This window comes from Xenopus laevis, chromosome 8S, assembly GCF_017654675.1.
Source record: "Xenopus laevis strain J_2021 chromosome 8S, Xenopus_laevis_v10.1, whole genome shotgun sequence".
NCBI classification, from domain to species: domain Eukaryota; kingdom Metazoa; phylum Chordata; class Amphibia; order Anura; family Pipidae; genus Xenopus; species Xenopus laevis.
The window spans coordinates 99,012,527-99,068,699 of record NC_054386.1 but is presented as its reverse complement, the minus strand read 5'-3'; the positions used below and the strand labels follow the sequence as shown (position 1 = coordinate 99,068,699).

General features: G+C 41.2%; 2 protein-coding genes across 2 annotated transcripts; one reads left to right on the top strand and one right to left on the bottom strand.

Annotated features, from left to right (window-relative positions):
* Positions 1 to 1,575: 1,575 nt before the first annotated feature.
* Positions 1,576 to 17,333, bottom strand: svep1l.S (sushi, von Willebrand factor type A, EGF and pentraxin domain containing 1 like S homeolog). Its single transcript, XM_018233500.2, has 8 exons — positions 17,003 to 17,333; positions 12,020 to 12,262; positions 9,670 to 9,858; positions 7,981 to 8,154; positions 6,005 to 6,202; positions 4,001 to 4,174; positions 2,671 to 2,850; positions 1,576 to 1,751 (listed from the first exon to the last, which is right to left on the bottom strand). Exons 2-8 carry the CDS (start codon positions 12,081 to 12,083, stop codon positions 1,747 to 1,749), a joined length of 984 nt encoding a protein of 327 aa, XP_018088989.1. The 5' UTR covers positions 12,084 to 12,262; positions 17,003 to 17,333; the 3' UTR covers positions 1,576 to 1,746.
* Positions 17,334 to 29,489: 12,156 nt separating this feature from the next.
* LOC121397574 (transmembrane protein 272-like) lies at positions 29,490 to 53,303 on the top strand. Its single transcript, XM_041574499.1, has 6 exons — positions 29,490 to 29,612; positions 41,601 to 41,633; positions 46,142 to 46,201; positions 46,289 to 46,465; positions 46,595 to 46,749; positions 49,988 to 53,303. The coding sequence occupies exons 2-6, from the start codon at positions 41,603 to 41,605 to the stop codon at positions 50,021 to 50,023; spliced, it is 459 nt and encodes a 152-aa protein (XP_041430433.1). The 5' UTR covers positions 29,490 to 29,612; positions 41,601 to 41,602; the 3' UTR covers positions 50,024 to 53,303.
* Positions 53,304 to 56,173: the final 2,870 nt, after the last annotated feature.

Genomic DNA, 56,173 nt, shown 5'->3' with positions numbered 1-56,173 from the left:
TAGGATGATGGCTAACATTGGGTTGTTCAACCAGAGTTAACGGGATATCACTGTGTGACATTGTAACAAAAAAAACCTGTTGAAAATCAGAACGATAATGCCAGCAGAGGGCGCGATATTTTCTCTATAAAAAGATGTGATTGTCTAGAGCAGTGATCCCCAACCAGTAGCTCGTGAGCAACATGTTACTCTCCAACCCCTTGGATGTTGCTCCCAGTGGCCTCAAAGCAGGAGCTTATTTTTGAATTCCAGGCTTGGAGGAAAGTTTTAGTTGTATAGAAACCAGATGTACTGCCAAACATATCCTCAATGTAGGTTGACAATCCACATAGGGGCTACTAAATGGCCAATCACAGCCCTGATTTGACACCCCAAGAACATTTTTCATGCTTGTGTTGCTCCCCAAGCCCTTTAACTTCTTGATGTTGCTCACGGGTTCAAAAGGTCGGGGATCCCTGGTAGTGTTTGGTAAGCTTGATAAAAGGAGCCTAAAAATGGGGTTTATCCAGGTCCTGCCAAGTGTTCCAAATAAAGGCATTTTTATGCAAGAAGATTTGTGGTGCTGGACTTCAAAGGGTGAAAATCTACGTAAAAGGAGTAGAGAGAGGTCATTCATTGTATGTGCACCCAGGACCTTCTGGCATAAATAATTAGGAGCTGATTCTACTAATAAAGCATATGTTTAATACATTGCCAATAATGATGCTTCTGTTATAAAGGCAACCGAGAAAGGAAGAAAATTAAAGGCAGAAAACAGCTTTGTGTCTCACCCACCCCAGGCATGGGACTGTACCCCACGTCATCTTACAATCTAATGTCCCTATCACTGTAGCTAACTAGAGTCCTACTCAGAGTTCCCTGTATAACTCAGCCTGCAGCCTTGTGCCTTTATATGGTCACAGAACAACCCCTCAGTGACTTCTAATATCCTTATCATTTACAGTAGGGGGTACATTATCCCTTATAATACATAAGTGATACTCAGAGTTCCCTGTATAACTCAGCCTGCAGCCTTGTGTCTTTATATGGTCACAGAACAACCCCTCAGTGACTTCTAATATCCTTATCATTTACAGTAGGGGGTACATTATCCCTTATAATACATGAGTGATACTCAGAGTTCCCTGTATAACTCAGGCTGCAGCCTTGTGCCTTTATATGGTCACAGAACAACCCCTCAGTGACTTCTAATATCCTTATCATTTACAGTAGGGGGTACATTATCCCTTATAATACATGAGTGATACTCAGAGTTCCCTGTATAACTCAGCCTGCAGCCTTGTGCCTTTATATGGTCACAAAACAACCCCTCAGTGACTTCTAATATCCTTATCATTTACAGTAGGGGGTACATTATCCCTTATAATACATGAGTGATACTCAGAGTTCCCTGTATAACTCAGCCTGTAGCCTTGTGCCTTTATATGGTCACAGAACAAGTCTCAGTGACTTCTAATATCCTTATCATTTACAGTAGGGGGTACATTATCCCTTATAATACATGAGTGATACTCAGAGTTCCCTGTATAACTCAGCTAATTAATTATTCACTAAATAAATGACAGAACATGAGAGTTATAGCAGTTTATGGGTTTATAGACACCTTTATTAGAAATCTTACATAAAACAGCAAGTAAAAATACTCAAGGATCAATCTGAAGGCTCACAAATTAGAGGTTTCACTTTTGTATATTTCTTCTTGTTAGTTAAGTGTGGTATGTTGGTGGATTTCTCCCTTTTCGGAGATCAATCTAGCAGAAATAAAAAGAAGTGGCTGTTAATAGAGATGGAGATAACAATGGTGCTAAACTCTACAGTAGCCGATCGGCACAGTGTCGGACTGGGATGCCAGGGGGCCACCAGAAAACCTTAAACCGTGGGCCCACTTTCCAAACTATTATTTCTCCTCTCTTCACTCAACCTCTTTATTATTTACACTCTTATTTATACTCTATTCTTCCATTATTAAGCCTCTTTTTCCCATTAAGAAATAGGGAATGACCATGAAATGACCAAATTGTTAGAAGCAAGAGGCCCACTGACACCTGAGCCCACCGGGAGTTTTCCTGGGATACCGGTGGGCCAGTCCGACACTGAATCAGCAACTAATTTTGCCGCTACCAGTCAGAAAATGAAAGGAACTGTTGCTATGGGTCACTGCAATTTTGCATCTATTGACCAAATTTAATACTGATCTGAACTAGAAGATCGTTGTACTTCACTGAGCTCAAGCTTTGCTGACCTTTACTATAGAGACCTACACAGGTCTAACTAAACCTGGACCCCAAATCTGTTTTTTTTACCTGCTTAGGCCCATCAGATCATTCAACCTGCAACTGCTTTATAACAAAACCCTACCCACTACCAGCTATCCACCATAAAACCAGAGGGGTTGGTATAATAAACCAGAACTGACATATGGTAGCCCAGTTGTGGAGGTATGTGGAAATTGAGGCTTGTAGTCTCCGAGACCTGCAGAGCCACTGATCTGCATCCATAACCACAGCCACAATTTCTACTCCCAACCTGTCCATTTTTGCAGGTAACCTGTGGGCAACTATTAACCTAAGGCATACTTTGTCCCTCCATTTGTCATAATACATTCATGAGCTGTTGTTGTAGCTTTGCTGTTTTTGTTGTGACATCCTACAGTACAGTACCATAACTTACCTTGTCTAGAGCACTTGGGATAAGCCATAATACCTTGGTGGCACTGTACTCTATGCAGTTTGTAGCCTCCTTGTGAACAAATAAATGCAACGTAATATCCATGCGGAAAATATAGTTTCTCATTAAATAGCCACAACAGTTTGTTTTCTTCCACGTCCTTGCTGGTAACCACACATGGTTCTGATAAGAAACCAAAACAGATTTTATTGCAGAAGAGCACCATAGAATACAATAATATGAATGCTCAAACTGACAGTCCCCAGAATATCAAAGATTTGAGTTTTTATTTAGTGTATGGCAAATGCAAGTTCCTTTACCAATCCCAAGAAATTCTTGAATGGCGTCTGAATCCCAACAAGGAATAAGGCCAGTAGAGATACACCTTAAGCACAGGGATAACTGTACCAGCCCAGAGTCACAACCACCCAAGGACAGACAAATTCATCAAACTTGACCTCCATCTTTCTGTTCATGGTAGGACCAGTGTAGGAGATACAGCACATGTCTGTGGGTATTCTAGATAAGATAAGCTTAGGGAATAAATGAGGTGAGACAATTGACAACCCATTCTGAAATCTCGGCAGTATTATAACATTTTCCATGGGGCAAAACTATTGGTAAAAAACCAACACTATGCTGTAGGGTTGTTTGAAGACAATGAAACACACAGAAGAACTCTTTACATTTACTTAATAACTCTGCCAGGGAGTGACAAAATGCCAAGAATTGTTCATCAATTTTGATTGGTACTAGAAAAGATTCTAGATGAACAACTGCCGTAAGATTGTCAAGGCTGTAGGTTCTGTAGATTGTGGTTATGGGTGGTTTGTTGCCCAACAGAAGACCTATAAAACATTTTTGGAGAGAAGATACCTGGAATTCTTTGTTGATGGGTTTCCATAGTTGGCAACCAAACACACATTTCCATATTTTATCGGTAAATCTGCGTGAGAGTTGACATCCACAGTGATAGTCCATTATGGGAAAACTTTTGTTGGGAGAAAGCCTGCTCTTTTTTCTAGACCCAACCCAGGTTTTTTGAGGATCTGACTGTATAGAGTCTACATTTTCACTTTAATCCTTAGATCTACTGTATTTGCTGGCTGGCAAAACCATAGCATGGCTATAGAGGGGGCAGCAACTGAGGACCTCTCATTGGAAGGCCAGTGTTTCCGAAGCATCTTCCGCCAACACAGTAGAGTTTTCTATGATCCCCAAAAGCCCAAATACAGTCTCCGGTCATGTCAGTAAAATATTTACCCAATATTCTTTGTATACATAGGCAAAGCATGATTTCATGGCAAGTTTCCAAAAGAACCTGGGCATGTACCTCTGCAGACAGGTGGATCATCCCATTTTCCATATCTACATGTAACATTTCGGTTTCCTTCGAGTGTATAATACTGCAGACATTGATATGTCATTACAGTGCCGTGTTCAAATGACTTCATTCGGCCTTGTATTGTTTCCCCGTATGGCACCACTGGTGGGGACCCACAGTTCTCTAACAAGAAATATCCAATATTTTAATATAGAATATAGACAGTTTATAGTACAGTATATAGGGCAAGTTTAATAATGTTCCAATTGGCTACGACCAGGCAAAAGTTAAGCAATTCCACCCACAATTAAATCATATGGTTCAACTGACTCCTCCCTCCAGATACATTTGCTGTCAATGGTCACTTTATTAGAGGAATCCATAAGGGTTATGGAGCACTGTGACACCTTTAGTGCTAAATGCACCATATCGGTGGAACTGCTTCACTATATTAAGCTCCAGTTATAGACTACAAATGAATAAATGGATTGTCCTGTAGATTAGCAGTCCCTAATAGACTTAAAATCCAGAGAACCCTAAATCAATGGGCCGTATTAAAGTTATGACGTTGAAATACTTTCGTGCCTTTTGACATGAAAGAAGACTATTTCTTGTGTTGCAAGTTGGCTAAATATTATAGGATTTGTAGTGGAACTTGAAACCAAGTAACAAAATATTATTGAAATCTCATTGTTCCAACGGCATTTCAGTGATTTTAAGACAAGCTTTTTGTTGCTTTTCCTGCCGAGACCTCCGGTTTCCTAGTTCCTACCAGGGTCGGACTGGTGGGCGCAGAGCCCACAGGGACTCCATCCCCAGGGGCCCCGCACCCACCAAGGCCCCCACAACCCCAAGCGCTCATAAATGAAATTTACCTTCAGGGTGTTGGGGGAGGGAGATCAGCGGCCTGGGGGAGCGCCTGCAATGGATTAGAAATGGGCAGGAAGTTCCCACCGGGTTTTTTCCGGGTGCCCCGCTGGCCCAGTCTGACCCTGGTTCCTACCACGACTCTGTTCAGGTGTGTAATAGGAAACAATGGATTTGTGGGAAAGCCATTATTGGTTAGTAAGTCTATAGGAAAAGCTGTATGGCCTCTATGTACATAAAGGTATGGAAAATCTTGGCTATGAGGAAAGACTGGCCAAATTGGGGATGTTCACGCTGGAGAAGAGGCGCTTAAGGGGTGATATGATGACTATATATAAATATATAAGGGGATCATATAATAATCTCTCTAATGATTTATTTACCAGTAAGTCTTTCCAGCTGACACAAGGTCATCCATTCCGATTAGAAGAAAAGAGGTTCCAGCTAAATATTGGGAAGGGGTTTGTTACAGTGAGAGCTGTGAAGATGTGGAATTGTCTCCCTGAATCAGTGGTACAGGCTGATACATTAGATAGGTACAAGGAAGGGTCGGATGCTTTATTCACCAGTAGCTCCTCCCAGCAGACAGGAGGGAGCCAATGAGATTAGAGGAGGGAAAGGGGTGTTACAGGGAGAGCTGGGAAGTGAATCAGGGGTACAGGCTGATACATTAGATAGGTACAAGGAAGGTTCGGATGCTTTATTCACCAGTAGCTCCTCCCAGCAGACAGGAGGGAGCCAATGAGATTAGAGGAGGGAAAGGGGTGTTACAGGGAGAGCTGGGAAGTGAATCAGTGGTACAGGCTGATACATTAGATAGGTATAAGAAGGGGTTGGATGGTGTTTAGCAAGTGAGGGAATACAGGGATATGGGAGATAGCTCATAGTACAAGTTCATCCAGGGACTGGTCCCATTGCCATTTTGGAGTCAGGAAGGAATTTTTTCCCCCTCTGAGGCAAATTGGAGAGGCTTTAAATAGGTTTTTAATTTGCCTTCCTCTGGATCAACTGGCAGTTAGGCAGATTTTAAAAAAAACAAAAAAAAAAACTAAAAGGTTGAACTTGATGGACGTGTGTCTTTTTTCAACCTTACTTACTATGTATGTTACTTTGTATATTTTAATAAAGCCTCAAGGTAGTACTTACCTAGTTTGGTGCACTTCGGATAAGGGATAACGCCATTATTGCATTCTACTCTTAGGCTGAATTCAGATTTTTCGTAGCCCTGTACGCATCTAAATGAAACTCTGTCTCCATGTTGCAGTATTGACCCTCTCCACCAGAAAAAGGAGCCTCTTCTGATACCATTTGCTTTCATGTCTTCCTCAGAAAGCGTGCATGGCCCTAAGGCAAACAAAAAACAGAAATACTCATGTGTTAGTGGGTTACTCCAGTTATTCACAACCATCTTCATCTTCTCTGGAGTCAGTGACCCCAGTAATCAGAAGACTCATTGATTTTGATATTTTCTCATCTTTCCCTTCAGTAATTTTTCTATTGATCCTTCCCTGGCAAACTAAATATTTAGAACCATTATTCCCCTTTTAGAGGTCTTTCTCCTTGATTGTATGTGTGTCCAAAATAGAAAGGGCTCTGAAAAGCCAGACAATAAATATGTCCCAGACTCTTCATTCTTTAAAAAAATAGATTGATACTCTCCATGATTGTTACATGAGTAAATATCATGGCAGCAATGGCTCTTGATCCCTTCCAGATCTTCATAAAAAACTTGAAACCGACCATATTTAGCCCTTGATACTGTATGTGACTATAAAACCCTGGCCTATCTAATGACATCTCAAGGCTAGTCTGCATTTATTTGGTAGATGTGTGCAATACCATCCCAGTGCAATTTACTCAGTGGATGCTAATGCTTTTAGGAAATAAGCGTGGAAAAAATGATATTATAGTATCAATCATTATTCATACAGATATGGGTTTTTGCTCAGATTCAATGGTGCCTTCAGCTCATGATAGGCACCCCCTCAATTGAACTACCAGGGGTCCATCTATTTCTGTCAGATGACTGCCCTTAGGGTTTAAGACTGGTGGGTGTCACCATATTTCCACTTATTAGTGGACTGCCACACTGGCTACCCCTTTCTACTACAGTGCATCATCTCTGGATCTCTAACACTGGCTGGCCTTCTTTATATTTGTCTCTTTCCAAGCTCTAGGGTAGCTTTGCCCTAGAGTTTTCTTCTACATTCTTAATTACATTAGGCTATAGAAGTGAATATGATATTCTTAATCCCTTCTTTACACAGGAGAAGGGATCAGCTAATATTGCCATGACATGGAGCTACTCCTGTAAGGCTCTGCAGGGGCTTGAACCCAGGATCTCCTGGTTGTTGGCTGCTCTCCCTTAGACTGAGACAGAAAAGCAGCAAGGGTGTGCTCATCTCCATTACACCTGTTGCCCTGGGTCTGTTGCATCACACCAGGAACGTTATTGGTTGGGTGGGGCCAGCCAATCAAGGTCCAGCCCAGCCCTCCTCACAGTCAATGTATAAGCACTGGCCTTGTTTCTTGAGCACTGAGACTTGTTCCTAGCTCTTCTGTTCCTGGCTCCTGCTTCTACTCTTACTCTTATACCTAGTCTTGTTCTCTTCCTGTTCTCTGCATCTAGTCTGGTTCTTAGTCCCTATCCAGTCCTGTTTTCTTTGCCTGCATTGTGCTGCTCCTGTCCTGTCTCTAGATCTAGATTCTTCATCCTCCCTGTTCTTGATCCTGTTCCTGCATCACCCCTACTTGTCTGTGTGTACAGTAGCACCTGAAGGACTCCCTATTCTCCATAGTGTCCTTAATCCCTTACAGGTTCTCTCTCTACCTCAAACACCATTCTAGTAAGGTAGGTCTCTGCTCCGATACTTGCTATTGACCACTAACAGTGATGACAGAGATGGAGTAACAATTTAAAGTTAAAACAGACATAAACCCATCAACTTCTTTTACCAAACCACTTTGCCATGAGGGCCATGATGCCTCTGTAGTTCTGCCTTGGACTTTGTATATGAGACCTCATATATCTCGTATCTCCCTGGTATTTCCCTTTTCTCTTAGCAATATATAAGCGAAATTACTTTTTCCCTTTAACGTTATGGGAGAATCTGTGCATGTACCTTGACAGACTGGTGGATCATCCCATAGCCCATTTCTACATGTAATGTTTTGGTTTCCTTCCAGTGTATAGTATAGTGGGCACTTATAAGTCAATAGAGATCCATGTTCATATGACTTCATTCTGTCTTGTACTGTTTCTCCCTGCAACACTACTGGTGGGGGCCCACAGCCCTCTAAAAGGGAAAAAATGAAATTAGCATTGATTCTGAATATCTATACTTATATATTCAGCACAATGAATGAAAATAGAGTGTATTGATAGTGTAGTGATCTGTAGATCAGCATCCTCTGATGGACTGCAGCTGATAAAAAAATACTTGGTGCTGGTAGATGAACACCAGTGAGAGGGCGCAGGTTGTCCACCTCTCATAAAGGGGTCAGAGCAATGTCAAAGTTGTCATTAATTAGTTGGATATGAAAATTGAGTAGCAAAATGTCACCAAAATTTTAATTGCCTTTCAACAAACATTAATAATTAACAGGTATTTAAACATAGGAGTAAGTACGTGCCTGGCGCCCCTCCACATTTGCGCCCTAGGCACGTGCCTACTCTACCTACCCCTAGTTCCGGCCCTGTCTGTTATTGTAGTACAGTGAGGTTACCAGTTCATGTCAAGAATTAGGGACAATTCTAAAGAATCCAGCCAGAAGATGTAAGAAGTTTCCAGAATGTATCAAGGTCGTACTGGGGTGTTTGGCTTCCATCTCAGGGTCCCCTGATTCACAAGCTCCTCAAGAGGCCATAGCAAAGGAAATAAAAGGTATGCACGGTTGCGGGGGGGGGGGACCCCCGGGGGAGACCCCAACAGTGCATACCTTTTCTTTCCTTTGCTCAGGTGGAGTGCCCGTCGGGCAGTGGGTCTGGGAGCAGGGCTCACGAACACTGGGGCCCGCTAGGTTTTTTTCCCTATGTCCCCATGACCCAATCTGACCTTGTTTATTGGAAGTGTCCCCTGATTTTGCACATGACCTGGTAACCTTACAGTGTAACAACCATTTAAGGTAAACTCCATCCAAATATTTTTTACGAATAATGAAAAAAATATATAATATTAAACATCCTCTGGTTAGAAGCCTGCCATGTAGAAGGTCAGCTCATTTGGCCAACTAAATGGAAAGAGTTGGATAGCACTGCTTTAGATCATCATGGATACCTTGGAGTTAATTAGCTTCTTTAAATTTATGGGACAATCACAAGGGCTCAGGGCTGGAACTAGGGGTAGGCAGAAGAGGCATGTGCCTAGGCTTCAAATGTAGAGGGTTGGCAGGCACATACCTCTTCTTCTGCCTTTGCCTAGTTCAGACCAATATGTGCCCCATCTGTGGTGTAAATTCATTGTGTGCACTCTCGAGGAGGGGGGTCATAGTTGGCCAGGTTGCCTAGGGCGCTGGCCCTGCAGGAGCTGTGTTGCCCTCAAGGTTATTGCCCCAAATTGCTCCGTCACTGCCCTGTATGGCAATTGATTGTTGCTTGGAAAAGTCTGCAAGAGCATGTAAACAAACTGGTAGGCCAGCTCATAAGCACATCTACCCTTCCCTTGAGCATGAAAACTTTTAACAGATGCAATAAAAAAAAAATATTTTGTTACCTTTCTTTGCTTAAAATTAAGACTAAAATGGAAGGAATTGTTCCTTTAGCTAAGGTTTAGTGAAAGAAAGCAGGTTAGGTAAGTGTGGATGGTACTTACCCAAGCACTTGGGTTCAGGGTACCAACCAGTCTTTGTACATCTTGTTGTACCATAGAGTTTACCGATTTGTTTTGCCGGAACATAACCTTTATCACACCGATAGCTAATCACCCTATTTATAGACAGGTCAGACAAAACCCAAACATGAAGTCTTCCATTTTCCAGCGTAGGTTTCTCGCACTTATGGTCTGAACAGGGGAAAAAATGTTGAGTTAAAAATTAGATGTAGTGCAGAGACACAGAATTGTGCCCTTCTAGATGTCACAAATATACTTTTGTCAATATATAATTGTACATTGCACCCAATAGACCCAACTCCATAGTATGAGAAACATCCTCATATCATAATACTTGTGCCCCCGGCTTCACTCTGTATTGTGGCTTGAATTCAGTGTTTGGGGCTCGTCTGACAAACTAGACCCAAAAAGAACAATCTTGCTTTCACCAGTCCACAAAATTTTGCCCCATTTCTCTTTAGACCAGTCAATGTGTTATTTGGATAATTGCAAGCTCTTCGGCACATTTATTTTTTTCAACAATGGGACTTTGCGGGGGCTTCTTGCCGATAGCTTGGCTTCACACAGGCGCCTTTTAATTGTAACAGCACTCACTCGTAACTTTATACCTTCTTTGATCTTCCTGGAGGCTTTTCCATTTTGGCTATTCTTCTATCCAATTCAATGATCCTGTTCCATTTTCTTCCACAAAGGTTTTGGTGCCATTTTAAAGAATTTGAGATCATTTAAGTTGAGCAGCTTATCATTTTCTGCACTTCTTTATACATTTTTCCCTCTACAATCAACTTTTTAATCAAAGTCCACTGTTCTGAACAATATCTGGAAGGAGCCATTTGAGTCAGAGAGAAATGCCCACAACATTTGCTCCTTCCTTCCTTAAATAAGGGCCGGAATTATAATTTAAATGCAAGTTATACATTAAATTGTTGTGTGTTGGGAGTTTCCTTAACTGAGAATGATCTGGGGGGCTTTAGTGGATAACAAGTTGTCTAATTCCAGGCAATCTCATTCTGTGGCCATTTAAGGGATGAAACATAATTATGGCTCTTTATAGGTCCCTGGTGAGGCCTCATCTGGAGTATGGGGGCAGTTTTGGACTCCAGGTCTTAAGAGGGATATAAATGAGCTGGAGAGAGTGCAGAGACTAAGTGCAACTAAACTGGTTAGAGGGAGGGAAGAGTTAAATTATGAGGGGAGACTGACAAGGTTGGGGTTGTTTTCTCTAGAAAAAAGGCGCTTGTGAGGGGACATGATTAGACTTTACAAGTACATTAGAGGACATTATAGACAAATAGCAGGGGACCTTTTTACCCATAAAGAGAATCACGTGCCAGAGGCCTCCCCTTTAGACTAGAAGAAAAGAAGTTTCATTTAAAGGAACAGAGTAGGGGGTTCATCACAGTGAGGACAGTGAGGTTGGGGAATGCACTGCCGGGTGATGTTGTGATGCTGATTCAGTTAATGACTATAAGAGGGACTTGGATAGGGCCAGGCCAAGTCGACCGGGTGCCCTAGGAAGTACGGTCAACCAAAAGGGGAAATGTAAGGGGAGGGACTAAGGGGAGGTAAGGAAAGGAGAGGGGAGGGACATAGCGGTGAGTGACAGGAGTAGGTGAGAGCTGCAGATGGGAGCGAATACAAACTAGGGGTAGGCAGAAGAATCTTGAACAGGCACCTGCCAATGCCCTCACATCATTGCATCCTAGGCAGGTGGTTCTTCTGACTACCTCTAGTTCCGGCCCTGGGCTTGGATGATCTTGTACAAGCAGAATATCCAAGGCGACTGTGATACTAAAATCTATAGTTAGTGTATGAGTATATATAATTTATGTGAGTATATGGAGGGGTCAGTGTGTATAGATGCTGAGTTTCTTTTGGAGAGGTTGAACTTGATGGACTTTTTTCAACCCGATTTAACTATGTGACTATGAATCGACACCTATTTTTTTAACAGAATGAGTGAGCTCACACTGCTATTATTTGGAACAAGCTATTATTATGTGGAAGCTGCTATTATTTGGAATATGATTATGTGGAAGCTGCTATTATTTGGAACAAGCCTCAGTGAATGATCCAATGACACAGAATCAGTATACATGACATGACAGTTGGTTCTGTTGGGTGTCTATTACTCTACTACACCTACTAGTAACTTATTTGCCATATAGAAATAGAATTTCTACCAAAACCAGTGATTGATCAGGTTAGTCATGTTGCTAATATATATATATATATATTATTTGTACCTGCGATGATTCATGTTAAAGTTTATGAAACAAAGAAGGTCGATCTATTTTGTGTAAAAGGTAAAAAACTATAGAGAACCGCTTACCTGATCTCTGAGCTGCTACTGCAATAAAGCTCAGGATAAACACTGAAATCCCAACAGGATCCATTCAGCTTTAAACTGTGACTTGTCCAGTCGCTTGCACTTTCCCTCAGTCTGAGAAGCTCAGCTCGTCCCTTTATATCCTCCCTGATATTGTGAGCTCAAATACTGCCAATTTCAGGGGGCGTAGTCCATATACTGGTAACCGTCTGTTCTGCCCCTGTTCCAACCCCCAGTCCCGAGTCTCTGGATAACAGATACACGAATAATAACATCAGCAGTATAAACAGAACTTTGCATTTTAGGCTCCCAGCCCTTAAAACCAAATGTTTAGCAAAAAAAAAAAGTCTAAAGTTTCATAAGTCTCTGTAACAAAGATGATTAAATAAATCGCTTGTGTACTGATGGGAACTGGTAATGACTTCACATAAGTGGAAAGCAGAAAGGTTAATGTTACACATAGTGGAAACCCCCAATACTTTATCGAACCACCCGTGCAGCCCCTGACTTGAATGGAATAATAACACCAAATAATGAACATGGATGAAACAAATTCACAGACTAAACCAAAAGGATACAGACTAAGGGGGGCCCTGCCTTGAGGAATGTGTTTGGGTGTTACACCTGCACATGTCACTACTTTGTACCTTTTTTATTCAGCAGCAATTCCATACCTCCCAACTGTCCCTTTTTCGGAGGGACAGTCCCTCTTTTGACAGCTCAACCCGCAGTCCCTCATTTGTCTGCACTGAACAGCCAGAAAAAGAAACAAAGTTTCTCACTTAATTGGCTTTTAGCAGAGAACCCAGAACAGCCAACAGGTGCAAATAAGATACTTTGTAACAATTTTGAGACACAAAAACACAGTTTAGATAAGGAGAAATATTTTCAAACTTTCATAACCTGCCAAATTTTGTAAAACAAACATGGTAATTAGGGGGTGTGGCCACAGAAAGGGGTGTGGTCAACAAATTGCTGCGCTAGGTGCGGAAAAAATTTTATGTCCCTCTTTTTACTTCCAAAATGTTGGGAGATATGATTTTGCCATTCTGGTTGCTAGGATCCAAATGACCCTAGCAACCATGTATTGATTTGAATAAGAGACTGGAGTATGAATTGGAGAGGCCTGAGTAGAAAGAGAAGTACAGGTTATCCAGAACACTCGGTACCTGGGGTCTTCCAGATAATGGATCATTCTGTAATTTGGATCTTCATACCTTAAGGGGCAGATTTATCAAGGGTCGAATTTCCAATTTGAAAAGCTTCAAAATTTGAATTAAAAAAAAAACAACCGAAATTAAATCAAAGGGTTTTTTTTGGCCGAATATATTTGTTTGGATCAAATAGGTCAGTTTTCGATCAAATTCGAATCGAAGTAATACTGCATTCGAATCGTACGATTCAATTTTCCACCCCCCCCCCAAAAAAGTCCACCAATTGACTCCAAATAGGTTCTAGGAGGTCCCCCATAGGATAAAAAAAGCAATACGGCAGGTTTTAGATGGCGAACGAGACAGTACATGATAAATTTCGATATTCGAATTTTCTCATTTTTTTGCAAATTCGAATCAAATTTGGACTATTCCATAGTTGAAGTACACAAAAATTAGCTCGAAATTCAAATTTTTTATATCCGAATTTTCACTTCGACCTTTGATAAATCTGCCCATAAGTCTACTAGAAAGCTAAACATTAACTGAACGTTAAATAAAGCCAATAGGCTGGTTTTGCCTCCAATAAGGTTTAATTATATCTTAGTTGGGATCAAGTACAAGATACTGTTTTAGGAAATCATTTTTAAAAATGTTAATTATTTGGATAAATAAAATGGAGTCTGTGGGAGACGGCCTTTACGTAATTTGGAGCTTTCTGTACAACGGGTTTTCGGATAACGGATCCCATACCTGTAGTAGAGTCCTGCGCAGGAACCAGTTTCTAAGAACTGCAATGCGCCGTCCGCGTCCCGAACCGCAACCCGCAGATTTACCCACTTTGATCCGCTACCCGACCCAGACCCGCAACTGCCTTATACGCAACCCGACCCGCAACCCGGCGACCACCATCAAACAGGAAGTGATCATCAAAAGTGGGCGGGGACAGAAAAGAAGTTTCGTAAAATTTTAAAAGGATTAAAATATAGACAATATAACATAAGATAAGAGATATAGATGAGACCCGCAACCCGCAGACCACCATCGAACAGGAAGTGATGTTGCGGCAAACCAGAAGTGACATCATCAAAAGTGGGCGGGGACAGAAAAGACGTTTCGTAAAATTTTAAAAGGAGTAAAATATAGACAATATAACATAAGATAAGAGATATAGATGAGACCCGCAGACCGCCTTCAAACAGGAAGTGATGCAAACCAGAAGTGACATCATCAAAAGTGGGCGGGGACAGAAAAGACGTTTCTTAAAATTTTAAAAAATAGATAATATAACATAAGATAAGAAATTTAGATGAGACTCGCAACCCGACCCGCATCTATACCCGCACCAGAAAATCCTCCCCTCATTCCGCAGGGTACTCGTTTTTTTTAGGGTAACCCGTGGGTACCCGACCCGCTACAGGACTCTAAACTGTAGTAAAAAGTAGCAATAATAATACATTTGTAGCCTTACAGAACATTTGTTTTTTTAGATGGGGTCAGTGACCCCCAGTTGAAAGCAGGAAAAAGTCAGAAAAAATGGCAAATAATTCAAAAACTACAAAAAAGAAATTGAAGGCCAATTGAAAAATTGCTTAGATTACCCAATATATAACATACTATAAAGCCCAGTGTAATTCAATCAAAAGAGAATCACTCCAATTTGCTGGACATGTATTTAGGGACACTTTTGGGTTCCAGCAATTACATCAGACTTCTGGGAAACGACACAAATTCACACTTGCAGTGAACATAGAGGGGGAGAAGCGCGTGAGTGACTTTTCCAGTAAATATCTGCCCACTTGCAGCTGTAGGAGAGTGAAACCTGGACCCAGAATTCCATATCATTTTCTCTTCTAATGATTGTAAAGGTTATTGAAGAGCACAAAAGCTGCACACCTTGTACCTGTGTTTGCAGAAAAAACAGACGGGCCATGTACACAAGGACACAACATGTATGGGATCTGTTATCCAGAATACGCGGGGCCCAGGGCTTTCCAGATAATGGATCTTTCCATAATTTGGATCTTCATACCTAAAGTCTACTAGAAAATCATATAAACATTAAATAAACCCAATAGGTTGGTTTTGCTTCCAATAAGGATTCATTATATCTGTTTTATTATTACAGAGAAAAAGTAAATCATTTTTAAGAATTTGGATTATTTGGATAAAATGGAGTCTACGGGAGACGGGCTTTCTGTAATTCGGATCATTCTGGATAACCGGATCCTGGATAGTGGATCCCATACCAGTAGTCGGACGTTCAGCTGCGGACTGGAACCGTGCAGCAATTATTTACATTGTTATTACAGGTATGGGAGCTGTTATCCAGAATGCTCGGGACCTGAGGTTTTCCAGATAACTGATCTTTCCTTAATTTGGATCTTCATATAAGTCTACTTGACCTGGATCAGACTGGGTGGCCCGGGGCCCATCGGGGCTGCTGTCCTGCCGTGAAAGGAGCCTGGAAATCGCATATCTGGGTGCAGATCTGGGCTGGCAGGGCCCACAAAAACCAGTGTTTTTTCCTGGTGTTCCACAGGCCCAGTCCGACCCTGTACTTGACAATCATATAAACACAAAGTAAACCCAATAGGCTGGTTTTGCTTCCAATAAGGATTAATTATATCTTAGTTGGGATCAAGTACAAGCGACTGTTTTATTATTACACAGAAAAAGGAAATCCCTATTTAAAATGTGAATTATTTCATTAAATTGGAGTCTATTCAGAGCTTTCTGGACAATGGGTTTCCGGATAACGGATCTCATACATGTATTGAAAGATTCACACCTTGACTGATGACATGAACCTCCTTTTTTCAGAAGTCTTTTTGAATTTTGATATATTCTTATGGTTTTTTTCAGTCCAGTTATATTTGTATTCATTCTTTTCCAGCAACCACAAGGCTTAGAAATACAGTACAGGTATAAGATCTGTTATCCAGAAACCCGTTATTCGGAAAGGCCGTCTCTAATACACTCCATTTTATCCAAATAACCCAAAAAACTGATTTCCTTTTTCTGTGTAATAATAAAACAGTAGCTTGTACTTGATCCCAACTAAGATATAATTAATCCTTATTGGAAGCAAAACCAGCCTATTGGCTTTATTTAATATTTGAATTATTTTCTAGTAGACTAAAGGTATGAAGATCCAAATTACGGAAACATCCGTTATCCAGAAAACCCCATGTCCCGAGAATTTTTTCTAGTAGACTAAAGGTATGAAGATCCAAATTACGGAAAGATCCGTTATCCAGAAAACCCCAGGTCCCGAGAATTCTGCATAATTGGTCTGTGAATTGGTCAATACAGAATTTTCGGGACCTGGGGTTCATGTAAACATTAAATAATGTGAGTTTAGGGAACCATATGTCCCTGAATATTGGAAAGTTGTGTGTGTATTTATTAGTGCTGGGCGAATAAATTTGTCGGAAGCGAATTTGTGCGTTTCGCTGGCGATTTAAATTCGCAAAACTCCCACGTCAAAAACATTTTGGACGCCCATTGACTTTAACACCACCCTCGAAACTGACACAATCAACTTTTCAGATGCGCGTCCAAAATTTATGCAGTTTTTTCGTTATATCGAAATGGGAGAAATTCGCCCATCGCTAGTGTTCATGTATTTTTCTTCTCCAAATGTGATATGGGGTCATTGTGCCCTTTTCTGGGCCATTTGAAGACTCTTGTTATAAAGAGGTTCAGATTCCACAAAATTTGGAAACCTGGACCGAATCAATCGATTTTTCTCCAATACTAATTCATGTTTAATTATTAATTCAGGTTAACCCTTTTTTTTTGTAAAGGAAGAGAAATATAACAGGCCCCTTACCTGCTGACTGAGCTCCTACTGCAATAAAGGAGCAACAACAAAACCCCAACAGGACCGTCTGGATTTGGATCAAACTTCGGCTGCTCCTGGTCACTGTCCAGTTGCCAACTCTTTCCCTCAGCCAGACTTTCAGCTCATCCCTTTCTAACCTCCCTCATTTTGTAAGCGCAGATAAGGAATGCCCAGAATTCACGAGGTATTGATCTTCTTCCAATGGCCTGTCTGTTCCTCCTCTTCACAAATATCACCCCCGAGGCTCTGCATTGGACATTCATGAGAACATGATCTGTTTCAACTAAATGTTGATCAAGAGAAACTCTGTATTTCAAGCTCTAAAGCCTGGAAGGAAATTAGGAAATTCGGACAGGAAATTAAAGTTAATGGCATGTTGATCAGCCAATCACCGATCACCACGTCATAACATCGCCGCCCACACAACCCGCCAAGCCCCACAGCGCCATTGGACACATTCACAAATTTCACTAGACCTGCCCCTGACGCCGTGCACCCTTTGCAGAGCCAATCCACTGTAAAGGTGGCAACCCTAAATTTGGCAAACTGTAAGCTATTACATGAGAAGGAGAAGCAGTTTATTGCCAATAGATTAGCCACAATAGTACAAGCTATAACTCTATATATATATCTGCAGAATGCTTTAGCATACCTGAGTAAACAGCTCTAGAAGCTCTCTCTGTTTGTTTAGGATAGCAGCTGCCATATTAGCTTGCTGTGACATCACTTCCTGCCTGAGTCTCTCCCTGCTCACTCATAGCTCTGGGCTCAGATTACAGCAGAGAAGGGAGAGAAAGAGAGGAGCAAACTGAGCATGCTCAAGCCCTAGCCCTGGAGGTTTAAGCTGAAAACAGGAAGTCTGATACAGAAGCCCATGAGTACACAATAGAAGGAAAGAAATGTGCTGTTTCTTTTGACAGAGGACTCAGAGCAACATTACTTTGAGGGTTTACTGGTGTATTTATATCTTTCTGATAAAGCTTACTTACTTTTATCATTTCCTTCTCCTTTAAAGAGGTGGTTCACCTTTAATTAACTTTTGTATGTTATAGAAAGGCTAATTCTAGGCAACCTTTAAATTGGTCTTCTTTTTTTTTTAAATTTTTTTTATAGTTTTTTAATTATTTGCCTTCGGACTCTTTCCAGCTTTCAAATGAGGGTCACTGACCCCGTCTAAAAAACAAACGCTCTGTAAGGCTACAAATGTATTGTTATTGTTACTTTTTATTACTCATCTTTCTATTCAGGCCTCTCCTATTCATATTCCAGTCTCTTATTCAAATCAATGCATGGTTGCTAGGGGAATTTGGACCCTAGCAACCAGATGGCTGAAACTGTAAACTGAAGAGCTGCTGAATAAAAAGCTAAATAACTCAAAAAGCACAAATAATAAAAAATGAAAAACAATTGCAAATTCATACTTAAAGTTACGTTGAACAACTACTCCACACTCTCTCCACAGGAAGTGGTAAGACACAGAGTAATAATATGAGAATGTCTGTGAAACCGCTTTAAAAATTCAGCATTCAGCTCTTTAGAGACCAGCAATCATACAGCAGTCTCTTTAATGAGTGCTAAAGAATCATATTTGTATTGAAGGCTTTTATCTGTGTATGTGGCTTCAAAATAAAACCCACTTTATGGAATTTGATGCCTGCTTTATTCAGTAGCAGATACACAATATTTGACATTCATATACAGATATAAAATGCAATAATGCCATACACCACAATTTTTGTGATTAACATCGATATGCAAAACAGTCCACTCCAAAAAAACACTTCCATAAATCAAGCTGCAATGGACATGGAGAAAAGAAAGAAGTTGTCAGGAGAAAAGAAAGAGACTGCTCTGATGTTCTTCTGCTTAGGAAAGATGTGAGAAAGGTTTCTAATTTTATTCCTAAGCAGAAGAACATCAGCCTCTTTCTTTCTCCTGACAACTTCCTTGACTACTTGCTGGTCAGACTGGTGGGAAACTGACCAGCAGGTGGCGCTGTTGTAACAAAAGTCATTCATATTAACAGTATATGTATCCCTTAAAGCAGGGATCCCCAACCTTTTGAACCCGTGAGCAACATTCAGAAGTAAAAGGAGTTGGGGAGCAACACAAGCATGAAAAACGTTCCTGGGGTGGCAAATAAGTGCAATTTGGAACCCCCTATGTGGATTGTCAACCTACATTGAGACTCTGTTTGGATTAAAACTGGATTTTATACAACCAAAACTTGCCTCCAAGCCTGGAATTCAAAAATAAGCCCCTGCTTTGAGGTCACTGGGAGCAACATCCAAGGGGTTGGAGAGCAACATGTTGCTCACGAGCTACTGGTTGGGGATCACTGCCTTAAAGGATAAGTAAACCTTTAAATTAAGTGAATGTAAAATTGATGAGAGTGCTATTCTAAGCACTTTATTGAACATTCCAATTGTACGTATGTATGGGAAAGCCATGATCAAAATGTCATTTCCACCCTGGTTCAGTATTAAAACCCAATTTAAAGATAAATTTCACAATAAATAAACATCTGTTAAACTCAAACTGATGTAAATATGTAGGTAACAGAAATAGAGGTAAGTCCTTTTTAAAAAGAAAGCCTTTCCCCCCTGCATTTTCTATATTCTAGAACCAATATCTAGAAGCTCAGTTGAAGGTTGGTTAGTCCTTTGCAAAAAAAGACATTGAGACTAATGTGCACTATAGATAAATAAATAGGTCCAGGATATATACAAGGTCATCCTCTGAATAAAAATGGTCTGTATTAAGATATAAATGGGTTTTATTTACAGTGAGAGCTGTGAAGTAGTGACGTACAGGACAAACATAATAATAAATAAAACAATATATAATATACAGAGATTAGTGGTGAGAGATAAAGTAGAAAGTTCTTTGTGCCCACAGTACATTTGTTTAAATGTCAATAAAGGGATAGATTTGCAAGTACGGAAATACAGGGGTTTAGACCTTTCTCTACTATGACACTATAAACACAACAGTTGTAAGTTGTAAGTACCTACTACCACACAATAGGCCCATGGTCTTACAGATTGTGATGCTCTGCTAACAGGATTCTCTGCGGTGCAGTTAAAGACAACACCAGGGGCTGCATTATATACATTGTCTGGTTATCCACCTGCACATTCTCTGTGTCTCTGCTGCTCCAGTTCCACCTAATCTTTACATTCCATCCATTTACTCTGCAGGTTACACTGACATTGCAAGTCCTTCTGCTGTTTATCTTGTATTCAAATTCAATATTCTAAATAGATACTTCTTCTGTGAGTAGAAATTCACATTAAAAAGAAGAAAAGAACAGATACTACTGTTGTTAGCCTTCCTGGGTGCTGTAAGATGACAATTTTTAGGTAGACTGTAGGGGGCCCTTCCTTTCAGTTAGGGGGAGATTTGGGGTGACTGTTACCCCAATGTTTCTATATATCTGTATATTTGGGCCCAGTCTGAAGGTCAGTTAGGAGGAGATTTGGGGTGAGTGTTTATTTGTGCCCTGGGTACCCCTGGAACTATAGCAGGGTGACACCCCAATGTTTCTCTATATCTGTAACCTTGTTATGAGCTAAGGGGGCCCAGTCTGAAGGCCAGTTAGGGGGAGATTTGGGGTGAGTGCTTATTTGTACCCTGGGTACCCCTGGAACTATAGCAGGGTGACACCCCAATGTTTCTATATATCTGTAACCTTGTTATGAGCTAAGGGGGCCCAGTCTGAAGGCCAGTTAGGGGGAGATTTGGGGTGAGTGTTTATTTGTGCCCTGGGTACCCTGGAACTATAGCAGGGTGACACCCAATGTTTATATATATCTGTAACCTTGTTATGAGCTAAGGGGGTCCAGTCTGAAGGTCAGTTAGGGGGAGATTTGGGGTGAGTGCTTATTTGAGCCCTGGGTACCCCTGGAACTATAGCAGGGTGACTGTTACCCCAATGTTTCTATATATCTGTAACCTTGTTATTAGCTAAGGGGGCCCAGCCTGAAGGTCAGTTAGGGGAGATTTGGGGGTGAGTGCTTATTTGTACCTGGGTACCCTGGAACTATAGCAGGGTGACACCCCAATGTTTCTATATATCTGTAACCTTGTTATGAGCTAAGGGGGCCCAGCCTGAAGGCCAGTTAATGGGGGAATTGGGGTGAGTGCTTATTTGTGCCCTGGGTACCCCTGGAACTATAGCAGGTTGTCACCCAATATTTGTATTTATCTGTAATCTTGTTGCAAATTACGGGTGAGCACATCATCATGCTGGTGTCATTGTGGCAGTCTGTGGATCATCTTGAATGTGACTGAACAGAAGATGGGAGTGCTCCTGACATACCTTCGCTTTAATAAATTGCCAAAAGGGGCTACCAATCATTAATGGCCGACTGATCCCTAATCTCTAATCCCTACCATATTAATTAAAATTGCGAATTTATTTATAAGAATATTTTTATTTAAAAATAAAAATTATGGATTGATGGGACCCGTCTCTTATTGGTCTTGAGCATCTTGTGCTTAGTCCATAAATGTAAAGTTTATGTAAAGCAATTTGAATAATTATAATGCAAGTGCTAAACATCAAGTTGATTCCTAAAGGCACCGGAGTCAACATATACTGAATGAACTTACTGTATACATCGAGATCATAGTACTGTATACACATTCTCCCATGGCTGAATCCTTCTGCTGAGTAGATGCCTTCATCTTCCATGGTTAGACCAGTAATGATTAAGGAACTGTTGGCGGTGCTGTTTAACTTCCCATTGTACCTGTTATCCATGATACTAATGGCCCCACTGCTTTCTGTAATAGCAATGAATTGATTGTGGGTGCCAGTGTTTACTCTCCAATATGTATTTATTTTCGCTCCCTCGTTTATTTGCAGAACTGCATTTCCTCTCTCTGTGGCCAACACTTTTCTCATAGGTCCACAAGAGTCCGCACGTACAGCTGCTGGCAAAACAAGAAGATATAATACTTGCAGTTGCAGCCACCCAAAGCATAATATAACTCTTTATTAGTGATGCAACTAAACCACAATAGAACTAGTGAATACAATTGTGAATATCAGCACTTCGAGTAATTAGTGATATAAAATGGAATGGAATGGCTACACGGTACACAGGTTACAAAGACTCAAACTCAAATTGGATCTAAGGCCACTTAGTGAAAGCTGCTACATTAATATGGGGTACAGATTATTTAACATTGTTATATATAAGAAACTTCATTTAAATTTGGAATGACTGCATGCATAGAAAAGCAGCACCCCAAAAACCAATGGAAACTGTGACTCCCAACATGAACAGCACAGGTACTCCCAGCATACTCCAGTATAAAATGACACTGTTATCCCAGCATTGAACAGCACAGGGACTCCCAGTGTATTCCAGAATAAAATTACACTGTGACCCTAGCATCGAAGAGCAAAGGTACTCCCAGCATACTCCAGTATAAAATGACACTGTGACCCCAGCATTGAACAGCACAGGCACTCCCAGTATACTCCAGCATGATATGACACTGTGACCCCAGTATTGAACAACACAGGTACTCTCAGTATATTCCAGTATAAAATGACACTGTGACCCCAGTATTGAACAGCACATATACTCCCAGTATACGCTAGAATAAAATGACACTGTGACCCGACATGGCAAGTGCAGAACAGCATAGTTACTCCCAGCATCTCTCTATCATAAAGTGACATTCTTACCTTTAAAAAAAACCCAAGCATAGGCCAGCAATGTGACACCCAGAATACCTCCAGCATAAAATGACACTGTGACCCCAGCATTGAACAGCACGGGTACTCCCAGCATACTCCAGTATAAAATGACACTGTGATCCCAGCATTGAACAGCAAAGGTACTTCCAGCACACTCCAGTATAAAATGAGACTGTGACCCCAACATTGAGCAACACAGGTACTCCCTGTATACTCTAGTATAAAATGACACTGTGACCCCAGCATTGAAGAGCACAGAGACTCCCAGCATACTATAGCATGAAATGACACTGTGACCCCAGCATTGAACAGCACAGGCGCTCCCAGCATACTCCAGCATGAAATGACACTGTGACTCCAGTATTGAACAGCACAGGTACTCCCAGTATACTCCAGAATAAAATGACACTGTGACCCCAGCATTGAAGAGCAAGGTACTCCCAGTATACTCCAGTATAAAATGAAACTGTGACCCTAGCATTGAATAGCACAGGTACTCCCAGAAAACTACAGTATAAAATGACACTGTGACCCCAGCATTGAACAACACAGGGACTCCCAGCATACTCCAGCATGAAATGACACCGTGACCCCAGCATTGAACAGCACAGGTATTGCCAGCATACTCAGTATAAAATGACACTGTGACCCCCAGAACTGAACAGCACAGGAACTCCCAGTATACTCTAGTATAAAATGACACTGTGACCCCAGCATTGAAGAGCACAGAGACTCCCAGCATACTATAGCATGAAATGACACTGTGACCCCAGCATTGAACAGCACAGGTACTCCCAGCATACTCCAGTATAAAATAACACTGTGACCCCAGCATTGAACAGCACAGGCGCTCCCAGCATACTCCAGCATGAAATGACACTGTGACTCCAGTATTGAACAGCACAGGTACTCCCAGTATACTCCAGTATAAAATGAAACTGTGACCCTAGCATTGAATAGCACAGGTACTCCCAGAAAACTACAGTATAAAATGACACTGTGACCCCAGCATTGAACAACACAGGGACTCCCAGCATACTCCAGCATGAAATGACACTGTGACCCCAGTATTGAACAGCACAGATACTCCCAGTATAAAATGACACTGTGACCCCAGCATTGAAGAGCACAGGTACTCCCAGTTTACTCCAGAATAAAAAGACACTGTGTCCCAACATGGCAAGTGCAGAACAGCATAGTTACCATGTTACCTTTAAAAAAACCCAAGCATAGACCAGCAATGTGACACCCAGAATACCTCCAGCATAAAATGACACTCTGACCCCTAAAACCACCAGCACAGAACAGCATTGCTACTCCCAGCATACCTCTAGCTTTAGATGACATTGTAATCACCAGCATCCCCCACTATGATTCGCAACTGTGACTCCCAGACAGCATAAAAAGCACCCCCAGTGCTTAAGATCAATGGTTGCGAGTTGAAAAATATCCCAGATGCCGTCATAAATACTCACTACTGATAAGATTACAACTGAACACTTACATATCTGAAGAAAAAACATAATTATTGTCCAGCAGTAACAGGATATCATGATCATTGTGTGTCTGTGCTGTGTATAATTAAAATACAAAATGTATTTAGTTATATCCGGTAACACGTATCGTTAGGGCATCCTGTCTGGTTTACTCATCAATTCTCATCAAAACTGGTGAAAATTATTAGAAAGGAAGGAAGAGAGCAGTGCTGGGCACCCATACTTGTTTCATTCAGAGCAATTTCCCGAAATGTATTCATTAATACATTTACAAAAAAACATTAAAAAATCTTTTAGTTTACCCAGGAAAACAATATATTGGTTTTTTTTTTCAAGACAACTTGAGCTTTCAAAATATGCAAGAATTTTAGAGTAATTCCACTTCTGTAAAAAGACATAGGCTTCGAAGTGTCTAATAAAATGAAAAAAAAAAAACATGTTTCACATCTCATATATCAGAAATATAATTTATTTTATGGACAAGAACACAGGCAATTTAGAAAGTTCTATGTCTCCTGTCTTTTCGCCTTCTATGAACAAAGACCCCGACTGCTTATTATGTGCCATAAGACCCACTAACAGTACAAAAAGCCCCCCAAAACAATATATTTTTGGAAAGTACACATTCTGACGAATCCAAAATAGGTAATTATGTCTTTCTATGCCGAATTACCATTCTGCAAAGCTACGCTAAAGGCAGCGGTTTTTATGACATTTCTGAAAATGGCCTAAAAATATTGCAATTGGCCACATTTATCTCACCCAATTTCTTACATACAATTGGAAAACATCCTAAATTTTTACGCCAAGGGTCTACTGAACAGTTTGATGCCCAATATGCATAGATTTACCAAAGTATTTGATATATACGGACCCCGAATGAAAATAGTGCATATGAATTTTCTCGCTGCCAATTCAGCTTTTGGAATCTGAGACCCTTGAGTGTGTATTATGTAACATAAGCGAAAAGGCATCTGTGTATAACCAAAGTACCAAACTGCAAAGCTATGCCAAAAAACACATAAGGAACAATAATGGAGGCATAAAATTGCAATAAAACTACAAAAATTGCCCAAACTAATGAAACAACAAAATAACTGATCCAACAGAGTAATTAGTGGTCAAAATACCTGATCCAAAAGGCACGGTGCCCAAATGATCAGTTTTTAGGTGGAAAACAAAAGATAAGAATAAAATGAATAAGTAAAAAAAATGTTTGTGAGTTTTTGTATATACATGAGTGTACACTTATACAAGTTGACTGAGCGCGCGTGTGTGTGAATAAGTGTGCAAAAGGGTGCAGAAGTGTAAAAAAAGGGCAATCTCTACTAACACGTGTGTAAGTGTATAAATGTATGCAAGTGTATGTAAGTGTGTGCAAGTGTGTAAAAAAAACGTGCATAAAAACGTGATTTTGTTGTGGGAGGGTCGTTGGAGGGGTCCTCGAGGTCCTGGGGTCCAGTGTGCAGAGGATCGTGCAGCAGGAAGTGTGTGGGCGGTGCACTTACTTCAGGAAGTCAGGAGAGCAGAAGGCGTAATCAGACCATGTGCCTGCTGCCCTGGAGGTTGGCTCTGTGACAATCGCTTCACAGGTCCATCATGACAGCCCCCAGCCTCGTTGCCCAGGGGGCTGTCATTCCTCCTAACTCTCTGAGAGAAGGGCTCAGCTGTAGCAGAACGTGCCATGTACATTCTTGGCAGTCTATAAGGGTTAAAGGATAAGTAAACCTTTAAAAATAAGTGAATGTTAAATTGATGAGAATTCTATTGTAAAAACACTTTTGTCATTTACATTCATTATTTATTCTTTTTTCATTCCAAGATATTAAGGGATACATGTACTGTTAATATGAATGAATTTTGTTACAACAGCGCCACCTGCTGGTCATTGTTCTGGGGAAAGAGAGGGGTTGATATCACTTCAACTTGCAGTACAGTGATTGAAGTTTATCAGAGCACAAGTCACATGACTGGGGGCAGCTGGGAAACTAACAATATGACTGACCCCATTTCAAAGTTAAATACAAAAAAATCAGGTTGCTCTTTTGAAAAACGGATTTCAGTGGAGAATTCTGCTGGAGCAGCACTATTAACTGTATTTTTAAAAAAACATGTTTTCCCATAACAGTATCCCTTTAAAGGTGAACCATCCCTTTAAACAAAAGTGAAACCAGGGCCACTGTTGGAAATCAAAAATCGAAGAAAACTGGGCCCGTCCGCCCGGCCCCCAAGGCCCGCCCACCTGGCCCACTCCACATCACAGTTAAAAGACCACACAGACATCAGCGCTAAAAAAGGTAACCCCCCACACACAGACAAGTTATAAAAAGCTATTGGGACCAGGGCCCCCCTATAAGTTAAAAAAGAATATTGGTGCCAGGGCCCCCATTAAAGTTTTTTTTAAAAAGCATTGGTGTCAGAGCCCCCCTTACAAGTAAAAAAAAATTTTGGGCCCCAAAGAATATTTTTTAAAAAAACATTGCCGCCAGGGCCCCCCTTACAAGTTAAAAAAAATGGGGCCCCTACAGAATATTTTTTTAAAAACACATTGGTGGCAGGGGCCTATAGAGTATTAAAATAATACAATGGTTGAAAAAAAACCAAAACACACCAATTGTTGTTCAGGGGAATTGAACTCAAGGCTTCAGGACTTCAATTACGGCTGGTTTTGTGACTTCGGATCTTTTCGCCGCTTCAGGACTTAAATTTTGGCTGTTTCCGTGACTTCGGGTCTTTTCGGCGCTTCAGGACTTCAATTTCGGCTGTTTCTGTGACTCTTGGTCTTTTCGCCACTTCAGGACTTCAATTTTGGCTGTTTTCGTGACTTTGGGTCTTTTCGCCACTTCAGGACTTTAATTTTGGCTGTTTTCGTGACTTTGGGTCTTTTCGCCACTTCAGGACTTTAATTTTGGCTGTTTCCATGACTCTGGGTCATTTCGGCACTTCAGGACTTTAATTTCGGCTGTTTTCGTGGCTTCGGGACTTCAGCTGTTCGTCTTTTTCGATACTTTCGCATTTCGGCTGTTTGGGACTTCGGGAGGAGGTGGCTTCGGCGCTATCAAGGGGGGCCCGGCAGCAAGAATTTGATTGATAGTGAGACTTGTGGTACCAATGATGTATCTTGTTCCAGGGAAATAATAGGCAGGGACAACATTGGGAAATTGTCAGCTATTTTACTGATATAGGGGGCTGATAGGGAGAGGCATCAGGATGGAGGGGTTAAAGGGGACCCGTCACCCAAAAAAAATATTCGAAATCCTATTTTTTCACATTAGTCAAGCAAAATGAACTTTAATTACACCTGTTTTAAAATTATTTGGAAAATTTTTTTTCCTTTAGTTGGGAATTCATAATTATAACAAGCGGCAGGAGCCATTTTGTGGGCCCCTGTTATTAAGAAAGCCCTGTATCTCTCGAATCTTGTTGTTTCACGCAAATGGGGGGGCCTGATGTCCATTCCCCATGTCCTGGTTAACAATTAAATGGTGGGAAAGAAACTGGGGAATGTGGGGGGAGAGCGTGACAGTAAAGGAAGTGCTGAATGGAAAAATGAAAGTAATCGTCTGCCCCGCCTCTATGTCAGGCAGAAATAATTGATTGCCAAACTGAGAAATTTTCAAATAGGCCTTTTTAACAAACTTATGAATACCAAATAAAAAAATAAATTGGGGGAATTTTCAATGTTTTTAAATTGAAAAGGACTTTTATTATAACAAATTTTTTATTTTCTGGGTGACAGGTGCACTTTAATGCCCGCTCCTGCTAAGTGACATTTTTCAGCTCCCGTTTTCCCCATTGGTAGGGTCTCTTTCCTTTTTAACCTGCAAAGCCCATCAATTTTTCCCCGCAAACAGGGGAAAATTTTGGGCGGTACAACACAGGCACAACGGGGGGGTCAGGGGAGGGGGCCTGCGGGGGACCCCCCCTGGGGGTGTATAAGGGCAAAAGGGGGAAAGTCCTTTTTCCCCGTGAGGGCCAGGCAAAGTACAATTTTAGGGAAATCCAATACAGAGGTCAAGGTCCAGCAAGGGTTCAAGATGGCAGGCCCAAGGGAAGGGGGTTTAAATGTCAGGAAACAGGCAGAAGGTTCAAACAAAGGAAAAAACCCGGGGAAGCAGGGAGACCCAAAGGAAACAAAATTAATTGAGCCCAAATACCGGGCATCGGAACCGGGTTTCCGGCGTCCTTTTAAAGTTTAATTTTGGCGCCACGGGGGCGCGTGGAGGGGGTCCCCGGGGGGTCCCCGGCTGTTCCGGCGCCTGGGGGTCCTTGCGCCCCAAGGTGCAGGTCCGGGCGGCCCGGCCATCTTAAAAATCCCGCCGCGCGGAGAGTGAGGGTAAGGGAGGGCCGAGCGCTCTTTTGTGACAACGGGATTTTTATCACCAACCCGGCAATTTTGGTTTTAAAACGGGCCTTGGTGGCAATTCATACTTAATATAGGCTTTTAAAAATATATTGAAAAAGTACCTCCTCATTAAAAAATAAGGATTTTTAAAAAGTCACCGGGAGGGGGTTTCAAGAAGGCCCTCAGGTCTTTGGAATTCAGAATTCAAAAAACCTTCAATATTTTCAATAATTTTCCAACAAGGGGCACTTTATTCATTATTAATACAAAAAAGTTTTAGGAGTTTCTGCCCAAAAGGGACATCATTTCCTTAAACCGTTTATAAGTGATGACATCAGAACTCACCGTTTATAAGAATATAATTTACAGGATATTCATGGCTTTTGTGTATTATATAAGGATATCTACGTTTCCCTTACTATAAGGATTGGCTGAAGTTGCCTTGCAATGTAGTTTTATATCAATCAAATTGTGACTGACCCCAAGTAAATGATAAAAGTTCATTATTTCTGTTTCCATCTCCTGTATTACAACTCATACACTGGCTGACTATCCTTTCCCTGGTCTGACTCCAGCGGTGCTGCCATACTTATTCCCTTGAATGAATGTCAGGCTGGGGCTGCTCAGGAGGTCCTATTGCTCAGCTGTCAGTGAGGGCAGAAAGAGTGAAAAGAAACACCAGAGGGGCAGCAGAAGGGTAAGGGCTGGGCATAGAGAGAAAAAGAAGCCATGGGATCATCCGTAGAAGGCTGGGTGGGGTCAGGGGGATCCCTGGCAGGAGAAATAATTTGGTATGGTTTCTTTTCTTTCCCCCCAAAAAAACCTTTTGAGTTTTTCCCCTTGAGGAGCCCCCCCGGGGGGTTTGATCCGGCCCTGCCCACCCTCTGCAATGAGGAGGCTCCGGGGGAAGGGCCAGGATCTGCCCATGTCATCAGCTCTATGTCTGGGATATATAGAGAGAGTGCAGGCAGCACAGAAGCAGCAGCAGCAGCAGCAAAGAGAGGATAGTTAGAGATCAGCAGCAGAGAGAACCAGTCTGACAAGGTGAGAGATCTCTTTCTTTCTTCTGTTATTATTCCCCTCCCCAATTTCTTACTGGAAACCCCAAAACTCCTCTCAATGTAAATGATAGGGAATCACCTCCACCCTCAGTGCCTGAGACTCGTGTTACATTTACTGCGCAAGGAAAGAACTGCAGTGCCCCTCAACTGCCAGCTGCAACTGCCCCCTGTCTCCTGCTCCAACTGACATTTACTGGGAGAAACCTGAGCCATAGACTTGCTGCTGCTGCTGGGAGAGTCTGCAGAAGTTTCCAAATTTATTCACAGGGGACTCACATACCGCAAGGGGATTGCTAAAATAATTTTTAAAAATATAAAATGATTTCTATCTATCTATAGTCTATGAATAGTAATGTCTGCTCACTTGCAAATTTACTCACTTAAAAGTAATTACATGGAGTTAATTCAGTTAAATCAAATAGATGGATATAGAACACTGGGGTATTTATAACATGGGCAAATTTGCCCATGGGCCCGTTACCTATGGGAAAAATCGATTGCTGCATTCATTGTTCTTCTTTTCAGATGGCTTTAAAAAGCTAATCACGATTGGTTCTAAGGGAAGCCCATGGGCAAATTTGCCCAGTGTTGATAAATTTACCCGGTTTTTTTTTTGGGATATATTTTGAAAAAAGTTTTTGATTTTTACAAAATTTCCCCGATCATTCCCGGTGCCCCGTGGGGGCTGCGGAAAATCCTTGTTAGGGATCCCCCGACCCCCATTGGGGCTTTTTCAGAAAAGGGTTTAGTTTTACCGAACCAAAACCCCCCAGGCAAAAACCCAAGCTGAAACCTAATTTGCATAGCAAATTTTGGATTGGGGTTGGTTTTTAAAAATTGGGCCCGAATCTTTTTTCGAAGGATTCGGGGGGTTTGGCCGAATCTAAAAAAGGGGGATTCGGTGCATCCCTATTTTCCCTTTTGTATTAAAAGGCCGGGGTGGAAAACTTGGGTTCTGGCAAATGCCAAAGTGGCCTGCTGTTTTTTAAGTTCCAAAAATAAAAAACTTATTATTTTTTGGGCGGGGGGGCTGTTTGGGCTTCTGTGTATTTAAAAATTCCCGGGGGCCTATTTTGGCTCCTATCCAGACATGTTAAAATAAAGGCAATTAAAAAATTGGGGGACTGCATTGGGGTCAATTTCACTGGCTGGCTGCCCCACTCCCTTGGGGGGGGGGGGGGTCATGCCCTGCAATATAATGTAAGACGCGATGGACACGAAAATGCTTTTCACCCCCCCATAGACTTTAAAATGTTTGATACTCACGGGGGCTGAAAAGCATAAAATAGTGGTAACGGGGCCCGGCTTTCCCATTCAGTTTTTCCCCAAAGGGGGGTTTTTTTGGGAAAAAAAACATAAAAAATCAAAAAAAAAAAAACTTCCCCTAAAAAATCCACCCCCCCTTTTTCCCCTCCAATCAGCTCCAAAAAAAATTGTGTGCTCAGCCACCACCCCTTCCCAATGTCAGGGTCGGGGGGGGAAAACCCCCCCTTACAAAAGCTAAAACCCTTTTTCCAAAATTTCCCAACCAGCCCAAAAAACCCAAAGTCACAAAAAGGAAAAGGGAAATTTTTTAAGCCCTGAAAGCCACGAGTTCAATTCTACTGAACCCAAGGGGTTTTTTTTTTTTTTTTTTTTTTAATCCCTGGCCACCAGTGTTTTTATTTTAAAACTCTTAGCCCCTGCCACCAAAATGTTTTATAAAAAATTTTTCCTGGGGCCCCATTTTTTTTTTATTGTAAGGGGGACTGGCGCCAATGTTTTTTTAAAAAATATTTGGGCCCCAAATTTTTTTTTATTTGTAAGGGGGGAACTGACCTTTTTTTTACCTTTTTTGGTGCGATGTCTGTGTGGTTTTTACTGAGATTGAAGTGGGGGGAATTGAGTGGGGTTGGGGGGTAGGTGGGGTAAAAATTTTGTTGACGGTTTTTTGTAAGGCGGCCCTGCAACTTTATGAGTCAATAGCAATTAGATCAGGCGGCACGCCGGATAGAATAGGAGAAGTTTATTGCAATAATGGGGTTAACAGCAGCGCCTTACACGTTTCGGGAAACACTCCCTTAATCATAGGCTGGGAAGAACCACGTGTGTTGGCATAGGGAGTTGCAGCATAGAGTCACTTTGGAGATACCGGACCAGCAATAACGTAACTAGAGCACCAGGGGCCTGGGTGCAGGCTGGGCCCCCCTCTCAATGAAATTTTGGCGCTGGATTCCCATCGGAGCCAGGGTTGCCAAGTTGGCAATTTTCCAGGCAAATTGGGCTACTAATTTAAAGCCCAGGCTGGTTTTGAAAGTACAAACTAGCCAAGGTACAGCTTTGGGCAACTTTTTGGACCTTTGGCTGGTTTGTATTTTGGAAACCAGTTTTTTTCTTGCCCTAATGTGCCAAGCCTGTGTCTCCCAATGCATGTTGGGTAATGTGGTTTTTGTTTAACAATTTGCCAACCGGCAAGTGTAATGTTAGACTACACTACCCAGCATGCAATGGGACTGACTTGTGTAGAAGTCGGGAGTTACCAGATTTTGGGCTCTGTACCCCTGTTTCCCGTCACTCTTAAGCATTCTCGCATTTTCCGGTGATTTTCCTCAACTTCATACAATTTTGGGGCAAAAATCTGCTGGTCACCAAAATGTCTAGAGTTTGACCTGTTTTACCAATATTTATTGAAATTGTATATGTATTAGGGACCCCTATACCTCCCGGGTCCCCCTCTGTAGTTACACCCCTGTGATGGGTGAATCTGTCCCATTTTGCTTCATGGAAAAATTTGAAAAAGGCATATTTTCATATAGAGGTATGGGATCCGTTATCTGGAAACCCATTATCTAGAAAGTTCCAAATTATGGAAAGGCCGTCTCCCATAGACTCCTTTATAATAAATGAATCCAAGTTTTTATAAATTTCTTTTCTCTGTAATAATAAAACAGTACCTTGTACTTAATCCCAACTAAGATACAGGTATGGGACCTGTTATCCAGAATGCTCGGGACCTGGGGTTTTCTGGATAACAGGTCTTTCCATAATTTGGATCTTCATACCTTAAGTCTACTGTAAAATCATGTAAACATTAAATAAACCCAATAGGCTGGTTTTGCCTATTGAATTATTTGATTGTAATGGAGTCTATGGAAGACAACCTTTCCGTAATTCAGAGCTTTCTGGATAACGGGTTTCCAGATAACGGATACCATACCTGTATAATTAATCCTTAGCTGCTGAATAAAAAGCTAAATAACTCAAAAGTCACAAATAATGAAAAATGAAAACCAATTGTCCTATAGTCTCAGAATATCTCTCTCTACATCATACGAAGAGTTAATTTAAAGGTGAACAACCCCTTTAAGTCAAAACAAGTGTCCACTCTAAACAAGCGTCCACGCATTATTCTGCTTGCCTCGTTATAGATCATTGTTTGTATTTACCCTTTGTATACCCCTATAATCAGAAGAGAACAGTTGTTGCCTGTGTCTCAGGTTTACAGAAAGGAGGGAGTTCATTTTACAGTCGGCTTTAACTGGGAAAAATAACCTCATTAACTGTCTTCTCCTTCTCCCACCATCATGCTGAGGAAATAGGGGAATCTGGGGAATGAAAGTACTTTCCATGTCACTTTACTGCACTATTACATAATTCTCTACGTGACGGGATGTATTGATTCAGTTGTGGCACACCTGTTATAGGAGGGACGTCAAAATACCTTTTCATGTATATTGTCCTTATCCCGTACTTAAAGGGATTTTATCATGATTTTTATGATTTTATGATTTCTATATTATACTGCAAATCATTCACTCTACAATATACAGCAAGTGTATTTAGTTGTAATATTGGTGTGTAGGTGCATCTCAGGTCATTTTGCCTGGTCATGTGATTTCAGAAAGAGCCAGCACTTTAGGATGAAACTGCTTTCTGGCAGGCTGTTGTTTCTCCTACTCAATGTAACTGAATGTGTCTCAGTGGGACCTGGATTTTACTATTGAGTGTTGTTCTTAGATCTACCAGGCAGCTTGTGTTAGGGAGCTGTTATCTGGTTACCTTCCCATTGTTCTGTTGTTAGGCTGCTGGGGGGGGAAGGGAGGGGGGTGATATCACTCCAACTTGCAGTACAGCAGTAAAGAGTGACTGAAGATTATCAGAGCACAAGTCACATGACTGGGGGCAGCTGGGAAACTGATAATATGTCTAGCCCCATGTCAGATTTCAAAATAAATATAAAAAAAAATCAGTTTTCTCTGATTTCAATGCAGAATTCTGATGGAGCAGATGTGTTTTGGAAGACAAAAACATTTATTCTCATGACAGTATCCCTTTAAATTCACAAGTAAGTGAAAGTGCTATAGTGAATGTGCTTGGCCTTTGCTCCACAGTATCTGCAATAACTTACATTAAACCACAACCATACCCTTCATAAAAAACACACACACACACAGTTGCTTAGAGTTTCTGACAGAGGTTTTGAAGGCCACTATATTATTTGTTGTGTTGGATTCCATTGAATTGAATGTGTGTCTCTGCACAGGGAGGGACAATACAAAGGTTTTTCCATCCTGAGGATTTGGGTACTTTGTTCAGGACATACTTTCTGCTGGATGTGTGTGTTCCCCTACACTTGCCATGCATGTTGCTTGTTAGGAAGCCTCAGTATCTATTGTGGGAAATGTTTGCAGGGGTTTAAAAAAAAGTGACCCAAATTTCTTAAAGAATAAGTAAACCTTTAAAATTAGTGAATATAAAGTTGACGAGAGTGCCATTCTAAGCACTTTTGTAATTTACATTCATTATTTATTTTGTTTTAATTCCAAGATATTAAGGGATACATGTGCTGTTAATATGAATGAATTGTGTTACAACAGCGCCACCTGCTGGTCAGTTTCCCACCAGTCTGACCAGCAAGTAGTCAAGGAAGTTGTCAGGAGAAAGAAAGAGGTTGCTCTGATGTTCTTCTGCTTAGGAGTACAATTAGAAACCTCTCTCAAATCTTTCCTAAGCAGAAGAACATCAGAGCAGCCTCTTTCTTTCTCCTGACAACTTCCCTGACTACTTGGTGGTCAGACTGGTGGGAAACTGACCAGCAGGTGGCGCTGTTGTAACAAAATTCATTCATATTAACAGCACATGTATCCCTTAATATCTTGGAATTAAAACAAAATAAATAATGAATGTACATTACAAAAGTGCCTAGAATGGCACTCTCATCAATTTTACATTCACCTATTTTAAAGGTTTACTTATCCTTTAAAGGAGAATCAAAGCCTAATATATAGTATAGTATAGATAAAATATATATCTAGAAATTCTGTATTTTATTTACTGAACTGAAGCTATAACTGCAATGATCCAAGTTGCCCCCAGCAGCTCCCTATCTAGTATTATGTTAGGTCATCTTTTGAGTGCCAGTGGCACTGCACATGCTCAGTGTGCTGGGAGTGAGCAGAAAAGAAGATGGGGAGCTACTGGGGCATCTTTGGAGACACAGATATTCCCTGTTATAGGACAGTGGAGTCCTTCGGCTGGTATAGAAGCCCAAAAACATAATGTACAACATTTCTAGCCTAATTCTTTGTAAAACTTCAGTTCTCCTTTTTTAATGCACCGTTTGTGGGATCCGGTGTGATATCTGATCTCTTGCCCCTGTATTAATGAGATAGGAGGTACAGAGGCCTATCAGAATTGGCATCAACCACATTTAATTCACTTCCCTTTTAAACATTATTAATATTATCACCATCATTTAAAACACGCTCACATATTCAACAGCGCTAAACAGAAGGGTATGTAACAACTGCATGGGGAAACTAATGTAGCACACCCGTGAGTGTACTTTTAGCTGTGTTAGATTTACGTGTGACCCGACCCCAAACTGTTAGTGAAAAATCCCTCGGCATCCGAGAAAGTTAGTCCCACACAGTTCCTTTGCAATCAACGTAACAGGTTTATTGAATACAACACAAACACAAGGTGTCATACATGCTCCAACCTTGTGTGGAATCCTTGTAGGCAATTATGATTACTGGCACAGGATAAATAGATATCACCCCACACTCCGAGGATCTCTTCTTCCCTGTAGTCTCACCCTCTCTCACCGGGTGGGAACTCCCTCTTAGTGGGCAATACTAGCAGTCAGGATAAATCTCTTGGGGTCTTGTATCTTGGGTTTGATCCGGTCCTCACCTCACCCTTTCTGGGGTCTTGGATCTTGGCACCCTGTCTAGCCCTCAACTCACCCTTAAAATTCAGTCCCTATGTTAGTGGCCCAAATGCCACGGGGTTCTAACCCCACTATCCTCCTCGTTGGAGCGATGGCTGCTCGCTATTTACCCTAGCTCACCTTTCACTCCTAGAGCGACTATAACAATTTGCTGCCTTGTTCTAACTTCACCTATCTCCAGAACCAGGTCCCTGGTTATGTAGTCCCTCACTGGGAGGTGCCCAGCGAGGAAAAAGGCCCCTATCCCTTCTTGTACTCCTTATTTATACACTCTCCCTGCCCTCTAGTGGCAAATCCCTCTAACTAAATCCTGGGGTCTCTACACTTTCCCCCCACTAACAAATAGCAACGTCCCCGTTGACTAAAAGGAACAAGGTAATCGCATGGTAATAAACGAACATAAACGGCAAATGGTACATTTCAACTTAATGACCAATACACCACAACCCCCTGTTACCTCGGGACTAGTCCCACTATTACCAATTATATAATAGCAACACTCAGGAACAAAGAGAAATGTCAGAGATAATATACTGCAATAACGAAATACTTTATTAAACAATGTCCTTCACTTCTTCTGTAACCAAACTTGGTGAGTAAAGTCCTCGTTCTCTTAACTCCTGCTGCACCCATAGTGAAAAATCCAACAGGGCCTCAGCAAGGGACAAAACAAAAAAAAACACAATCTCCAACCATATCAGACCTCTTCGCGGTCAACTTCTTTCTTCTTGGGGCACGGTTACTTCACCTCCCCCTGAGAAAAAAAAAACCCAACAGCAACAAAACAGTCTCTTCGGAACACCATCAGGCCATACTCACACCATATATGTGAACCGCACCTTTAAGTCCTCATACGGTATATAGTACTTGGGGTGTGGTTTCTCCACCATGCCACCCCCGGGTGTAGCCACATCAATGCTGAAGAAGCGGGGATTGGGATTTTTTCGTCCACAACTGTGCACTCGATGGCGCAGAACTGTGCGGCCCCACCACCATTCCTTCTCTATGGAGCGGACAAACTTCCACGCTGCCATTCTCTTCACCGTATCAGGGTGCGTCAAGGAATTTCCAATGCTCTTTTCCTTGGAACATATGTCCTCCACCACCCAGTCGTCCACAAGCTGCTCCATTTTATCGTAAACCCAGAGCGGGGCATATGGCATGTAATAACCCCATAACCGGAACACCCGAAAATTGATCACCCGCTGAATGCGGGACACTCGACAGAAAATATCAGGATTCGCCTTCCCTGGCAGGACCCAAAAATTCTTCTCCTCCTCTTTGGTGATCTTTTCAGGCGCCCAAAAACTGTGAGGTAAATGGAACAGGGTTGCCTGGGTAGCTCCATCCGGCTCCGCTTCTACCAGCTCCCCTTCCCAGCCAGGAACGGATTCTGCCCCTACAGATGGCTGAGGTGATCGCATATCAGCAGCATTAATCGGCAGCACCTCCTGTATCACCTGCCGATAGGGGGGTTGCACGGTCGCTTCCTGCTCGGCTCCCTGCATGGGCTGGGGTGTACATCTTCCCTCCTGGGCCCCTACCATCACCGACTCTTTGGGTGACATCTCCCCTCTCGAGGGTAATAACAGCAAAGACTTACTGGCAATGTCGTCTCCGCTCGGACTCTCCGCCTCTTTCTCCTCCGGAACATCTGAAAGGGAGGCTAGCTTTTCTTCCAAACTCTCTATCGGCTCTTTGAGCATAGTGGTAATTCCTTCCACTATCTCTCTCTCCCTTTCTTCCACCTCCGGGTTGTCAGATAAACTGGAGATAGTAGCCGATCCAGTCCTGGCACTCTTCTGGATAGCTGCCATCAACGCGACCACAGCCCCTGGCGCTCTATACTTTGCCTCATCTTTCAGAGGTCCCATCCAGCAAACTTGATGGCATGCGGAACACCGGCCCCCGGCCACATTCAACGCTCGGTACGCCTCAGAGCCGCAGGCACCACAGAGAGGTACAATAATCCGGTCGCCATGCTGGGTGATCTTCTCCGCGAAAATTCCCATCCACACATGTCGATAGCCGGTGTCGAAGGCCATTCCGTCCTCCGGCTTGGTTGGTAATAGGCCAGCACTCTCCCCTGAAATATCCGACATGGTCTTTGCTTGGGTTGCTCAAGTTCTGGCAATTTACTGTGCGACTTCCACTCACACCTTGCACCAAGTCACTAAATGCCTGACCAAAAATGGCCCCCGAGACTTCAACAGTTCAGCTCCTCCCTCTCGCTTTGGCGCCAATACCTCGAGTCCTGGTTGGCCACTAGCGAATATCCCGATCAGGAAGGAGGGGTCAAACAGGGTGTTGGCTACAGACGCTGGTGACCACGTCCCTCACCCTTATTTCGCGCCTTTCCCTTGGCGCCAATTAGCACAATCCTCATTGGTTCTCCCCACCAATCTGGAAAGGTAATCCCACAACTTTCCGGTCGGCCTTCTCCTTCCGGCAAGAGTAAATTTAGGGCGGTCGGAACTCAGGCTGCAAGCTGCGCTAGGCCCCAGATGCCTTTTTCCTCTCTGGTCCGGCACTGCAGCGCCTGTCACACTTTCTCTCACACAGCAATGAATTCAATAAAGATGATCCCGGACGAGCCCCCAAATGTAGCACACCCGTGAGTGTACTTTTAGCTGTGTTAGATTTACGTGTGACCCGACCCCAAACTGTTAGTGAAAAATCCCTCGGCATCCGAGAAAGTTAGTCCCACACAGTTCCTTTGCAATCAACGTAACAGGTTTATTGAATACAACACAAACACAAGGTGTCATACATGCTCCAACCTTGTGTGGAATCCTTGTAGGCAATTATGATTACTGGCACAGGATAAATAGATATCACCCCACACTCCGAGGATCTCTTCTTCCCTGTAGTCTCACCCTCTCTCACCGGGTGGGAACTCCCTCTTAGTGGGCAATACTAGCAGTCAGGATAAATCTCTTGGGGTCTTGTATCTTGGGTTTGATCCGGTCCTCACCTCACCCTTTCTGGGGTCTTGGATCTTGGCACCCTGTCTAGCCCTCAACTCACCCTTAAAATTCAGTCCCTATGTTAGTGGCCCAAATGCCACGGGGTTCTAACCCCACTATCCTCCTCGTTGGAGCGATGGCTGCTCGCTATTTACCCTAGCTCACCTTTCACTCCTAGAGCGACTATAACAATTTGCTGCCTTGTTCTAACTTCACCTATCTCCAGAACCAGGTCCCTGGTTATGTAGTCCCTCACTGGGAGGTGCCCAGCGAGGAAAAAGGCCCCTATCCCTTCTTGTACTCCTTATTTATACACTCTCCCTGCCCTCTAGTGGCAAATCCCTCTAACTAAATCCTGGGGTCTCTACACTAATATAATAGGTGCTGAGAACCCTGTGTCCAAGGGCTGACAATCTAAAAAGTACCATTTAAAAAAAATGATTTTATAAACATGGGATTATCTATCTTATGTGCGTGGGTGTTGTACAAGGAAGTATTTTCAGTTTTTGGAGGCAAGCAAAGGTAATCCTGGTTTACTCATAAACACAATAGCCGAACCCATGGTGTTATAGGAGTATATATAAGTTGTATAATGATATATAAGTTGTATAATGATGGAGTAATGTGTGACTTGCTTTATGTGACTCATGGAGTTGCAGTGACTTCTCATTGTATTTCTATACATGCTAACCCTCTTAGTCTGGGTGTGTGCCCATTTATAGCCCTATAGTTTCTATATGAACCCTGATGGTGGCTTTGGACTTTGCTCAGGCCCCTCTTGGGTATCCTACATTGGATCAAGGTCCCTCTTAGCTAGGAACAAGGTTACAGATATATGTGATAACTCTTCTGTATCAGCCATGGAGCCATAATTCCAATCAGTGGCATAAAGTCTGTCCCCTGCTTGATGGTCCTTCAAGGAGTATCAAGGAGAAGATGTAGGTCTCCCTCAATGGTCCCTCACCCTCAATGGTCTTCAGGCTCCTCCACCACTGCTTTGAGTACACCTGTGGGGGGGGCAGGCCTGCATTTTGGGAACGACTGCCTTGGGCGTTCCTAAGGATAGACCACCAGTGCATCTAAATATATAATTTGGGAGAATGTTTGTGTTTGGTGTGGATGTAATTATCTGGCTTGAAGGCTCTTTACTAGTGATAGGCGACTAAAATTCGACAGACGTGAATTTGCGTTGAATTTCCACGTTTCGTCACCGGCAAATAAAAATTTGGACGCGCATCGGAATAGTCATTGCGTCAGAACTGTTATGCGTCAACATTATTCAGACTCCCATTGACTTTAATGCGGGCTTCAAAATTGACGTGGCTGTCAAAATTCGAGTTTTGCGAATTTCGCAGGAAATGGGACAGGTTCGCCCATCACTGATTTACTGATTTACCATTGAGCCAAACTAACCCAAATACTCTAGTGTAACTGATGATGAATTGGCTGATATAGATGATACAAGGTGTGAATGTTCATTGTGCATCTGTACGTGCAAGGGCAGCATTTCTTTCCCACTCCCCATACAATGTATTATAATATCCATATCCGTACATTAGCTTCCTGCTCCATTAGCTGTCTCTTCTCCCTGCAGAGAATATTCTGTATATTATGCACTTCTTATATTATGATCTCTTGTCTCCTGTAGTTCTGGCTGCAAAGCTGCTGTTTGTCTCAAACACACAGATAAGGGGGGTAGATAATTCCTTTTGTAGCAGAAATGTAAGAAATGGAGAGAATTCCCTAGGGAAACTTATGACTGTTCCTGAGAACTGAGGGCTGTGTAGTCCCAGTCTGGTGAACTGGGCTGAACTGTAATTTAGATTTGAGATCCATAAATAGGCACCTTGGGGTGTGTTTCCAAACTGAATACACCTATAGAAAAACCTCTCATATGTATGTTCCCTAGTTCTGCTTATCTGAAGAATTCTCCAATATGATGATAATAAAATGATAATGCTAGGAGGCCAGTGAGAAGTCTGAGGGTTAGTGTTAAGCCTATCCAGGAGGTCACCCAATAGTTGAAGGTGGAACAGTAATGAAGGGGATGGAGCTGGGCAATGGCAGAGGTCTAACAATGGAGGAACTCAGAGGTCCACAGTCTTGCGCAAGGATACAATTAATCCGCCCCTGTTGGGGGCCATGAAAGTGAATCAAAGGGCAATATCTGGCCAATAATCTTCCAGTCGGAGAGCCCTGCTTTAGTCAATCCACTGAACAAGGCAGTTTGGGCAGAATTATAGTGGTATCATATCATTAGTAAACAGCTTTGGACTGGGGCCTTCAGCCCTGACCTTAAGTGACCGGTGAACCAGTTCGACCCTATAGTAAAACAGAGAAATACGGCTCTGAATATCTGTGAATGTAAAGGTATGGGACCTGTTATCCAGAATTCTCGTTACTGGGGGCTTTCCGTAATTTGGATCTTCATACCTTGTCTACTAGAAAATCATATAAACATTAAATAAAGCCAATAGGCTGGTTTTGCCTCCAATAAGGATTAATTATATCTTAGTTGGGATCAAGTACAAGCGACTTTTTTATTATTACACAGAAAAAGGAAAGCATTTTTAAAAATATAATATTAAATTTGGATAAATGGTGAATGGCCTTTTCACAATTAGGAGCTTTCTGGATAACGGGTTTCCGGGTAACGGATCCCCCGCCTCTAAGCAGCTGGTATTAGACCCTCTTTAAGTAGCTGTGCCTCAGGATATTTTTAAAAATATATTTAAAAATGATCAGTGTTTGTGTCGGTATTTGTAGTGATTTCTCTTTCTCTCTCTTGTTCTAGAAATGGCTGAACCAAACCCTTCAGCAATAGTCGGTAAGTCTAATACCCACCTAAGGGAATCCTAACCCATACCTCCCAACACTTTGGAAATAAAAAGAGGGACAAAAAAGTTTATTTTTTTACCACGTCCTTTTCGTGGCCACACCCCCTAATTACCATGTTCATTTTACAAGATTTGGCAGGTTATAAAAGTTTGAACATATTTGTGTGTTTTTTTCCAATTATTACAGTTTTGTTTATGAAGGTGATTTGTCCTTTCAGTTGTGAGTGTAACTTTTCCCAAGGGACCTGTTATCTTATATTGTTACTATTACTTATTTGCTTATCGAGAAATTGTTACAATTACTTATTTGCTTATCGAGAAATTGTTACAAAAGTATCTTATCTTCTGCTGTGGCTGTTCTGGGCTCTCTGACAAAAGCCAATTAGGTTAGTAACTTTGGGGCAAATTCACTAAAGCGCGAAGCGGCTAACGCTATCGCAAATTCGCCAGCGTGACGTCATTTCATTAATTTACCGATTTACTAACGGGCGCTGGCGTAAATTTGCTAGCGAAGTGGACCTACTCTAGCACTACTTCGCACCCTTACGCCAGACGAAATTGCGCTATGGCGAAGGGACGTAACTACGCTAATTCGATAATTTAAGCATTTTACTGAACGTCACCTCTTGCGCCAGACTTGCCTTCGCCACCTCAGACCAGGCGAAGTGCAATAGAGTAGATAGGACTTGCTTCAAAAAAAGTTGAAATTTTTTCTAAGTCCCAAGTCTAAGGTTTTCTGGTGGGCCCCTGACATCCCAGTCCGATGGGATCGCTGGACTTGGGTGGAAAGATATTTTGAAACGTCAGCTTTCTGGGGATAGAGTCATAATAGCAGCCTGCTAGGATTGATAATGAAAGACTTGTCTTAGTGCCAAGACTTGAAAAATATTGATAATCAGTGGGCAGGGTGTGCCATGAGAACAAGAATATTTGGAGATAGAAAAGATCTGCAGTGAGAAGAAGATAAAGTCCAGGAGCAAAAACAGAGGATGTAAAAAGCTGATTTTTCCTTAGCTATTTAATGTCTTAGGGCAGATTTGCATAGGGTCGAATATCGAGGGTTAATTAACCCTCGATATTCGACTGCCGAATGTAAATCCTTCGACTTCAAATATCGAAGTCGAAGGAGTTACCGCAATTCAAAGGATTTTGAAGGATTTTCCTTCGATCAGAAAATTGTTAGGAAGCCTATGGGGACCTTCCCCATAGGCTAACATTGGCCTCGGTAGGTTTTATTTGCCGAAGTAGGGGGTCAAAGAGACAGTACTTCGACTATCGAATGGTTGAATAGTCGAATGATTTTTAGTTCGAATCGTTCGATTCGAAGTCGTAGTCGAAGGTCGAAGTAGCCTATTCGATGGTCGAAGTAGTCATATTCAACCATTCGAAATTCGAAGTATTTTTTCTTCTATTCCTTCACTCGAGCTAAGTAAATGGGCCCCTTAATGTCCTTAATGTCTTTAGAAAGACTTGTACAGTGGCCCCGTGGCCAACATCAAATCATTTAATAAACCATCTGCTCCCATTGTCATTGGCAGAAGAACTCAACGGGGATGTCCATTATCCCATTATTATTTGCTTTGGCTGTTGAACTTCTGGCACACGTGATCTGTACTAATGTTTATATCTTAAGTTACGATAATGGCAGAAAATCAGTCTTCACGCTGATGTACATGACTATTAGTGATGGGCGAATTTATTCGGCAGGCACGAATTCACGGCGAATTTGCCAGTTTCGCTGGCGAATAAATTCTCAAATTTGCCGGCATCAAAATCTCTATTTTGCAGAAAATTCGCTAAATTCATGGCGAAGTGAACAGGACAAATTCGCCCATCACTAATGACTTTCTAAACCCCTAACTATTCTCCATAATTTATTTGATGTTCTACATAGATTTTTCCATATTTCTGTCTTACAAGTCACCATACAGAAACTATACCAATTAATATCCCATCCCCCCGGTTATACATTTTCCTTTTCAAATTAAATATTCATATGTAGCTTATTTATTGAGTCAAAATTACCAAATTGTCATTATAGAAAGAAGGGATGCACAGAATCCATTATTTTGGGTTTAACTGAACCCCTGAATCCTTTGTTAAAGAATCAACCGAATACTGAACCGAATCCTAATTTGCACATGCAAATTAGGGCCGGGAAGAGGGAAAGTGAAAATATTTTTTAACACCTTGTCTTGTGACAAAAAGTTATGTCATTTCCCCACCCTAATTTGCATATGCAAATTAGGATTCAGTTCGGTCAGGCATGAGGATTCGGGCTGAATCGGAATCCTGCTGAAAAAAGGCAGAATCCTGGCTGAATGCCGAACCAAATCCTGGATTCGGTATATCCATAATATAAAGGGATTACTTTTTAAAGTCTGAAATCTTGCAGAGTGAGCTAAAATATCCTGGCTTGGACACAGAGCTGCTATTCACATGATTATTTTGCCTAAAGTATTTTACTTTTTTTCCACCCATTTTAGTTCCAGTTAATATTAAAAAGGATCATCCTTTCAGAGAGCCCTGATGTTATATATAAACACCACCGGGAAAATAAATCACCAGCATCAAGGAGGGCTTTAAATTCCTAATCTCATTCTACTTTATAAAGATGAGATGCTCAGCCAACTAATTTAGTGGCATGGTTATTCTGCTTTGGGTGGAATTCGAGAACTCTTCCATTGCTACCGTGAAATGTGTTGACCTCAGACTTTGGTCTACAATCTAATTTTAAATTACCAGGACACCTATCACATAGCTCCCTACAACCCATAATAGGCAATCCTAATTTCCATCCTATTTTAGCTCCCTCATTCAGTGTCGGACTGGCCCGACGGGACACCGGGAAAAAACCTGGTGGACCCTGACCCAGAGGGGGGCCCTGGACCGCAGTCTCGGTGGGCCCCGGGCCCCCCAGGCCCCCCAGTCCAACCCTGCCCTCATTCCTGGTGATCATGACATAATATCCATGGGCTTGGTGATGTTCTTACCTCTCAACATATACAATAAAGAAGATGACCTTATCCCTCCATCAGAATTTTTTCAATTTTCTCAGATAATTCATTTCTATTCCTCAGGAGACTGTCTACGTCCAACTCTAAAATTCTGATTTTTTCAACAAGTTTTTTTTTTTTACAAGTTTCCTATGAACCATGGGAATCAATTCCAATCCTGAATGTCATGCCCAAAAGTGCACCATATTTGGACTCTAACGTTTTAGCTGATTTCTCATGTACTATATGTCTGTCAATTCAGATCATGAATTAGCTTTGTTGTTACTTCCTTCCATGAAACTTTGCTGGAAACAGACTATTTTATCAGATTTTATCAGCAGCTCATAGCATTAAACTGTCTGGCACCTCTTCTTACATGATCCCAATTAAAGGATAAGTAAACCTTTAAAATAAGTGAATGTAAAATTGATGAGAGTGCTATTCCAAGCACTTTTGTAGTTTACATTCATTATTTATACTTTTTTCATTCCAAGATATTAAGGGATACATGTGCTGTTAATATGAATGAATTTTGTTACAACAGCGCCACCTGCTGGTCAGTTTCCCACCAGTCTGACCACCAAGTAGTCAAGGAAGTTGTCAGGAGAAAGAAAGAGGCTGCTCTGATGTTCTTCTGCTTAGGAAAGATCTGAGGGAGGTTTCTAATTTTATTCCTAAGCAGAAGAACATCAGAGCAGCCTCTTTCTTTCTCCTGACAACTTCCTTGACTACTTGGTGGTCAGACTGGTGGGAAACTGACCAGCAGGTGGCGCTGATGTAACACAATTCATTCATATTAACAGTAAATGTATCCCTTAATATCTTGTTATGAAGAAAGAATAAATAATGAATGTAAATGACAAAAGTACTTAGAATAGCACTCTCATCAATTTTACATTCACTTGTTTTAAAGGTTTACTTATCCTTTAAAGACCCGCATTGATTAGGTATGTTCTGTGCATGTATCTGGGAACAATGGACTCAATGGATCACTTGAAGCAAAATGCTGGAATGGATGACAATGATCACCCTCTTTTAATGTGATGGTGGTAATATATATAGACTTCAAATTGTTCTTATTTTATTATTCTTTGTGTCCTTCTCAATGACTGTTCTATTACACCTGTCATCCAACTATAGTCACTTTTATTTGTAATGGTATATTTTGCTCTACTTGTAGTTGCTCTGGCTTCAAGCTTTCTCTTTTGTACTTTATATATATATATATCTCTTGTAGTAGCATGTCGAATAAAACTGTCATAAAGTGACTGTGTATCTATGAGCATATTTCATACCCCTCTGATTGGCTTAGTGATACATATTACGGTGTAAATATCCATATCCAAGAGATTCCTAGAGAGGACTTACTCTTACTGACAATAGGAAACCCAAATTTGGGATTATTTATTCTTTAACTATTTGAAGAAAATGTATATTTTTGTTCTATGAATGTGAAAGTACAGTGTGCCGCCTCTTTCTCTGATGGAATCATGTGATTTTAGGTTCACAGATCTTCACTTTGGTTGTATGGACGGTGCTAAGCACTACCATGGTGGTCATCGGTAAGTGACACAACTGCTTTTGTTCTGTGTAGGTTTTCATGGAAACCCAAACTCTTTATAATCTGATTTTCCTTCCTTTACACACAGGGTCAATGCACGTGGGGAATTGCCCGAGGGAGCCCAACATCCCCATTTACCTTATAGTGGCTGGTGCCTTCCATCTAGTGGGGTTTTGCCTCATTCCCTTGAAGAAGCCGGCAGAGAAATTGGCATACGCCCTTGAGAGCATCATTGGACTCTTCTCCTTCTGCTGGTTCATTGCAGGTCACTATAGAGGAGTTTCTTATTTATTTCTCTTCTGCTACATACGTTTCAAGAGTCAGGGAAGCAGTGCACAGATATACAATGCACTAACACCTCTCTGGGATAATTTATGTGCATTTCTGATTTCAGGTAGCGTTTGGGTCTTCAGAATCTACCCCGATGATCCCAGAGCTTGTAACGATCTGGTCTATAAATTTGCCTTTGGGATCTTGATCTTCGAATATATCTTCATAGCCTTTGTGCTTTTTGCTGTCTGCCTCTTTACATGCTGCGCTGGTTGCCTGGTACGTGTTTTACCGTGTATATAGTAGTTAAAATGCACTGACATGGCTCTTAGGGATGGAACATTGTATTTCACTGAACCCAAGTGACTTCAACATCAGTCAAATTGTGGTTGGAGAGATGAGGGAGCGTCGGGTCAGTGAGGAGTGGGCAGTACTGGAGGGACTTGAGGGCCTGGACTAGGGGTATGGAGGCAAGAGATACATGCCAACCCCCCCCCCCCTTATTGTGCCTTGGGCATATGCCTCTACTACCTCCCATTAGTTTGAATAGCAGACACCTACCAATGCTGGTGCTTATGCCTTGAAGATGCTAAAATGAGTGTTTTAAGCAGTATTTTCAGTATCAGGCATTTCCCAATCAAAAATATTGGAAAGTGGGAGGGGTGGTTATCGGTGCTTCTGCTGACTATGCCTTTATGACTATGACTAAGCACTTTGTTGAAAGTGCTCTAAGAACCCAATGTGCAACTACTTTAACCACGATAATCATTCCCATTCTGATGTTTAATGGGCCTACTAAATTATTGATAAACACTCCTCCAGTGCATTTAGTCTAGTTGTTATCATGGGTGACTTCAATTATCCAGACATTGACTGTAGGGTAATGGTGTTGCCAAGTCAGAAAAAGCTAGCAGGTCTCTAAATATGCTAAATGACAACTTAGCTGGACTTTATTTCAGCTAGTTGAAGAATCTACTAGGGAGGACTCTCATTTGGACCTGATAACTAATAATACCAAACTCATCTCCAGAATTTGTGTGGGTGAGCATTTATTGACTAGTGATCATAATAAGGTCCTGACCACCAAGTAGTCAAGGATGTTGTCAGGAGAAAGAAAGATGCTCCTCTGATGTTCTTCTGCTTAGGAAGGATTTGAGAACAGCTTCTAATTATTTTCCTAAGCAGAAGAACATCAGAGCAGCCTCTTTCTTTCTCCTGACAACTTCCTTGACTACTTGGTGGTCAGACTGGTGGGAAACTGACCAGCAGGTGGCACTTTTGTAATAAAATTCATGTATATTAACAGTACATATATCCCTTAATATCTTGGAATAAAAAAAAATAGTGCAGGAAAGTACAGTGCAAAAGTGCTTAGAATAGCACCCTCATCAATTTTACATTCACTTATATTAATAGTTTACTTATCCTTTAAACTGTTGCTTAATAAATAGATTTCAGTATATTCCCCTTGTAAGCAAGGAATGTCGTTACAAAGCAAAACCTTTATGGTTTGATAGAAAGGTTAGCATTCAGGTTGCTTTAGGATACCTGTAATATCAGGTGGTTGATGAGAACAGAGAAAAAGCAGAAATTCTGAACTGTTATTTTTTCTGTCTGCACAACTAAGGAACAGGGTAATTAAGGCTTCATTTTTAATAGAACCAATTAGAATTATTGATAGATGGGTCACTCAGTAGAATTCAAAGGAGACACATAAGATGGCTTTGTTATCAGCTGGTCCTCAAGCCAGAGACCTTGGTTTGAATCTAGGTGTCAACGCTTTGTGATTCTTGGCAAGTTATTCTACACCTTACCTCACGACAACATAGATTTCATACAAACTGTATTGTAAAACATTTATACTGCTGAGTAGCTCTGTGATACAATAGAATGGCACAGCGACCAGGTGGGCAGGTGTGGGATTTTTGGCTAAATGGAAGCAAATAGTGAATAGTGGATAGCAAATACTGTAGTGAAGAGATTAAGCCACCTCCTCCTTATGTGTCCTCTTTTTACCCTCAGCAAACCAGTTCAGATGTCAGCTCTCAATAGAAATGAATACCCTGACACTTAAAACTGGTCAATGATAAAATAATGTTTGCCTTGATGAAGCCGTTGTAACGGTGAAACGCGTAAGGCGCGGCATAGGTGGATGGTGGTGTGGCTAACTGATTGCTCAGATTGATTGGTGGTCTGGGGACAAATGTAGTAGTTTTGACCTTCTCCATGATTAAAGGACAGTGCCTGAAAAGTTTTGAATTCCATGTCCAAATGAATGTTATGTAGTAACATAAAATAAAACTGCAGATGGGGCCTGAGATTCTCAGGGTGGTGGCGTACTAGCTCAAAAGTTTTTCTGCTCAAACAGTAGAATTCAGCCTCCTACTGGCTGAGAAGATGGTCCGAAAGTGTAAAGAACATATTCTCAAACAAACTGACGAATGTTCTTCTTTATATAGAAAATATGTCAGAAGAAGCTAATTTGGAACATAAACAGAACCCAAACCAGTCTCTGCAGCACCACCTCATGTTGATTTAAAAAACCAACACCCCAGGCATAACAACAACATTTCAAAGGCTGTATTTGGAAATATATTTCTTAGCAAAGATACTTTTTTTTACAGATTGCTTAATTTTTTTATTACAATTTAGTTTTTTTTTTTACTCTCATGCAACCCTGTTCATAATTTTTGTACATTTTTACAATCTGACATATTCTCAGCAGTATTAATAACCAATTTATAAATGATAACAGTTGCTGTGATAGAATTTGGTGGATTGGCCTGACCTATTGGTTTAGGCAAGTGTTGAGGCAAGTAGGTCCCCTCCTTGTTGGCGATGCACAAACACCAATCTCCTCTTGTGATACCAAACCCCACCCATTTGTTATGTCATTGGAAGGAGTTGGGGTTTTAAAATGGAGGAAGACTTCAGGACCAGACATTAGTGAAGGATTAGATGAAGGAGGACAGTGTCAGACATGAAGTGATAAGGACATTACCTGAAAAAGGAACTGGGTCATTGCTAAATGGGCAGAGGTCAGGTTTTGTTGTAAACCAGGCCAACGAAATGGACATCATTGTAGTTGGCTATTTCTGTCTTCTGCTCAAGTTCTAAGGAAGGGGTCAGAGGTAGAAAACAAGAAGGTGCAGAAGAAGAACACCTGGAGTCAAAGAGGAAAGTAGCATTCAGTGTGGTGGTATAGGGAGGTCTGTAGGTAACAACCATACATGGTAAGAGGAGGGGGAAAGGATGGATGGCATGTTCCTCAAATGAAGAGAAAGAAAAGGATGGAGGGATAGGGTTGTGTTTAAAATGATGAAGAGGAAGCATTCTGACCTACTGCGACCATTGTACCAAGAGGAATATAGGAAAGAGAGGTCCCCATTAGAGAGCAGGCACAATGGCACAATTTTTACTTGAGCCAATAAGGACAATGAGGTCTGCTGAAGGAGGACATGAACACCAACTGCACAGTCATGAGTTGGAAATAATTTATTTCATTTCTGTTTTGCAGGCATTTTCAGGTGCTGAGCGTAACGACAGCCAATAACTGTTTGGTGCCAGTGCATTAAATACTGTACAGTCTGGATCCAAATTTCTGCCTAATTGCTGTGGGGATAGAAGAAAAATGAAGCCCACCCTGTATGGACATGATTTAAACGAATAGCTCTTTGATCCGAAAATGGAAGGATTTTCTTTTAATAACGAAATATGTATTTTTCTGATACCTAATCCTATATGGTGCAGCCCGGACCCTTACACTTTTACAGCCCGATTTTCTTTTCTATTCAGCACAAAGAATGTTTTGCTAACCTGAGGTTATCAGGGGCAAGTGAGTTGTAATATATCTGCTTAATTTAAGGTGGAACAGTAAAAGGGATGGTGCTAACACATAGAACATAGAATTAGACATAGAATTATTCCAGCAGCAGGTAACAGAAAGAAGCCAGGTTGGTGACCAGGGCTTATCCATGAGGCACTGAATAAAGGCAAACCCATACTAGAAAGTTCAAGCCTGATGAATGGCAATTTTTCTTTGTTGTTAAGAATGGTGAGCTCAACATAGAAGTAGAAACTGTGCCTCCATTCAGCACTTAGGTACAAATCTGAAATTTCTGGTAGGGTTTCCTGCATTAAACTTAAACTTTGTGGTCTTATATGGATCACCAGGGCATAAGTCAATGCTACGGGATTGGGGGCATGCCACTTGGAAACAACTGAACCTGCTGCTTGTTTCTCTATGCCCTATCGCAAGCAGCAGCCAATCACTTTCCTGTGGACAGGGAGGAAGCTTATTTTTGTACAATGGTTCCAAAACTGAGGGACACGTCCATCTGGGGTGGGCTTGGAGCAGTGGTCAGGGGAGCTTAGTCTCAAGGCCAGTTACGGTGACATTTGATTAGAAGGTCCATTTGATCTCCTGCAATCACCAAACATCTCATCTTAATTTGGGGTTGGGATTTGGGGTGAAAGTTTATTTTTTTATACTGTATGTTAATGGAAAAGCTGAATATATGACCATTATTTCCATATATATGTATAAACAAAAAGTTGAACTTGAACTGAAAATGTCCAACAGCCAGTGCTGGGTCATTATGACTACATATTTCTTAAAAAGGAGGAAGGAGGCTTGAACTCACATTGAGTGAAATCCCTGTAGTGATATAAAATTAAATTGACCTATCCAAAATTAGCACAGATTAACCAAATATATCTCACCCAATTCATAGACAATCCTCAAATCCCCTAATTTCACATGACATCCCTCCCATCACCCGTTTCATACAGAATCTCTCAAATCCAGTAGTCACTAACACTCTATAACGCTGCTTCTCCTCCAGTCTCTCCCTGGTTCCAAGTTCATGGAACTTCTAACCCGGGTGGTCCCTCTGATATCAATGTGGGTGGAGTTGAAGGATATAGTATTTTTTACCTGCACCCTACTACATTGCACTGCAGGTACCCATGATTACCCATCTTGGTGAAGACCTCTAGCATAGTCTATCCTGCTGTATTAGCATTCAACCACTTTTTCTAAATGTTTTAATATATATTTGTATATATGTACAGACCACAAGCAGTGCCACAAAAACTGATTAGCTTTAAAGTACAATGAGAGATGTTCTACCATCAGTCTTGGACTGGGCCTCCTCAAGCCTACCAGAGAGAACTTGACACCAAGGGCTCACTCTCACAACATTAAATATAGAGGGTTCAAAATGTTATTGGTGTTATATTGCCATATGTTGGAAATAAGAAAGGGCTGACGTAAATTGACCTTGGCTGGGGGCCACTGGGAGATCTGCTGGTAATATGGCAGGCCACTCCAGCTCTACATGCCGTTAGATTAATAATATAATGAAGGTGCCAGGAATTAGACTTTTCCGCTTCCATAACAATCCATTCTTAAAGAGGTACACTATATACATGAAGATGAAGTAGAATCTAGGCAGTGGTTACAGATATATAATCAGCAAGTTGTGTAACCATTTATATAATAACTCTTATCAGTATCAACCATCAAGTACTTTCTGTACTATATAATCCCTATCATCGTTTGTACTACAACAAATAATACACAAAAAACGCACACACAAAGCCTAATGTTAAATGTTTTTATAGTTTATCAAAAACATCACTAGAAAAAAAATTGACCATCACTAGAAAAAAAATTGACCATGGCGTGTTTTAGAAGTTTCTCAGACAAAAAGTCTTATTTTAACATTACACAGAGCACCTCCATCTTTAATGAGCTTTATTGAGCCCCAGAAGTTGATCCCTGTTGGAGGTTTCTATAAAACACACTGTAATGTCAATGCAATAAGTCATAACGTTTCTACCAGGTCTAGTAACCCATAGCATCCAGCAGCATTTACTGGCCTTCTTTTAAAACAATCATATAATTGATTTCTTTGGGTTAATAGATCTGCCCAAACTTTGTGATATTCATTACATTACTCCAGTGGTTCCCAAACTGTAGGGCTTCTGGGATGACCTGGAGCAGAGGAGAGATGCCTGAAATTTACTTGTAGTAAGCATATTTCTATTTTCTTGTCCGAGATATTCCTGAAGGCCAATCTAGGTCAACTAGGGTGAGAGTTATGGTGAATGGCTATTTGCTATCAAAGAGATTATTGGATAATCTTGTTATGAGTTAAGGGGCCCTAAATAGGGTCTGGAACTAAAACAGTTTACAGCGACTGCATTACCTTCTTTGCTTGTTCTTAAAAGAAATCCTCTTTGTCCTGAATACTTCTTTAAAGTCTAGTAGTCAACTGAATTGAGGTCAGACAAAGGATGATAAACATTTCTGTTGGATGTTGGAATATCTGTTTTGAATAAATTGACCAAATTATTTAATGAACGACCATTCTTCGGAACAGATGGTAGTATATACAAGAAGTCTGTAGAATGCTGAGGCAGGGTAGGTTCCTCAAGAAAAGACTCAGAAGGTCTTGACCAGTCTTCACCTTTTAGCCCCAGATCATGTTTTATTGGCACATTTATATATTTCACTCTACTAGTAGTTTGGGAGATTAATTGCAACTGTGTCAATGAATTAAGGTGTTAAGACAAAAGTATTTCTTCTAACTAGAGAGAATAGAGAGTTATTTATCAAAATCCGAATTTATCTCATTATTTTTTTAAATATACTCCAACCAAATCCACACAGGTTATTCCCCCTTAATTATCAGAATATTTCCTGTGCGGGAAAATCTAGAAAATTTGAATCATAAGAATTTAACCACAAAGAACCACAAAATCTTTGTATTATTGCACGAAAGCCAGCGCAGATCAGGATATTTTCGGGACATCTCCCATTGACTTATATACAACCTCAGCAGGTCTGAGATGGTGGTTTTTCGGATTCTGACTTTTTCCATCCTTGGGGTATAATACAATCCAAAAAATGTTAATTTTTTTTAACTAAGAATTCTGATTTTATAGTAAATAAAACTAATTTTTTTTGAGTTTTTGGCATTCAGACTTTTAATAAATAACCCCCTAGGTGTGCAGTGCTTTTATCTTGTGAAATTAAGCATCTTTTAGCCATTTTGGGACGCACTTATTATGTTGCTGTACTATACGATTTATCCCCTTGCCCATAGTTTTAAAGCAGGATTGCAGCTTGAGTCTCTTCACCAGTTATTAAACACTAGGGGGCCCATTCACTAAGCTCGAGTGAAGGAATAGAGGAACAAAGAGGAAAAATAGTTTGAATTTCGAATGTTTTTTTTGGCTACTTCGACCATCGAATTGGCTACTTCGACCTTCGACTACGACCTTCGACTTCGAAACAAACGATTCGAACTAAAAATCAGTTGAATATTCGACCATTCGATAATCGAAGTACTGTCTCTTTAAAAAAAACTTCGACCCCCTAGTTCACCACCTAAAACCTACCGAGGTCCCCATAGGCTTTACAAGGTTTTTCTGATCGAAGGATAATCGTTCGATCAATGGATTTAATCGTTCGATCGAACGATTATTCCTTCGATCGTTCGAACGAATTGCGCTAAATCCTTCGACTTCGATATTCGAAGTCGAAGGTTTTCAATTCGGCAGTCGAATATCGAGGGTTAATTAACCCTTCGATATTCGACCCTAGGTAAATGTGCCCCACAGTATTCAATGTAACTAATGAGCTGGATGCGCATCATGGGATTCAGTAAGGAAAGTGCCATTCTGGGGGAAATAATTGCTCTTTTAGGGATGTTCCTTTATTTTGTTCATAGCAACAACTGAGCAGACCTCTAACATACAAAGAATTACTGGTTGGCCATCCAGACAAATTGTTCTACGTTCATTTTCCAAGATTTCCTATGCAAATGCTGTTCCAAGAGATTAACATTATTGTGATTTTCTTTTTAATCAATGTTCTGTTCATTGCCATATTTTTTTTAATTGTCTTTTCTGATTGAGAAATAAAATGTTAATATGGTCAAGGCTGTTGTCGTTTCTGCTTGTGTTTTTATGGCAGATTTTGGGGCTGATGCACTCAGGAGTAATTACAGATCAATGGGTTCAGATATAACAAAGTGCAGCGGATTCTCTGATCCCATCATGGAGGATGAAGCACAGAGTCCTGTACCTTGCTGCCAATGTGTGTCTGCAAACAGTACTGTGTTAATAGTGGACAGGTGATGGGCAATAAATGGGCATCCCCTTGAATGTTATATAAATGCACAGGCCAGGGAGTCCTATACTTACTAGTACCTGTGCTGCATCTTGCACCAGATTTTGAATTCGGGAGGAGATGTAGAGCAGTGCTTGCAAAAACTATTTTGTCTACATTAATACAAAAATATCCCTGATACACAAAATTAATTTCTCATATATAATTGTGGCCATATATATATTGGTTAAAATATAAGTAAAGCATTAAAATAAGTAAATGTAAAATTGATGAGAGGGCTATTCTGAGTACTTTTGTAATTTACATTCATTGTTTTTATTTATTTTTGATTCCAAGATATTAAGGGATACATGTACTGTTAATATGAATGAATTTTGTTACAACAGCACCACCTGCTGGTCAGTTTCCCACCAGTCTGACCACCAAGTAGTCAAGGAAGTTGTCAGGAGAAAGAAAGAGGCTGATGTTCTTCTGCTTAGGAAAATAATTTAAAAAACTCTAAATTTTTTCCAAAGCAGAGCAGCCTTTTTCTTTCTCCTGACAAGTTAGAGCAATCGAGTTAGATAGTGAGCCCCCTATTTCCACCTCTGAGGAGTGCTGTTTTCTACTAGTTGCCCATTTATTTAAAATAATCAGTTATTCAACCAATACTGTGTGTGTGTTATTACTGTATTCCTAGTGGGGCCACCCGTAGGTGCATTCCCAGATCCCACTAAGTGGAGGCACTGCGCTAGTAAGTACCAGGTACCCAATCTCTCGCAATACCACTGTGGAGTGGCTCAGGTTTATCCCTTGACATCAGATAAGCTCCACATGTGTAGTGTAACACCGACAGAAGAGGTGTCAAAAGGGTTTCATGTACTTTAACACTGATGAGCAGGTTCCTTTGGTTTTTAGTTTTGTTTGTTCTCCTTTCTACTTATTTTATTTACTTCCTCTTTGTTTAAGATTTGTGTTCAACATAAATGACAATACGGTCGAATGAATTCGCGAAACTCCCGCGAAAATTCCACGTGCGGCAGAAAAGCACTTTAGCTTTAGTCAAGAAAGCAAACACTAGTACAGTCAGCACCTTAGAAGTTTTAGTCCTTAGCTGTGGTTTTTTCTAGGTGTCATATAGTTAAAGTCATATCTGGACATAAAACTCCTGTCTCTGTTCAGGCCACTTAGAATGTGGCTACTGGGGCATCTTTGGAGACACAGATCTTTACTGCTAAAGGGCTGTGGTTGCCTTGGGCTGGTACAGAAGCACAAAACATCATGTACAACATTTCTACCTACTTCTTTAGTTAGGTTTTAGTTCTCCTTTAAGCAGCATTTTGAAGACTTCCCATTTCTGTTCGGTGTTTAACCCTGTGAAAAAGTGTGAATTTCCCACTCTTATTATGTTGCAGAGATGCCCTTATCCGGTCAAAGTTTGAACGTCTGAAATGTAGTGGTCTGAAATGTAGTGTTTTAGTTACTCCCTTATAGAATTGATTCTGCAACATAATCTCAAAGGAGACCATGTTATGATCACTATTCCCTAAATGCCCCTCACCCACACCAATGAGTTTGGCCAAA

Coding starts and splice junctions, on each gene's coding strand:
- LOC121397574 (XM_041574499.1), top strand. CDS start 41,603: ATGGCTGAACCAAACCCTTCAGCAATAGTCG. Junction 41,634..46,141: donor AAACCCTTCAGCAATAGTCG/GTAAGTCTAATA, acceptor ATGTGATTTTAG/GTTCACAGATCTTCACTTTG. Junction 46,466..46,594: donor CTTCTGCTGGTTCATTGCAG/GTCACTATAGAG, acceptor TTCTGATTTCAG/GTAGCGTTTGGGTCTTCAGA.
- svep1l.S (XM_018233500.2), bottom strand. CDS start 12,083: ATGGATCCTGTTGGGATTTCAGTGTTTATCCTGAGCTTTATTGCAGTA. Junction 9,859..12,019: donor AGTAGCAGCTCAGAGATCAG/GTAAGCGGTTCT, acceptor TCCCCTGTTCAG/ACCATAAGTGCGAGAAACCT. Junction 2,851..4,000: donor TGATCCACCTGTCTGCAGAG/GTACATGCCCAG, acceptor GTTTCTTATCAG/AACCATGTGTGGTTACCAGC.